The sequence below is a fragment of the Aedes albopictus genome, chromosome 2 (assembly GCF_035046485.1).
Source record: "Aedes albopictus strain Foshan chromosome 2, AalbF5, whole genome shotgun sequence".
NCBI classification, from domain to species: Eukaryota; Metazoa; Arthropoda; class Insecta; order Diptera; family Culicidae; genus Aedes; species Aedes albopictus.
Window position 1 is genome coordinate 374,311,736 of NC_085137.1, and position 72,089 is coordinate 374,383,824.

The 72,089-nt window shown below is 37.0% G+C and overlaps 9 protein-coding genes across 9 annotated transcripts; 4 read left to right on the plus strand and 5 right to left on the minus strand.

The window, feature by feature from the left end:
• Window positions 1–2,703: 2,703 nt before the first annotated feature.
• Window positions 2,704–4,026, minus strand: LOC115265016 (protein lethal(2)essential for life). Its single transcript, XM_029869216.2, has one exon. It carries the CDS (start codon window positions 3,642–3,644, stop codon window positions 3,057–3,059), a length of 588 nt encoding a protein of 195 aa, XP_029725076.1. The 5' UTR covers window positions 3,645–4,026; the 3' UTR covers window positions 2,704–3,056.
• Window positions 4,027–4,889: 863 nt separating this feature from the next.
• Window positions 4,890–5,735, plus strand: LOC109423388 (protein lethal(2)essential for life-like). The gene has a single exon (XM_019698383.3). The coding sequence runs from the start codon at window positions 5,021–5,023 to the stop codon at window positions 5,597–5,599; it is 579 nt and encodes a 192-aa protein (XP_019553928.2). The 5' UTR covers window positions 4,890–5,020; the 3' UTR covers window positions 5,600–5,735.
• A 3,404-nt stretch (window positions 5,736–9,139) lies between these two features.
• On the plus strand, window positions 9,140–10,083 carry LOC109422423 (protein lethal(2)essential for life). Its single transcript, XM_029860823.2, has one exon. The coding sequence runs from the start codon at window positions 9,256–9,258 to the stop codon at window positions 9,847–9,849; it is 594 nt and encodes a 197-aa protein (XP_029716683.1). The 5' UTR covers window positions 9,140–9,255; the 3' UTR covers window positions 9,850–10,083.
• A 6,135-nt stretch (window positions 10,084–16,218) lies between these two features.
• Window positions 16,219–17,115, minus strand: LOC109422406 (protein lethal(2)essential for life-like). The gene has a single exon (XM_019697200.3). The coding sequence runs from the start codon at window positions 16,948–16,950 to the stop codon at window positions 16,357–16,359; it is 594 nt and encodes a 197-aa protein (XP_019552745.2). The 5' UTR covers window positions 16,951–17,115; the 3' UTR covers window positions 16,219–16,356.
• Window positions 17,116–22,635: 5,520 nt separating this feature from the next.
• LOC109425725 (protein lethal(2)essential for life-like) lies at window positions 22,636–23,519 on the minus strand. Its single transcript, XM_062848930.1, has one exon. The coding sequence runs from the start codon at window positions 23,359–23,361 to the stop codon at window positions 22,771–22,773; it is 591 nt and encodes a 196-aa protein (XP_062704914.1). The 5' UTR covers window positions 23,362–23,519; the 3' UTR covers window positions 22,636–22,770.
• A 1,015-nt stretch (window positions 23,520–24,534) lies between these two features.
• Window positions 24,535–25,405, plus strand: LOC115265018 (protein lethal(2)essential for life). The gene has a single exon (XM_029869219.2). It carries the CDS (start codon window positions 24,602–24,604, stop codon window positions 25,193–25,195), a length of 594 nt encoding a protein of 197 aa, XP_029725079.2. The 5' UTR covers window positions 24,535–24,601; the 3' UTR covers window positions 25,196–25,405.
• A 14,500-nt stretch (window positions 25,406–39,905) lies between these two features.
• On the minus strand, window positions 39,906–41,114 carry LOC109422456 (protein lethal(2)essential for life-like). The gene has a single exon (XM_019697244.3). It carries the CDS (start codon window positions 40,978–40,980, stop codon window positions 40,390–40,392), a length of 591 nt encoding a protein of 196 aa, XP_019552789.3. The 5' UTR covers window positions 40,981–41,114; the 3' UTR covers window positions 39,906–40,389.
• Window positions 41,115–41,891: 777 nt separating this feature from the next.
• LOC109422446 (protein lethal(2)essential for life-like) lies at window positions 41,892–42,817 on the plus strand. The gene has a single exon (XM_019697236.3). The coding sequence runs from the start codon at window positions 42,027–42,029 to the stop codon at window positions 42,618–42,620; it is 594 nt and encodes a 197-aa protein (XP_019552781.2). The 5' UTR covers window positions 41,892–42,026; the 3' UTR covers window positions 42,621–42,817.
• Window positions 42,818–51,272: 8,455 nt separating this feature from the next.
• On the minus strand, window positions 51,273–52,132 carry LOC109422434 (protein lethal(2)essential for life). The gene has a single exon (XM_019697227.3). It carries the CDS (start codon window positions 51,991–51,993, stop codon window positions 51,394–51,396), a length of 600 nt encoding a protein of 199 aa, XP_019552772.2. The 5' UTR covers window positions 51,994–52,132; the 3' UTR covers window positions 51,273–51,393.
• Between the last annotated feature and the right edge of the window lie 19,957 nt (window positions 52,133–72,089).

A 72,089-nucleotide genomic window follows, 5' to 3' on the forward strand; every position in this document is an offset into this window, starting at 1 on the left:
AGTTTTCCAACTGCTTTGAACACAACTTTTATTTAGGTAACGACTTTACCTAAATAGATTCTACCTATATGAAAGTTTCAGTGAATGAATAATCTTAACAAACTAGCAGACCCAACGTGGCTAGCCACGTTCCTAAAAAAAAGTAGTTTTTTTATACAATGAAGAAAATCCTAGAATCTCCTAGAAGGAAATTTCTAGAAGCTTTCTTGTGCATATATGAAATATTTCACTCAGCATGGTGCACCTCTTTGGAAAGCGCAAGAAGGTATACTATAACATATTCAACATTGGCTTGTATATTACTGTTGTAGGGTTCTAATTCATAGAATGAAAGAAACTTCTAGATCTTTCTACGGAATTGATGCAGCAATGCAAAGATGCACCAATGCAAAAATGCAGCGATGCATCAAGAAATGATGAAACAATGCAACGATGCAACAATACGATACACCAATGCAAAAATACAACAATGCACCAATGTACGACGGAACAATGGAAAGATAATACTTGTATTATCTATGATTTTTATTCACAGAATCTTCTAGAAGGAAACTTTTTAAAAGATTCCACGAAAGTCATTACATCAATACATATGTGAAATATTTCACAGCATTGGGCATCTCATCGAAAAGCGCCAGAAGGTATACTTCCAAGCATCCACCTTTTGACTGTAAATTACTATTGTAGAATTCTGATCCATATAATGGAAAAAAAATCTAGAAACTGCTGAATTGATTTAACAAAACAATGCTTTAAAAATCCTACGATGCATTGATGTACGATCAATGCAACGATGCATCAATGTAGATGTACATATGCAACGATGCACCTATGCAACGATGCACCTATGCAACGATGCAGCTATGCAACGACGCACCAATGCAATGAGGCACCAATGCAAGGATGCACCAAGTCATCATAGGTACAATGCAACAGTGCAATGATTATTGTAGCTTTCATTCTGTGAAACATTTCAAAGCGTGACGGAAGGACAGACAGCTCTGGGATTTTATATATATGACTAACAGACCCAACGTGGCTAGCCACGTTCTTAAAAGAAGTAGTTTTTTATCCAATCAAGAAAATCCTAGAATCTCCTGGAAGGAAAAATTCTAGAAGCCACCCTGAAAGCTAATGTATCAATGTATATGTGAAATATTTCACTCAGCCTGGTGCATCTCTATGGAAAGCGCCAGACGGTATACAACCTTGGTTAGTATATGACTGTTGTAGGGTTATAATTTATATAATGAAAGAAACTTCTAGATCTTCCTACACGATTGATGCAGCTATGCTCCTAATTCTGGGATTTCATATCTATGATTTTTATTCACAAAATATTCTAGAAGGATACCTTTTAAAAGATTCCACGATAGCTATAACATCAATGCATATGTGAAATATTTCACAGCATTGGGCATCTCATTGAGAAACGCCAGAAGGTATACTTCCAAGGATCCACCTCTTGACTGTCAATGGCTGTTGTAGGGTTCTGAGTATGAAAAGAAAATTCTAGAAACTGCTGAATTGATTTAGCAAAACAATGCTTTACCATTCCTACGATGCATTTATGTACGACCAATGCAACGATGTATCAATGGAACGATTGAATCACGCAACAATGCATCAGTGCAGCGATGCACCAATGCAATGATGCACCAGTGTAATGATGCACCAAAGCAACGACGCAACAATGCACCAATGCAACGACGCAACGATGCATCAATGCAGCGATGCACCAATGCAACGATGTAAATGTGCAACGATGCACCTATGCAATGATGCATCAATAATGCAATGATGCACCAATTCAACACAGGTACAATGATACAGTACAGTGATTATTGTAGCATACATTCTGTGAAACATTTCAATGAAACATTTCAAAGCGTGACGGAAGGACAGACAACTCTGGGATTTTATATATATGATGCATATGTGAAATATTTCACAGCATTGGGCATCTCATTGAGAAACGCCAGAAGGTATACTTCCAAGCATCCACCTTTTGACTGTCAATGACTGTTGTAGGGTTCTGAGTATGGAAAGAAGAAAATTCTAGAAAACTGCTGAATTGATTTAACAAAACAATGCTTTACAATTCCTACGATGCATTTCTGTACGACCAATGCAACGATGTATCAATGGAACGATGGAATCACGCAACAATGCAACGATGCATCAGTGCAGCGATGCACCAATGCAATCATGCACCAATTCAACAATGCACCAAAGCAACGGCGCAACAATGCATCAATGCAGCGATGCACCAATGCAACGATGTAACATTTGCAACGATGCACCTATGTAATGATGCACCAATAATGCAATGATGCACCAATTCAACACAGGTACGATACTACAGTGCAGTGATTATTGTAGCTCACACTCTGTGAAACATTTCAATGAAACATTTCAAAGCGTGACGGAAGGACAGACAACTCTGGGATTTTATATGTATGATTCCCACTAGTACTCACTAGGTTTATTTATTCCAACGGACAAGGAATGATTCAGAAATTGCTTTTGTATTTTAATATTCCTTGTGAGTGTCTGAAATTCTTGTACTACGTAAAGCCAGAATTTGTTTCTACAAACTGTGTAACAAGTGAAGAACTGCGGAATAGATTCCTTTTGTACTTCATTACTCATCACTACCTTCGAATATCACCCGCTTATATGTATGAAGTAAAAAAACAATACTTTGTTTTAGGCTTGTCCAACTTGAAAAGCTTTATTAAACCATTCCGATGAGAACAAACAATTCAATTCCTTGACTTAACTATAGTTACAAATGCTTATAATGAGTTTATAATCCTTAAACTATTTATGTATGTAAATTGTATAGAAGTAAGTATAGAAACTTAAGCTACGATATTACGTAATGCAAGCTATTATATATTTAAATTAAAGAAACTCGATTTCTTGACAGCGATGTTAGTGTTTGGTACAAGTTTACAATGAAAGCATAGTTTAATTTTTGAAAATTTTCTGCAGCACTTACTGTGAGGTAGTAGTGTTTTTCAATGATGCCTCAATCTTCTCGGTTCGATCCTTCATTCAACTGCCATCTTCTCGCCAGCTTCCGGTAGCTTCTTCACCGGTTTGCCAGTTTGGACAATCGGAATCGCCTTCGGTCCTTCCGGTGCCGGCAATGCCTTCTTCGGAGCAGTAACCGTCAAAATGCCATCCGACGAGAGCGACGAAACAACCTGGTTGGCATCGTGTCCTGCCGGGAGCATGTAGCGACGAACAAAGTGTCTGGAGATGTATCCATGTTCGTCCTGTTTCTCCTCGTGCTTACCCTCGACGATGACGCTGTTGTCCGTAGCCTTGACCGAGATCTCCTCCGGTGCGAATTGCTGCACGTCGAGGTTGATTTGGAACTTGTCGTCGGAAACTTTAACCGTTGAACCGGAATCATGGCGAGCAGCAAGGCTTGAATTGCGCCATGGTCTGTTGTAGCGCGAACGTTTCTGGTTCTGCAATGCTGATCTAGCAGCAGCCGCGGAAGTAACTGCCGTTAGCAAATCATCAGCACTGATTCCACTGCCGAAGTGCTGGTCCAAAAGCTGGGACGTACGCAGTGGGGTGTCCCAGCAGTCATCCCACCAGTCACGGAACACAATCGGAATGAGCGACATGCTCTTCTGATGCACTGACAAACTTGCTCACTTGAAAGAACTTTTCACAATCTCTATGAGTTGAAACGATCAATATAGCACTCTGTTTGCGTATCGCAAGTTTTACTTTCACTGTTCGTCTGGTACTGATTAACTGCTGCTGCGACGCATGAAGCCACTCTCTTTTTATATTTCAATGAACACAGCTGGTGTTCATACGCACGCAGGTTGGAACACTCACGAAAGTGCTAGAAAAATCATGAACATTGTGCGCCGCCGAACGCTTCGTCACTGCGGATCTCAGATGACTTGTTGACTCAATGAATGAACTTTGAGCGAAAGAGAATGAATGATAAGGGAAAACATAGGGAGAGTTGTGGCGTACACATCCGTTGGTAGTCATCCAAAGCAAATTTGGTACCAATTTGGTGATTTACAACACGAGGCCGTTCTAGAATGTTCTAGACTTCAGTCAACATTTCGATTTTTTACATTTGATCTCAATAAGAATAATATTTAATATAAGATTACTGATCAGTCTATAAATTATTTATTGCGCGTTTCGACATAGGTGCGGAACTTAGCTAAGGATTGACCGCGCAGAGGATACCGAAACGATGAAATGCAACCGCGCATGTCTTTAAGCGTTTTAGCATAACTTTGTTTGATATTTTTCCCAGCAACACTTGTGGTGTCACCAAGAACCTATCACCCGGATCAGTTCTGTTCTATTTTAGGGAGGGGATCTTTTTATTTCACATTTTTATGAACAGACTTTTCTTGTATCGTTTATTTTACTCAAGCTGTTACTGTTGTATAATCAGTAAATTTTGAAATAAACAGATGAATAAAGCCTTAAACGCCTTTACTGACTCTGACTCGATTCCTATGCATAATACCAAAAAAGTTCATTTTTACATTTTTCTTGAATTCGGTAGCATGCCAAACTACAATCGCGATGGTTCTAGTATGTTCCAATCGATTTTTCTTACAAGGCACCCGAAAACAAAACTGACCTATTCCAATATTTACATTTCACGGCGATATTTGGGTTGTACACATAGACAAAATGTGGTAGTGGGGTTGCTATGAATCATATTTTCTGTGCATGCGTATACGCAACACATGTAGATACTATTCAGTGAACTCGCCAAGAAACTCAAGTTTTTTTTTCGAGAAATTTCACCGAATGAACTAGAAATGCTTGTTTGTATATATAAACAGCAACGGCACTCACAGCTCGATATCAGAATATTTCAAGTCGAATCGATGAACACCACGTGAAAAAATATACGATAATCTAACAGAGTGTATAAGTTTGAAAGTTAATCAAAAAAATCCGATTCATAGTTATCCTGTCGCAGCATAAAAATTTCAAACACATCACAACAGTGAAAATGGCAATCGTTCCTATGTTGTTTCGTGACTGGTTGGATGACTTGGAAGACAGTCTTCGTCCATCCTTATTCTTAAACAAATGGAAACCCACAAACGATCTTACGCCAGAGGATATTCTACTCGCGCTGGACAGAATCCCGAGACCTCACAGATGCAAACGCTCTTGGCGCCAATCTGAGTCCGAATGTCAAGACGAGTTGGATGGAGTAGTCTCGAAGAAATCCAACGGGGATTTTCAAATCAACGTAAACGTTGAGCAGTTTGAACCAGAAGAATTATCAGTGAAAGCAACGGGAAAGCATCTTACTGTGGAAGGTAAACACGAGGAAAAGGATGACCAAGATGGATATGTGTTGAGGCATTTTGTTCATCGGTACCAATTGCCCGAAGGACACGATAATGAGAAAATATCTTCAACATTGTCGTCCGATGGAGTTTTGACTATCAGTGCACCAAAGCTTGCTCTTCCGGGGCCGGATCAGAAGATTTCCATTCCAGTACAAAAGGAGTTGCATGCAAAGGAGAGTACAGTAAAACAGAAATCTAAAAGTAAGAAAAGGTCCCATAAGAAGCATTAGAAGAAGGATTTTACTTTGTATGTAGCTGACAAATGCCATAATAATTCATTGTAAGGATCAAATAAATTTATGGTTAAGCATACTTGTACCAAGTCTCATTATATTGAGCTCATCCGAAATTTCCATGTTCTCTAAATCCCAGTCTACATCCATATTAAAATTCAATTATTTTTTTTTCATTTTTTTTTATTCAAATCCAATTTATGCATAATCATAAACATCATGCCAAACTGTGGTAGATGAAAACTGAAAATTTTCTACGTAAACTAGGTGAACTTACTCGATAGTTTTGTTCTATCCGTCATGTTTTTTTTGAACCTATTGAACTAAAAGTTGGCGTTACATCTTTCCCAACCTAGCTGAATTATACGATCAAGTTTCAAGCAATTCGACCGTCCAAAAAATTCCCAGAACGACGAGAACAAACCTGGCGATAATACGCAACGTCACTCTATATACCTATAAAAATTTCGATTGAATAAGTACTTTTTTCAAGCTACTAGAACCCAGTTGTCTGCAATTTATTCATTGAATATTAACATCCATTTTTTAATTAAACATAAAAGTATCATCATAGGTAATTCAACATCAATCATTATTCCAACAGCAAAATAAATTTCATCATTGGCGCTTAAACGCACATCATGTTGTACGGTTGTACGCTATTCATTCATCTGATATGGCGCGAAAAGGTGTTTACCTACGGCATTTAGACCGCTACCTGACATGAGTCACGTATGCGTTCACTCCGTACGTTCTCGAAACATCTAGAACACTTCTATAACATTATAACACATAAACGCGGGATGTAAATATTGAGTGTGATACACGAGCTGTGATCTGTTCATTCTGTTCATTCAATCCACTCACGTGAAATCAAATAGAGTCATTCTTGTCAGTGTTGCCATTTTGTTTTTTCATGGCTATTGACGAAGTGTGGCATTGAAAATGAAATTTTCTTTTCTTTTCATTTCATTTCTTCGAAAATCGATGGTGCTGTACAGCAACCATAGGAGATACAAGGTTGATAAGAAACTAAAGCGAAATGCCCATCATATAGTATATGTTAAGGTAAATTGAAAAGCTTCTAAACCTTTGCAACCTTTGTGGCTTTTGAGTAAACAGCCTTACGAAAACTAATGCCGATTTTCTTCTTAAACCTTCATTAAAAATAGGAACTGGACTGGTGGAAAATGTGTAAACAAACAAACGTCAAATAAATTGCAGTAGAAACAAACCCAAGTCAAATTGGATTATTTGCTGCAGCTGAGATCTGCAGTTTCATTACAGGTTGAAGGAAGTCTATAAATTATGCCACGCTTTAAGGGGGACAAGGGATAGTAGTGTGACGACCCATACACAACAAGCAGATACATGATAAGCCTTTTTATTTGACGTCCTCAATCAGCTGAAGTTTCGGGTCTTTGACAGTTCTTCCATTGAGATGACGAGTCCGTGTTAGCAGCTGTTGTTCCACCTTTGTAAAGAAATGCATGCACGGACCTGTCACATATACAAAAAATGTGACATAGAGGGAAGGGATTGAAAATTGTCTATTTCTGCGTGACGCAATCCTCGGGCGTACCCTTGGAACTGGATAAAAATAAAAACAGGATTAAAAATGTCTTGACAAGTATCATTGATTTCATGGATTCCCAAAACTGTCCTCGCATCACTGGAAATGAATTAAAGGAATGAATATTATGTTCACTGGGTTCCATATAACCTAACACGCTAAGAATAGGTTAGACGAACAGGTTCACCTAGCGTGAATGAGGATGAAGGATCTGTCACTTTTAGCATTTTTTATAGTGTGATTCAGGTAATTTGGACAGACCGTTACGCGTATATAATTTGGGCACTTCCATTTGATTTTGCCGTAAATGTCCAAAATATATACGCGTAACGGTCTGTCCAAAATACCTGAATTCCCCTATGAAGATCTACTTTTTCTCTTGCGGCGAAGACGGCTAATAACAAGACAGACAGCTCCCACCCTATCGCAGGCGACAAGGTTGAAACGCCCTCAACGATTCACAGGAACATTAAACATGATTGTGTACGTGTACATGCAAATACGTACACGGAAGCTGTAGCATCTCACGCACACTTATTCATAATGTTGTTCCCGGGAGTCGTTTGCGGCGCTAGTGTGCTTGAAGTTCTCAGAGTATATGGAGCAACAGGGTAGATGTCTGTCTTGTTATTAGCCGTCTTCGCTTGCGGTCAATTCATCCGCATCCATCCCATCCAGATCCCCTAGCCTATTTTTTTTAAGTAAAACAGTCATAGATTACAACAAAATTAAAAAATCCTCTACACAACTGGACGACATTTAAAACTAGTTTTCGCAAGCCAAAGTATCAAAAATAAACAGCGTATTTTACAGAAACTTTCGTTTTTCGCGGAAAGGCAGCAAAGGTTATGATGATGCTAAATACAAAAATAAATAAATCACGTATGCTGGCACAAATTTCCCAAATGGAGGAGAATGTGCCTCTGGAGCCGACCTACTGATACCTGATGCAGCAGCAGAGAATATTTTGAAAAGTTACATCGTACAATAGAAAATTTCAACACCGTGTCTCTCTCTCTCTCTCTCTCTCTCTCTCTCTCTCTCTCTCTCTCTCTCTCTCTCTCTCTCTCTCTCTCTCTCTCTCTCTCTCTCTCTCTCTCTCTCTCTCTCTCTCTCTCTCTCTCTCTCTCTCTCTCTCTCTCTCTCTCTCTCTCTCTCTCTCTCTCTCTCTCTCTCTCTCTCTCTCTCTCTCTCTCTCTCTCTCTCTCTCTCTCACTCTCTCTCTATCTCTCACTCTCTTTCTCTCTCTCTCTCTCTCTCTCTCTCTCTCTCTTCAAATATTAGTAGTATGATTTATTTATTCCAAAAAATGTCTAGTTACGACGTCCGGTAAAGCTTTTGCGACGTCTGGTAAAGCTGACGCTAGCGATTGTTGTTCTTTAGAATGATCAATGAAGTAACAATTTATTACCATCTTGTGATGTTTACTGCTTAAAATCTGAAAAAAATCACATTTAATGTGAAACAATGTTTTATGTCATGTAGGTAGAGCCAACAATACAAATAAGTTGATCCGTTTTAGCGTGTGCGCTCTCTCAGATGTAAGTAAAACGCTGGAGAAAAATGAATTCGCAATTCTCACCCTTTGCGCGCGGAAATTTCAAACAAACAATTAAGTAACTCTTCGTGGTACACGTTTATGTATCATGTCAGTGTATGAAATAAAATAAATATGACAATTGCAATAATGCATTAAAAAAAACTTAAATGATAGATCTGGAAACTTCTCGAAGTTAATGCGTAATTTAATAAGTATACACCTAGGTTCACTCACGAAAGTGCTGGAAAACCGTGCGCACTCGAAAATGAACAGCAATGAACTTTCTGTTGCTATTCATTTCTAAAAGTTCATGATTTTTCTAGCATATTCGTGAGTGTACGCGCTGGTGTTTGTGTAGCCCCAGAAGATTCGTGCGAACATATAAAAGGAGAGAGGGTTCATGCTCCGGTTCAGTTCATACAGAAACACGCATTCGATCAAGTGATAAAAGCAGAAAAAAGTAAAAGTTCAGTGAAAATTCAAAAGTGGTGCACAAGCAGATTCAGTGAAAAAGTGTGATCAGTCAGTGCTCAGAAGAAAATGTCGCTCATACCGATCATTTTCCGCGACTGGTGGGATGACTGCTGGGACACACCGCTGCGTACATCCCAGCTGTTGGACCAGCACTTTGGCAGTGGAATCAGCGGTGACGATTTGCTGACGGCGCTCACCTCGGCGGCAGCTGCCCAGTCTGCCCTGCAGAACCAGAGACGTTCACGCTACAACAGACCGTGGCGCAACACAAGCGTTGGCACTCGTCAGGATTCCGGATCAACGGTCAACGTTACGGATGACAAATTCCAAATCAACCTGGACGTTCAGCAGTTCGCACCGGAGGAGATCTCGGTCAAGGCAACGGACAACAGCGTCATCGTCGAGGGCAAGCATGAGGAGAAGCAGGACGAGCACGGCTACGTTTCGAGACACTTCGTTCGCCGCTACATGCTCCCGGCTGGACACGATGCTAACCAGGTTGTGTCGTCGCTCTCGTCGGATGGCATTTTGACAGTGACCGCTCCGAAGAAGGCCTTGCCAGAGGCAGAGGGGCCGAAGGCCATTCCGATCGTCCAGACTGGACAACCAGCGAAGCAGCTGAAGGATGCCGAGAAGAAGGCCGTTGAACAGGGTAAATAAGCCCTTTCTAGTGTCGAAGCTGTCCGGCAACATTTCTACCTCAGCTTAAAGTCAACATATTTTTCGTTTCGTTCTTTTATGTTCTAAGATATATTTGAATTAAGTTTTGGAACTGAACTTCTTGAATTCCTGAGTTATGTAGTTATTATTTTTCCTAAGTGTTTAAGTAATACTTTGTGCTGTTAAGATGTTAATGATAAGCAAATAAAGCATAAATTCAGCTTTAAAATTAAATCAGAGGTTTTATTGGATTCCTGAATGTCCTGAATGTGTGGCTCTGGTTCACACAATGTTCGTCTTGAGGGAATTTCTGGTGGTTTACATGTGCTATACGATAGAAGGTGCCTATAAAACATCTGTTCGTACGTTATGTGGAAATGTAAATAGTGTACGAAATCAAATTGAGCCACGACAAACAGTCTATAACTTTAGATTGCATGCATCAAAGTACTACTGACTACCGACACTATTTTCTTCCGGGATTTCATTCATGGGACTTTTAGAGATTCTTGTTTAGCTTCAAGCAAGGGTTCCTGTCATGATTTTTCTATGCATTCCATGAGGTATTCTCTACGGGAAGCCTTTAGAAAATCCTGAAATGATTCTTTGAGGTATTCCAATCGGCATTGATTCGAGGATTCCTGCTGGTACATAATCCCATTCATGAATTTCTCCTGGTATACTTTCAAATACTTCTGTCGCTATATATTAAGAGAATCCTAGAGGAATACTTTTAGGTAAACTTTCCGGCATTCCTGATGGTATTCATTGAAAGATTCTAGCCAAGATTTTTTTAGGGATCCCTTTTGGGATTCCTCCCGGGATTTCTCCAAATTCTCGGGATTTCTTCTATGATTCTTCCGACACGAATGCACCCTTCTGGTGTGAAGTGTCGTTAATAAATAATCATCATATATATAAAATCCCAGAGTTGTCTGTCCTTCCGTCACGCTTTGAAATGTTTCATTGAAATGTTTCACCATAGTTGTAACACTTCAGAAATAATAAGAAGATATTTTTGGAATCATCTGGAACATCAATATTCTGAAAATTCCAAGAACTTCCTGGAAGTTACTGATAGCTCCAGAAGGAAAGAAGAAGGTTCTGGAATTTTCCGGAGTATTGAATTTCTTAAATATTCGAGACCTTCTAGAAGTTTCTAGACGCTCCAGAAAGAAGATACAATATTATGAAACATCTTCTTCTTCTTTTAGGCATAACGTCCCATTTGAACAAAGCATGCTTTTCAGCTTCTAATTTTGTGGAAATTATTGAAAGTTTCAGAAAAAAAAGAACGTTCTGGAATGTTCTGAATTATTAAACTACTTTAATTTTCGAGAACTTTCAGGTAGTCTGTGGAAGTTCTCTCACCCTGAGAAGCAGACATGTCCAACCAAACACTGCACTGCACGATGAGTCGATGCTCAAACACACCACCGTGGGTGCCAAGCCACCACCTAGCTCTCCGTGTTTCAGAACGAACACGCACCGTGTCTGGCTCAACACCGGTGTCGGTGGCGGTGCTCAGGCACTGGGCACGGTGTTTGACGCTTCGGGTAACACGGAGCCCGAGTGTTTCCGATTATGCAAAACACTCGTGCGAGTTCAAGCGCTCGGTGCCGTTCATTCTCTAGCACCAGTTGCAAATGCTTGGTCGACGACGAGAGTGAAGTACTTGGCGGCTCCTTTTGTGTCTTTCTCGTCCCTTCTGACTCAGCGCCTCTGATGCAGCCAAGCTACCACGCACTGTGGCCGAGTTCACTGCTTTGGTGTTTCATACAATCGGAAACACTCGGCCTCCGTGCCCAACCAAAACTGAAACACGGAGCCGAAACTGAGGCTCGAGTTATTACACCGACACGAGTGTTTCGCCAGTCGCACTGCGTGTTCATCAGTAGAAGCTGAACGAAGGTGGTGATATGAACACACACGGTGGTGTGTTTACGGGCAAACACGCCAACGGTGCGGCACGGTTCGGTGTTTTGCCCATGTCTGCTGAGAAGCGTCTAGAAGTTTCTTACTATTTCAGGGATTAGACCCCTGTAACTGTTAAAGGTGTGTACTTGGAAGTATACTTTCTGGCGTTTTTCATTTATGAATACATGATAGTATACCTTCTGGCGCTTCTGGTGAGTCCATTGCTGAGTGAAATGTTTCGCATAATTACAATGGCTTCTGAGGAAACTTCTGGAAATTGTTATTCCAGAATGCACAAGGATCTCCTTGAGGGATGAACATTTTCTAAATCTAAATTAAGGAGATCAGAAACGGCATATGAATCCAGGTGTTGTCTTTCTGTCCTCCTGTCACACTTAGCAAAGTTTGACTGAAATATTTCACGTATTTCGGTGAGGCCAGCATGATATGATCCGAGTGTTCCGAGTGAAGTCGAAGAATTGAATTCGAAGAAACTCCTTTTCTACCAGAACGATAATGTAATTCGAGAGGCTTCTGTTTCAAATATGAAGACATTTTTCTAACTTTCCTGGGCAAAGAGGAAGACGCAGAAGAGAAGAACAATATTTTAAAACATTGCATATGACCCGGAGGGATGAAAATACTATTTATACAAATGTTCAAGAGTTTTCCAAACATAATGAGCCAAGGGCTGAAAGTCTCTTTGATATAGCTAAATCAATCAATCAAACAAAATGAAAATTCTCGGCTTGGTATACAAAAAAAAACTTCACCAAGAAGAAAAATAAGTTTCTAGAACATCCTAGAATATTCTATGAAGGAATCAATATGCTTTTTTCATTATTGGAAAAAAATTTCCGGAACTAAAACAAGGAAATGAATATATTCTAGAACATATTTCGAAGGAAAGAGAAGCGTATTTCAAAACTTTCCATAATAAATTAAATGTTCGTAAACGTTTTGTTTCGAATTAAAAGAAATTGCTGAAACTTTCCTGGGCGAAGAAGTTGGAGAAAAGGAACGAGAAAAATATAAAGATACGCATGTTTTCGGAATATTCTAGAACATTCTCTGATGCAGGAAATACTAAAAATGTTCGTTCGTGAATTTCCGATAAATAATGGAATGTTTAGAAGCTTTCTGTTTCTAATTCTAAACAATTAGGAACATTACTGTGAGAATCAAGAGATGAAATCGAAGATTCATGAACATTCTCGAACATTCATCGTAGCAATCAAACGAATAACATACATGTTCAAGTATTTTTTTTACAAATAATGGCATATTTAAAAACTTTCTGTTTAGAATTCGGAGAAGTTTTTGAGCCTTACATTGCAAAAGAGATTAAGAAGAAGGAAATTTAAGAAATTTAAATTTAAATTTAAGAGGAATAAACATGGTTTCTGAATATAGTTGTAGAAAAGCAAAAAAATGCATACCAACATTTTCAAGCCATCGTCATAATTCTCGGGATTGTGAAAACGTGGCTAGCCACGTCGGGTCAGCTAGTCATATATATAAAATCCCAGCGTTGTCTGTCTGTCTGTCCATAACGCTTTGAACTGTTTCGTTGAAATGTTTCACCATAGTTCTATCAAATTTCTAAAAGGTACGAGAACATTCTGGATGTTTTTTGACTTTCCATAAATAATAAGAAGAACCTTCTGGAATGTTCTGGTTCATCAATATTCTGAAAATTCTAAGAACTTTCTGTCCCAGAAAATAAATAACGTTCTGGAATGCTCTAAAATAAGGAACTTCTTAAATTTTCGAGAATCCCCTTGAAGTTTCTGAATGCTTCAAAAAGAAGAAGAAGAACATTCTGTAGCATTATGGAACATCTTTTTTTTTGGCGTAACATCGCAACTGGGACAAAGCCTGCTTCTCAGCTTAGTGTCTATGAGATCAGTTATTAACTGAGAACTTCGTCTTCTAATAACCACTTCTAAGTTTTTAAACGTTTTAGAAAAGAACCTTCTAGAATGTTCTAGAGCATGAAACTTTATTATATTGGGAAAAGGTTATGGACGTTAGGGAACGAGCAAGGAAGCAAAAAAGAACCTTCTAGAGTGTTCTGGAACATAAAAATTCATAAAATTTCCAGAAACCTGAAAGATTCTGAACGTTACAAAAGTAAAACAATCATCTGAGATATTTTGGATTATCACACTTCCTCAAATATTGAAAACTTTATGTGCGTTACTGAACGTTTCAGAGAAAGGAGAATGGAATGTTCTGTACACTTTTCATTCTTAATTTCAAGAAGTTTCTGGAAGTTAATGAGAAGTCCAAGAAAGAAGTAAAGGGCCATCTAAAATGTTCTGGAACACCAAAATTCATTAAATTTCGAGACCTTTCTAGAGATTACTGAATGTTTCAGAAAGAAGAATAATAATCTACGAACATGTTTTAGATAATCAAAATTCTTAGACCTTTCGAGAAGTTACTGGACAAAAACAAGATAAAGACCTTCTGCAAACTTTTTTAAATTTACGAAAAGTGTCTGAAAGTTTGTGAACGTTCCAGAAAGAATGAAAAATACCCTTTAAGAAGGTTCTGGAACAACCAAATTCATAAAATGTTTGAGAAATTTCTGGAAGCTACTGAGCATTCCCCATTTAAACAGAAAAAATCTCTAGAATATTCTGGAACATTAAACTTCCCAGGTACTTTCCAGAAGTTACTGAATGTTTCAGAAAGAATAAGAAAACTAACCTTCTGGAATTTTCTGGAACAAATTTTGCAATGTCGATTATGTTCGGGGAGTTTGTTAACGTTCAAGAAAAAAAATGTCAAATGGACCTTCTGAAAAGTTCTGGAAAATCAGAATTCATTAAATTTTGAGAACTTTCTGGAGATTACTAAACGTTCAAGAGAGAAGCATTCTGGAGAGAGATTCTGGAATGTTCTCGAAAACAGTTTCATTGAAGAAGTGTAACTGGAATTTAAAAACATTTTTTTCTAGCTAACGTGGCTAGTGACGTCGGGTCAGCTAGTTTCTGTAATAAAATCTGAATTTCTGAAGGAATCGCTGAAAAAAATCGGGATGTACCTCGGAGGAACCCATGGAGAATTTCTTGCTACAATGTTTTGAAGAACTACTGCGTTTGTTTATCCTGGCTTTGCTCACTTGCAAAAAGAGTGGCAGCCATACTGGTGTTATCTGATATTTTGCCTTAGAAGACAGCGAACGTCCTGGATTACAATTGAAACCAGTAAAATTGAGCTACCTAATTGATGATTTCATATGTTTGCATCATTTTTTCTCGAGTAAATGTTGCGCCAAATTTTCTATACTGATTCTGTGTAGATAATAAATTAAGTATTTGTATTTTTTGATAAGTTGTGCAAACTTCGATATATTGCATTTTATCGTATCTTTGAGATATTTCAGCACGATACGGATACAATTTTTGGGAATGATTTCAGAGCACTGCTGTGTTAGGACTTAAGTGGTATAAGTAAGGTAAGTGTGTGGTTACCATCATCGTGATAATAGTGTGAACAAATGTAAATTAATTAATTTATCTTACAATCTAATGAAGGGTTTTATAATGTTAGTAGTTTTCCATCTAAATATAAAAAATATAAGAACTATCGTTTCTCTCTATTTTCGATAATAAATTGCTTACACCATCATTGGCACACTGTTCCTAAAATCGAGATAAAATTTTTTTTGGTTCCTAATGTTGCGGTATGGAAAACATTTTTCTTAATAGCTTTTGAACAAAACATAAACACACAAGTGGTGCAGTCTCATAAGTTTAAGCATAATACACATGTACACACTAAGATTCAGATGTTCCAGCTCAGTAAATTTTTCACTGAGTTCAGTATTTTTTTTCGCCTTTTTACTGAATTTTCAACAGCAGATTTATCTCGGTACACTCGGTAATCGTATTTACCGTTCAAATGTAACGGTATCAGTAGCATCAGTACCGTGCATCAGTGGCTTTTGACAGTTTATTGGCTGAGGTCGGTAACTTATTTACAGAATATCCGCAAAATAAACAACCGAGTGTACCGAGTTAAATGAAATCTGCTGTTGAAAACTCAGTTAAAAGGTGGGAAAAATACCGAGCTAATCTTAGTGTGTAGGGTATCGCGCCACTTGGGCGGTGGCTTCTATATTCGTCTGTTTCCCACTATAACTCAGTCAATTTTGAACCAATTAACTTGAAATGTTGTACACGGGTAGATAATATACCTATCTCACCACATTCCAAAAGTTGTGTCAATTGGTTCAAATTTGACTGAGTTATAGTGGAAAACAGACGAATATAGAAGCCACCGCCCAAGTGGCGCGATTCCCTACATAAAAATGCCTTTTGGTAACATTTCAGTCGAAAAAGTGCTCAATTGCCATTACGCAATATTAGGTACTACCACAACGAAGGGAACGTTTACCTCAGTGGTATGTTAGAAGTGTGATATTGAATAACATGAAGTACATATTAGGATACAAAAAAATCAATTGTTTATTTTCAGTCTATGAATAAATAAATAATTTGTACATTGTAAATAGCTACCAGTGAAATATTCCTACCTAGACTAGAAATATTGGTTAGGCTAAATGCAATATTAACTTATTTACTCATCTAGATCCTCTAAAGTAAAATTCTCTTTCTCCTTAGATTCTTCTGATTTCTCGCTTGGTATCGATGCCTTTTCCTGATTTATCACCACCGTACGTTCTTTGTCCGGTTCGGGGAGCGCTAACACAGGTGCCCTAATCGTCAGTACTCCATCCGAAGAAAGTGTTGATTCTAATCGTTCATTATCGTGCCCCTCAGGAAGTTGGTATCGCCTCACGAAGTGGTTGAAAACGTAACCATGTTCAGCGTCCTTATCCTCGTGCTTTGCTTCGACAATGACGAACTGTTTGGTTGCCTTCACCGATATATCTTCGGGCAGAAAGTCCTGGACATCCAAACTGATTTGGAAATCTTCGGCTGGTTTCTCCGCAACTTTTGGCTTCATTTCTTCATTTTTGCGCTGCTGACTTGGACGGCGGCAGCATGGCTTCCGGTCACATGATTCCGGGCTATTGTCGAAAGTCACCAAGATCCCGCCGGAAAACGGATCTCTGCCAAATTGTTTGAATGGGACTTGCGATGATCGGAGAGGACTGTCCATGCGGCCATCCCACATATCACTGAACAGGATTGTCGGAATCAGAACCATGATGTTTTCTGATTGTTCACTTCTACACTGGGTTTTTAGCACTGAACTGTGATAAACTGAATCTTTCTCTTGAAGTTTGCTTTTGCGCTTTTCTCAACGGTTGAGTTGTGTTCACTTGCTTGCTTGCCTTCTACGAGCTGACTGATGGCAAGCAGTGAGCTCCACCGGTGTTTTATTCAAATGTGTGCGATTCTAGTCCATTCGGTGGATGGTACACAGAAAGTGCTCGAACATTCGAGGGAACGCGGGAACCTGCTGATTCATCGGTCTCACTATGCTAGCACGCGAGCGATGGACATATATGTGTACGTAACGAAGGAACGAATTTCGTATGAATGAAGCTTGTAGCGTCACTCAGTTGTTGCGTTTTATGTGTTCGCCAGATGAATCATGTGGGATTCATCGTATACGTACATATTAGGATAGGTCAGTTTTATCTTGGGAATGATGCAATCGATAATGTGCACGGCTTTTCTAGGGCTTTCTAGAAAACGCATGTATGTTGCAATATTGGTGTTTTCTAGGTATTATATGTTGCTATTGTATTTACATCACTACAAAGTGAAATCTATATTAAGCTCTGTTCCCGTCATATAAAAAAAAAACAATTTTAATTACATTACTAACGCTTTTTTTATTAATAAAATGCATTTTCATTGGCCTTAAAAAACTTCATGGAATAACCAAGATGACAAAATTTGGTCCGAGTGGTTTACGAACGGATTTATGAACGGAATTGTTGCAGGCATCTGAGAAAGATTTCCTGCTGAGATTGCTTGAGGAGTTGTAGACGGTATTCTTCCAGGAATTCATCCATAAATTCTATTGGAAACCCTTCGGGAATTCATGATGAGATATTATGCTTTTGGTTGAAATCTGAAGTGACCGGCGGTGTGAAAAAATAGGTTCAAATTTACTTCGCAGTTGCAACTTCGCACACGTGCTTCAAGCGACGACTTCAATTTAGTGCTACTATTGCTGCGACTTCTCCAGAAGTTCCTGCTGGTTTTTCTCCAGAATTCTTCCAAAGATTTTGATTAGTATCTCTGTTTTTTTTTTTTCAAGCATTCCTCCTGTGGTACCTATAGGTACATGAGTTTTCCTTCGGATTCCTTCATAATCTTCCAGATTGTTCCAGAGCTTCTTGGTAGTATTTCTTTTTTCCAGGCATTTTTATGGGAACTCCCTTCGGGGGATGTATCCAGAAATTCCTGCAGGGACTTAGGGTAAACAGGTATAATATGCCTCCTTTAAGCAGAAATGGCAATATATCTAAAATTGGCGCCTTATTCCATCTATTGTCCACTGCAAATCGTTGTTTCTAAAGTCAGTGAAGTGTTGCATGAGAACTTTGCCTTTGGAGGGGCGGCAATGGAAGCTTTGAAACGTTTTCCGAAAACGTTCCAAAATTAACCTTATCAAAACAAACGGGGCAATACGCCCCATCAAAAGAAAAACGTCCAGCCTCGTGATAAAACTGTACCAGGGAATAATTCCACCACATGCTTATCCTAGGAGGGCCTTTTAACAAGTGTTTAACTGCATAAAAGTTGCAAAATAAAACAAGCGAACAGAACTAGCTTCGTTTACAATGAAGTTAGCTTACAAGAGGTAAAATATTACGCCAAAAGCCTCGATTTCAGACTTTTTGATATTTTTATTGCTTTTTTGGACCAATCAACTAACGGACTAGCTTGATGGCAATTATTCATCAATATTTAAGATTTCCAATCGATCACGCATGCAAAAAGCGCTTGAATCGCTAGAAAATGAAGGGGGGCGTTTTGCCCCGGTGGGGCGTATTATACCCTTTTACCCTATCCAATATTTCCTCCTAGAAATTATCTCGAGATTATTCAAGGTTTTTTTTAGAATTTCCTTTCCTCTTCATTTTCCAGAAACTCTACCAGAGATTCAACCGATTATTTCTCCGCAAATCCCTCTAGAAGCTTCTTAAATAATCTCTTTGGATGTGATCAGTTGTTTCTCCGGAAATTTATCAAACAATTGATCTCAGGGGATCATTTTAGAATTCTTTTATAGTTTTTCTCCCGATACGGCTTTTTCTATGGATGGCTCTGAGGTTCCTCTTGGAGTTCTTCCAGGATTTCCTCGTAGTATTTCCACAGTAATATCGCTTGCCATAACTTATATAAACTATCTTGTGGCTTTCTTCTTGAATTTCTTCATAAATTATTTATGATTGTAAATTCACATTCATGATATAATTTATCGTAAAAAGGAAAAACATGTAAAACAATTGTTTGTTGAATTCAAGGAAATGTTGATTGAAAACTGGGGATCTGGCCAAAGCCTATGGCCCATTGGCCCATACAAATTTCGGAATTTTTGTATTGGTAAATGCCTCTGCAGGGGGGGAGTGGTATTCTGAGCAGAGAAAAATAGTCTACGTAGTTTATGGACAGCGCCTTAAGGATTATTTATAAACCACATTGATGACCACTAGCGTCACCTAGCGGATTTACAGGGGGTGGCCAAATTGTTTGGGATAGGCAACTTTTTTTTTCTCTCACAAAAAAGTTCAACATGCTGTAACTTTACATTGAGTGCATCAAAAGATCTCAAATTTTGACTGTTTGTCAACCTATTATATGTGCATCTGTGGTACAAATTTGATTGGTTAATTTTTCGCGAAACTAGAACCATTCTGGTAAAACACTATTTTTAGGACAACTAATTTTTGAACTGTCATATCTCGGAAACCAGTGAGAGTGTTGTTTTGTTCCTTACTGTGTATGCATCGCTCCTATAGACCACCTCACGGCGAAATTCTATCTCTTTTGCTCCTTCAGAGAGTTTGAAAACAACAGGACCAGTACCTGTCAAATTTGACAGGTGTTGGTCCTGTTGTTTTCTAATTTCCCGTAGGAGAGAAAGAGAGCGATTCCTTGATGACGTCACCGTACAATGGGCAATATGGAGTGAGTCTCTCAGCATATTCGATCGCGTTCCTTATTGTCTCGCGTAAAAACAATACAATAGATGCACGGGTACTTTTTTTAGTATTGTGTTGCATGTTGTGTATGCATATGATTTTGATTCTCAGATTTCGATTATCAATGTGACCTTTGTTGCGTTCAGTTCATTTCTGCGTGGAATGGGCTAAAACTTTCTGCTCCCTGATGGGGTGAAGACGTGCGACAGGATTTATTTTATTAGACATGTTACGCATAGAAAAATGGTTGCATGTGCGCGAAAGTTAGTGTTTATTGATCCATTGTCAAATCATATCACCAACCATAGGTGACTCCCAGACTGACAATGTGCTCTACCCTACTCACAAAAATTTCCTGAGGCAAAAATGGAGATGCAGCGATTCGCGGTCTTTATAACAACATTTGTCTTACTAACATTCCCTCCCTTCCTCGATGACTGTAAGGACGATTGCTCTGGTCAATCACGATTAACAACTACGAATTATGTGGTCATCTATGCTCATGATCCTACTCATGTCATATCTCGGAAACCAGTGGACCAAATTGAATAAAATTTTGAGTTTTTTAATCAACAGTATATTACTTGATACGATGTTATAACATGTAATATTTTCTCACGGCGAATAAAGTTATATCGTTTTAACATTTTCACCCATATAGAGAAAAATAAGTAAAATTTACAGAACCACACAAAAAATACTAAATGTGTACTTCCTGTAATCCAAACAGACTGCTTTTAGAGATATCTTCGGAACAGAAGTAGAAATCTTTGCATATTAAAACTGAAATTTAATGACATTGACGTAAAACATACCTTTATTCGAGTAAGATCCAAAAAGTGTCAATCCATCATAACACATCCATATGATTTACACATATACACCTACACAATCTGAATATTGTCGTATCACTCGCTTATAGTGATTCCCAAATCACCTCATGACAACTTCCAGTATGCAATCTACGAATTACTCCGTTACCACGCAACGCAACGCAAAATCGAGCATATATAATAATAGTTTGTTCGGCAAGTTTCCCTACAACTTCCCTGAAGAAATCCGTAAGCTGTATCACATATGGTGACTTTGGAATTTTCTACTATGTGAAATGATCACAAGAGAAATACATACTTTGAAAAAAAAAACTACGTTTAAACAATAATCCTAAGTTAACTCAAGTAAAATTTAACTGGCTTCGGAAGAAACACGTATTTTATCATGCAATATATCAACAAAATTGTAGTACAGTATGACCCATAAAATAATGCGAAAATCCATTTTTTTTCTTTCTTTGGTAATTTTTGTTGCAATATTTCTTATGAACGTATATGGGATATCTAATAGGTGCCATCAATTTCTGAAAAAAATAAATGTTTCCTCGAATTTTCGGAGCTTTACGAATTAGAATGAAAAGTTTTAAATGCATGGAAATCATGCAGAAATATGTATTCTCAAAAACGCGACCATTTGAAAAACTTTTTGATAACAATATCAAATGCTTAGGAACCAAAAACTAAAAAATGTGGCATATTTCAAAAGCCTTATATAAGATAGATCCATAAATAACTTCAAGCTGTTTGAAAAAACAATCAAAATAATTTCTTGCTAATGAAGGCTTATAAACCTACGTTTATAATAGACACAAATACGTAGTACTTAACCGTTATGTGTCCGACAAACTTTTTGCTTTTTTCTACACCGTGCTTTTTAAACGGGCACTGGGTACCCGGGTACCCTGTCGGCCACATAAGGGTTAACAACAGTTTGATGCTTCATACATCTGTTCTTCTGAAAATGTCCATTTGTCGTACACTCTAATTTTCAGTAAATGTCCCATAACTTTTAAGACAATATTTTGTTTTTTACTTGTCCAAAGCACCAACGATCGCCTGGAGACCTTGTCTAGCTACGAAAGTGCTGTTTTTGAAATAAAATTTAATTGAATGTGACTGAGAGCAATTTGACCAAAGTTACAACTTAAAAAAAAAAAAACACCTCTGGCGCGAGGACTTTTTTGAGATCCTTATGTTTAACATTATTTTTATCAATGGTTTATGATTCAAATCAGTAAATGTTCCTATGCCATTGTTAAATTAGTGTCTCGACTATATCATCCAATAGATAAATGCAAGGTTTATCGATTGGAAGCAGGTGAACAATGTCTTCGAAAACTTTCGCATTTTTTTATGGGTCATATTTTAAAATTCTCAGAAATATGTAAAAAAGCTACTACAAATAAATTGTTTTTAAAGGGATCGTTCACAAAAAATGATTAATATCTCGAAAAAAAAAAAAAAATGAGCGTACTATTCGCTTTGGTAAGTTTTCTTATGATGATGATGCGTAGTCATAACTTCACAATACAGCCGATTTATCATCAATTTTCTACATTTTTGCTGGAGTCATAAACACGCCACATTCATTTATGAAAAAAAAAAATAATATCACTCTCACTTTTAAATGGATTAATTAATTAGTGATACTTTGAACCGTTATGTGTCCGACAAACTTTTTGTTTTTATCTACACCGTGTATTTTAAATGGGAGCTGGGTACCCTGTCGGCAACATAAGGATTAAATGAAGGATTCCAACAAACCAAACAACTACTTCAAAGACACTAAACCTCTGAAATCAACTTTTCAGGTCCAAAACTTTCATGGCCTATGAAAACAGTGAGCACAGTTTGCAATTGTCATTTAAGTTTCGGATGATAATGATTTTGTTCATATGTAGTTGGGAATAGTTTGTTTTATTTCTGAACAAATGTCAGGCAAAGTACATACAATTTTCAGTAATTACTGAAACAGACGGAACTTAAATAATTAATCTATCTATATTAAATCGCAAAATAAAAATACAAAACTTATTCGTCTAAGTCTTCCAAAGTAACCTCGGTCTTATTTTTACTCGGCTGCTTATCGGTTATCTCCTTTGGATTCGAGATTTTTTCCACGGGAATAGTTCGATCTTTCTCAGGTTCTGGTAGTGCCAATTTCGGTGCCGTGATTGTAAGAACTCCATCCGAGGACAACGTCGATGCAATTTTCTCATTATCATGTCCTTCTGGCAGTTGGAACCGGCGAATAAAGTGCCTCAACACATATCCATTTTCGTCATTTTTATCTTCGTGTCTGCCTTCCACTGTCACGTATTTATTCGTCGCTTTCACTGAGATTTCATCCGGTTTGTATTCATCGACGTTGATGTTGACTTCAAATTCGCCAGCCGCTTTCTTAGCAACGATTTCGTCCTGGTTGTCTTCGCTGGAGCTCGATTGACGCCAACAGCGTTTCCGTCTGCACCGTCTTGGTAACGCATCTTCCAATGCGAGCAGGATATCCTCCGGAAAGAGATCGGATCTGGGTGATCGTTTGCTCAGGAAACGAGCTGGTCGGTGGTTGTCTTCCAAATAGCCATCGAATAAGTCACGGAGCAAAATAGGAACAAGAGCCATCTCTAATGATGTTTTTTTCTTCTGATTGATAACTGATTTGGGTTCGAACTTTATGTCAGGATTTTGCAACTTTTGTTGTTTGCTTGAACGAAAATCCGTTTGGGGTTTAGCACTCTTCACGATGCGTATGTCTCTCAGTTTTGAATGATACTGATATCGAGCAGTGAGTGTCAGCAGTGTTTTATACGTTTGTGAGCAGTTCCAGTTCATTCGCTGTGGTGCCTCTGGATGTTGCTCGAATATTCGAATAAATTTCAAGAATGAACTAGGCGTGTGTATCTTTCAGCTTCGTAGTAGCTTCGTATGTAAAAATATCATAGGCTAGAGGAACTGGTTCACCTAGCGTGAATGAGGATGAAGCATCTGTCAAAGAAAAAGTAGATCTTCATATAAAAAAAATGCTAAAAGTTGCAGATGCTTCATCCTCTTTCACGCTAGGTGAACCAGTTCCTCTAGCCTATTGCGTTTGTCCTGTAGGGGAACCCCTTTTTGATACTGTAATAAGGTTGTTGAGATAGGTCAGTATGTTTTGTAACGGGCTTAGCTGTAAGTATCCAGAACATTCCAGAAGATATGCTAGTAGAGATACAAATGATGTTTTTAATAATACATATTTTTGAAGAATACTGGTACATTCATACTACCATCCTCAAATTATAAGTTCAATCGTCATTTTTTTAAAATATGAACTACCTACGTGTTTGTATCCAGAAGTTTCTTACATATGCTTGGATAAAGTCCGGGAAAAATGACAGTCAAGTGATACTTATCATAAAACCGATAGCCAAATATTTGTTTTAGAAAATGATAGTGCAACAACCTCAAACACGAACATTGGAGTAAAAATCGTATAAATTACAATTAGGCCTCAATTCATGATATCTCTTTGGATGTAACTCAGAAAGCTATAAATACCAATCAAAGTTTCATTCAAGAGAGTGCTAGAAAGTTCATTGTTCGTTTATGTTCACCTTTGAGTTTGACTGGACTGGATTTTTCTAGTACCTACCTTCATGAATTTTCACAAAACTGCGATGATGACTCTCAGCAGCGTGAGCAATAATATAAAAGGCGAGAGCATTCATGCGCCTCAGTATCAGTTCAACTTGAAACACGCAAACGAAAACGTGGGTTTATACATACCTACCTACCTACAAGTAAACGTAAAGTAAGTTATACATTCAAACAGTGGAAAAAAAAAATAATTCAGTGAACAAGTTATCAGTGCATCCAAGGAAAAATGTCGCTTATTCCGATTGTGTTCCGTGATTGGTGGGATGACTGCTGGGATGCTCCCCTTCGAACATCCCAACTTATGGACCAGAATTTTGGCAGCGGAATCAGCGTAGACGATTTGCTGACAGCGCTCACATCGGCAGCTGCTGCTCAGTCCGCTTTGCAAAATCAGAGGCGTTCGCGCTACAACAGACCATGGCGCAATTCAAGTCTCGCTGCCCGTCAGGATTCAGGATCAACGGTCAAGCTTGCCGACGACAAGTTCCAAATTAACCTCGATGTGCAGCAGTTTGCACCAGAGGAGATCTCCGTCAAGGCTACGGACAACAGCGTTATCGTCGAGGGTAAGCATGAGGAGAAAAAGGACGAACATGGATTCATCTCCAGACAATTTGTGCGTCGCTACATGCTGCCGGAAGGACACGATGCCAACCAAATTGTCTCGTCGCTCTCGTCGGATGGCATTCTGACGGTTACTGCTCCGAAGAAGGCATTGCCCGCGCCGGAAGGACCGAAGGCGATTCCGATTGTTCAAACCGGACAGCCGGCGAAGCAGCTGAAGGATGCTGATAAGAAGGCGGTTGAAAACGGAAAATAAGCATTTTTGAGGTCTGTTGCCAGTGACCACATCATTATAACGCTACTTCAACGACTTCAACTTACAATCTGATTGTTTTTCAACAGTGACATTTTGTTTGACTCGTTCCTAAACTTTGCCAAAAACTTAACAAGTTAGTATGCTTAGAATACATATTTAATTTAATGTCTACGACTCAGGAATTTTAGGAATAAAACAAAAAGTTCTTAAGATGCACTGTTTGGTGGTTATAATTTTGAGAAACATTCCCGCTGAGATTTGCTCTCCCGTAAACTGCATAATGAAAAAAAAATGCACTTAGAAGGGTGTTAAAGGATAAGTTACAAGCAAGATACATCAACTCTGTTTACCCACATTTTTGTTTTCGATAATCGACTTTCGAATTTCCAAAAAGACTATGTAGACAAGAATGAGATTACAATGTATCAAACAATTGTGCGTTCAGCAATTTTTTGGTCAAAATATTAAATTTTTTTATACATCAATCAAATACGCTAAAATTTTGATCAATCATAAATCATATATTGAACATAAGTTTTCTGAAAGTTATAGAACTTTTTGTAAAACTTGTAAGTTTTTTGAACACTTCTTTAAACCATACATATCTCAATATGTACTCGATGAAACTTTTTCCATTTTTTTTGTGATACAGCTGATACCTAAGGCTTTCATATGCAGTTTCATTTGAGGTTTTATACTCACTACAAAAATATGAAAAATCTGTATATGTTCAGAGTGTCATTTGCAAATTTATCATATTTTGACCAATAAAAGTACCAAGTGTTTTCAACGTTTTAAGACTCTCTTAATGTAATATTTTTATACAGGACCTACTAAAATACATATGAAGAGTAGGTCCTATGTAGTTTCCGTTCAGTTAATGCACTTTTATTGGTGGAAAACGTTTGGCAGTTTACATGTGCAAAATAAGGTTAATTTTCAAACATCGTCAACTACATAAGCACATTTTCCATATTTTTTGTAGTGAATACAAAACCTCAAAAGTAGCTGCATATGCAAACGTTAGGTATCAGCTCACAAAAAATTGAAAAAGTTTCATCGAGTACTTACTGAGATATAATGTTATAAAAATGTGTTTAAACATCTTATAAGTTTTTCTAAAAGTTCTATAACTTTCAGAAAACTCATTCGATATCGCTCAAAATTTTACCAATGGAGCTTTGATAAGTATATGTTTCATCGTTGGTCGAAATTTCAGCGTTTTTGATTGACGTATAAAAAGTTATGAACATTTGAATGAAAAATTATTTTTACCAAAAAATTGCTGTGCGGACAATTGTTTGATATACTGTATATTGCATTTGAATCGATCCTAAAGCTTATTCAACTTATGAACTGAAATAAAACAAAACCTTAATTTATATACAGTGTCGGAAAAAACAATAAGACCACCAGCCATTTTTCATACAAAATGACCAAGTTTGACGATGTGATGCTCGGTTTCTAGTAAACCGATTTGAATGAAATTTTGACAGTCGCCCTGGAGTTACGTGAATTTTGATTTGTATTTAATTGAGTGAGTTCTGCTCGCAACTTTCAAAGTTACAGATATACGAAACGACAAAATAATAGGACCACTTTCAGATTGCCATTATCAAAGGATATATAAGAGAATCTGATACTTGATTATCGATAAACAAGTACTAAAATTAAGGATGTCATTCAAACTTGGGAACATTTTTATTTAATTGATCACACATATCCATCATAAAAATTTGGTGTCAGAGTTTTGTCTCACCGTATATCTGTAACTTTGAAAGTAGTGAACAGAACTCAATCAATTAAATACAAACCAAATTTCCCATAAATCGAAGTCGGCTTCCAAAATTTCAGCCAAATCGGTTTACTAGAAACCGAGTACCATATCGTCAAACTTGGGCATTTTGTATGAAATAGGACCGGTGGTCTTATTGTTTTGTCCGACACTGTATATATCCCAATTAAGGTTTTGCAATTCACGGTGAATATCATTCGGCATTTTTCAAAGGTAGTCCGTGACATTTACCTTAAATATTCGAAAAGTAGCGGTTTTCTGTGACTTTCTTGCAGAACTGGTATAGCCGCACAAGTTTTTCATACACCATATTTTCAGGTTCAGCTTCTAAAATGAGCTGTAGGTGATTGAATTTAGTTATGACGAAATGAATTTTTCAGCACTGCACAAAATGATCAAACGTTTTTCTTCTTCTTTATGGCTCTACGTCCTCACTGGGACTTGCCTCGCTTCAACTTAGTGTTATTTGAGCACTTCTACAGTTATTAATTGAAGGGCTTTCTTTGTCTGTCCTTGATCAAACGTATGGTAATAAATGATTCATCATCAGCCTAAAGCCTGTATCCGCAATAATCGGGACACAGAAGCACGGCTGTAGCTCTGTAATGAATCGGTAAAATTGGCCAAATAATTGACTGAGAACTCTTTGGTTTATGTTTATTATTTGTGCCAAATTTCATAAAAATCGATGCATTACTTTTAACTGTGGATGAAAAACAAAGAGACGTGGTGTTAAGCATTTTGTACAATCATGACCATTTTTCATCCGCATAATAGATGGTTCTGCCATGCTACAGTTCAAAGTTCTGTGATAATAATTATTACACGGTGTGTTGTGTAGAACAACTTTATAATAAAAAAATAAGTAAGTCTGAAATTTTGCCCAATGATACTTTGGGATATTCCCTTCAATTTGCTGGGTCGGTGGAAATCATCCATCGGGGGGTCTAGAACAAAATTTTTTTTGAAGGTTTTTCATGCAAAAACTGTTAAAAGTGCATATTGTAAATTATTGCATCTCCTGCAAATAGTCACAACTTTTTTGTCTTTGAAGATAGAACCATAAAAATTTCAGGTTTTGAGGTAGAATGCGTAGATGACTGTGTGAAAATTTCATTGAAATATGTTGAATGGTTTTCAAATAATACCAAAACTATCAAACGCATTCTAAAATACTAAGCTTAGTAGCAAAAGTCCAACAAAATATCTATATACTTTTTATATAATAATACATGAAAAATATTTAATTCTAAAAGCACCTTGAGTCATTTTGATGGCGGTACTGTAAAAACTTGTTTTTTTTTCAAATGATGAACAGATACATAGTCAAATACATGAAAGGAACACACTGCCATTATGTAGCTTTTCAATAAAGTAGTAATTATTTATTTCAAGTACGTGGTTTTGCGTATACATGTTCACAAGTACAAGTATGTCTCTATTTCGAATCCTATAATAAACACAATTATCATGATTGCTGAGCATGTCGGCCTTCCCCCAAAAAATATGTAAATGTAAATTGGTAAGCCAAGAAAAGCACTCGAGGATTGGGAAACATCTCTGTTTTGAGGAAAAAGTACAGAAACTAAATAATTTTGAAACTAATGTTTACAAGCTCAAAATTAAATAGTGTTTCACCTTATTCAAACAATAAAAACAAGTTAAACCTGTTAAAGACCTCATAATAACATTGAAGTTGTGGGTATGAGTCTACATTGAAACACTGTCTTGATTGGAGAACACAATAACGAGAACTGAATTCAAGACAGAATTCAGTTGGGCAATATTCGATCAAGGGCAACTTTACGGTACTAAACATAGTTTCCGGATTATTCCACGATATTTGACATAGCTGTTAGACCTAAACTGAAGTTTGCCTTTGAATTTAATAGCAATATGATGCTTATTGCTTATGCCACCATTACACAAGAAACAACTGATAATAAGTACTGAAAAAATAGTTGAAAGAACTTATTGAAAATGTTTCTACATTAAGCATGAAAATAGGCTGTTCAGCATCAAGCCTAGGAAAAACAATTTGATAACAATGACTTAAGTAGTCTTATCAATTTGTATGTGATGTATAAAAATATTCTCTGTGTAATTTAAAACCTCCAAGCATGAGGAAGAGAGATTGATCATTGTTATGGCGTTATTTACTAGTAGAATATTTTCAACATAAAGCTATATCTTTCAAAAAAAATAGCAAAAAGTTTTTTTTGTAATCCAAAGTATTGGGCCACGCTCCGGTAAAGCTTTTCGCTTGCAATTTAATATTTAGATAAGACCTTAATTATAAAAAAATGGAAAAAAAATCAAACTGTATACCCAAAACAACGCTCTTGAAATAAATAATTAATACTTTAGCGAAAAGCTACATAATGTCAGTGTTTGTGTTTTCCTTTCATGTATTTGACTATGTATCTGTTCATCATTTGAAAAACAAGTTTTCACAGTACCGCCATCATAATGACTCAAGGTGCTTGGAATTAAATATTTTTCATGTATTATTATATAAAAAATATACATAGGTATATTGTTGGACTTTTGCTACTAAGCTTAGTATTTTAGAATGCGTTTGATAGTTTTGGTATTACTTGAAAATCATTCAACATATTTCAATGAAATTTTCACACAGTCATCTACGCATACTACTTTGAAACGCCTGAAATTTGTATGGTTCTATCTTCAAAGACAAATAAGTTGTGACTATTTGTAGGAGATGCAATAGTTTACAATATGCGCTTTTAACAGTTTTTACATAAAAACCATCAAAAAAAATTTTTGTTCTAGACCCCCCGATGGATGTTTTCCTCCGACCCAGCAAATTGAAGGGAATGGCCCAAAGTATCATTAGGCAAAATTTCAGACTTACTTATTTTTTTGTTTTAAAGTTGCTCTATAAACACACCGTGATTAAATTTCGTAAGCAGTTATGATACGTATAAAGACATTTTCCTGCAAAATTTCATCAACTTTGATCAATTGGTTTGAAAGCTACTGGTGTTGATAGGGGTGAATGTTAGTGAAAATTTTTCGTGTTTCTCATGTGCGATGTTTGTCTAATCATAACTTTTGAATTTCTCTGCCAATTTTCATGAAATTTTCACAGAAGGTAGATGATCATCTGTATATTATGCCTGCAAAATTTGATGATGATTGGTGTAGTACCTTCAAAAGTACAAGCAAAACAATAAAGGGTGCTGACTAATCGCTGTTCGAGGGGCTAAAAACACGTTCAGTCCCAATACATGTTTCGACAATAACATTGTTGATAGTGCATCGATTTTTTTGAAATTTTGCCTATGCAATAAATGTAGATTGAGAGGTTTGTGTTCAAAATTTCAGCCATTTCCTTTGCCAAATTCAAAAGTTACAGAGCTGACAAGCAAAACTAAGGGCTGTACAAAATTCAATTGCGCGCATTCTACTCTTTCATTCCTACAACAAAAAGTACTGCATCGATTCACATGAAATTTTGTAGGTGAAATGAACACATCTGAAGATGTTATTAGGTCAAATTTGAGCAATTTTAATGTATCTATTGCAGAGTTACAGCTGTACTTCTGTGTCCCGATTATTGCGGATACAGGCTTTAGTCCCGAACATCCTGTTTTGCTCTCCGTCACGAAAGGGATATTGGACTCTTGAATTGTGCACATTGAGAGTGTGTACTTAGTCCCAAGCACCATTCATTGGTTCTCTGTGAAACTTCGGTCAATCACGGAGTAGGTAGCAACTACGATGTGTACGGTTATCTTTGCTTTGCTTCGCTGTATCTGAAAGGATAGTTAACTTTTTCGGAAGAACTCTTGAAAGAATCCCAGCAGAAATTCCTGGAGAAATTCCAGCTAACATTCCTGAAAGTATCGCAGTATGAATCTCTGGAGAAATAACACCATGAATTCCTGAAGGGTTTTCAATAGGAGTTATCCCAAAATTAAATGATGGTGCAATCTCTGAAATAAAAAAAAAACCTGTGAGATTTCTTTGGAGGTTTTGGAAATATCCATATGTCTGAAAGATTTTCAGCTTTCTAATGGTGAGTACAGTTTTAAAAATGGTGATTGTGAACAAAGCGAAAATTAACATTAGTCGAAACATTAGCGAAAATTAACAAGTCGCACAAATTCGTGAGTGGTACAGTCCTAGACCGCCGTTATGAGGATTGCTCCTTCGTATCGAAGGAGATTTAAAATTGGTAATTGCGAACACAACGAAAATCGCGATTTAATTATCCAGGCTGTCGTAAAAGTCTACATTAAATGAAACGCTTATACTTTTCATTAAAAGAACTGTGAAGTTTTGAACACGTTAAACATTTCGCGATAATATTTACACACTTATGCGAGGTATGGACTTCAAACGGAATCGCTCAAGTTATTTTCGTTCAGTGCATTATTTTTCCGTGACCGAAATGGTCAAGAAATTTAACACAGCAAGCCCCATTTGATTTGACGCTTCGTTTCAGCTGCGTACTAGGATCCGGAATAAAGCGACGCGTTATTTTTTTTTGAGCGATTCCTTGCCTGAATTTTCCACGCATCGAGATTGACCAAGAAATTTCTTGCGATCTCCGTACTACCCATTACTTGATACTTGATGGGCTACTACTGGTAGCCTTTAGTCTACGCCGAACGAAGAAAACGCCTCCACTGGTCTTGGTCCAGGGGGCTGTCCATTATTTATGTAAGGAAATTTTCATGGTTTTTTGACAACCCCCCTCCCTTGTAAGATTTTTTGTATGAGAACCCAAATATTGTTGTACGGTGCGTAAGATTTCTCGAGCCGTAGGGTGAACATCCGATCCGTCGTTGATCGGCCCTCATGAAAACCCGCCTCTTCAGTCGGCTTTCGCCTGTCTAACAGAATTCCGGTCAAATTGTACGGTAAATTGAGAAATGCTATTCCTCTGTAATTTTCGCACTCCGGTCGATGCCCTTTCTTGTATGGAGGGAATATTTCGCGATAAATTAGGTGCAATTTGATGAAACATCACCATTTTCGTCAGTTGTCAGTCATCGTCTGATCTGTTCGGACGTCTTTTGCCGCAGAGCAGACTCTCGTACTCGATACGTGGTAAAGCAGCATTGTTAGTTGTGAACAATGAATGCTATACGGAAAAACACACTAGTCGTCGATTTGAGCGTTCTTCCCGTTCGACCGAGTGCGGGAATCATAAAACAATTTCTCGATGAGAAACTGAAGCTGGACATAGGTTCTGTGAAGAACCTTCAGCTACACACCATCCGTAAATGCGTGCTCATCGAGATGTGTAGTTTGGAAGCAGCGGAAAAGCTAGCTTCGGCCCACCATCTCAAGCATTTAATTGTTGCCAACCCGGGAGCTATTTGACAGCTGCCGAACAACGTCAGCGTACCTAAAAATTTTGGTCCGGGTGGTACTGTCAGATTCAAAGCGGCAAGCGCTACTTTTGATAAGGACGCAAACCGACGATAACAAACCGAACAAAAAATATTAAAACATTAAACATTTGTTGTTTCCGTTTTTTTTGTGGTAGGTAAATGCAAATTAAGTGCGGCATGATGAATTTGTTTACTAGAAGCGAAAATTTTATCTATAAAACAAGTAAAGGCAAAATAGTCGGCTTTTATAAAATTAATAAGAAACTCATGTTCGCGGTTATTAAGCACCAGCAAGTAATAAATTAGGTTACTTATGCTAACATTTTACAGCTACATATCTGGTGGCCAATCCAAAATAGAAGTTAAAAATAATCATTTGCAGATTTTTTTTTTTCGAGTTTGATCTTCGATTTGGTCTAGCATGCACAGTCACCAATTAATATGGAAGACCGTTTAAATATGTGTTTTTATTACATTTTTTACAACAAAAAGAAAAATCAAAATAATTTCAATTTAATGAACATTAGTTTTTGCACTTCTGTTGAATACGTCCTTTTGATACGAAACGCTAGCCTCTTGTTGGCTTCCACTCACCACGAAACAAAAAGATGTTTTAGCATGGACAAAAATTGTTGCGTCAGTGAAGGATGGACCCGTTGTTTACGAACAGTAACGACATCTGCGATTTGCAAGTAGGTACGCGAAACTGAGCTCATCTGTCAAATTACGGGGGGGTTGATTGTTGCTGAGCAGAAGAGCTTCAACATTCCCGTTTACATCGAGGACAGTGCAATTAACGTACACTCCCGTTCAAAAGTTTGGGGTCACCCCCTCAAAAACATGTCATTTTTTTAGGCCCATATCTCCGCCAATTTGCGTCCGATTTCAAAACCCTAGGTTTCATTCAAAAGATAATAAGTCAAAGAAACTTTGAACATGATTTAAAAGAAACTTTTTCAAAAAATTTTGTATGTAAACTTAACCCAAAGTTGCCAAATTTTCTAAAAAATGAATATAAACTTACGGCAGTGTCGCTGGAAGTTGGGTCGACCAAATTTTAAGATGAGAGCGGTAATATGACCCATTTTCTATTAGCTTTCAACTGCTCTTTACAGAACTTGGCTAAAAAATCTAGAAAAAAAGTTATTAAGTAAATTAATCCTTGATGTCATCGACCAAAAGTTTGGGGTCACCCCTCAAAATGCTATATCGGCCAAAAGTTTGGGGTCACTATCGTAAAACATGGAAAAGTGATTTGTTGATATCTTTGTCATCTTTCATTCAATTTTAATTCTTCTTGGCTTATTTGAATCAAAATGAATGATACTTACTGCATAGACATTGAACCACACATATTTGTTGAAATTTACATACTAAAACTTAACGTAAAGTTGCCTCATTTTTTGAAGCGTGGTAAAATGTGCTAACTTTACATAACATTTTTATATACAAAAATCGTTAAATACGTTAAGTTGAAGACATCAAACGTAAATTTAGTTAATTATCTTTGAAATGAGCCAAAAATAATTAAAATTGAACTTTAGATGACGAAGATATCACCAAATCACTTTTCCATGTTTTACGAAAGTGACCCCAAACTTTTGGCCGATACATCATTTTGAGGGGTGACCCCAAACTTTTGGTCGATGACATCAAGGATTAATTTACTTAATAACTTTTTTTCTAGATTTTTTAGCTAAGCTCTGTAAAAAGCAGTTGAAAGCTAATAGAAAATGGGTCATATTACCGCTCTCATCTTAAAATTTGGTCGACCCAACTTCCAGCGACACTGCCGTAAGTTTATATTCATTTTTTAGAAAATTTGGCAACTTTGGGTTAAGTTTACATACAAATTTTTTTGAAAAATTTTCTTTTAAATCATGTTCAAAGTTTCTTTGACTTATTATCTTTTGAATGAAACCTAGGGTTTTGAAATCGGACGCAAATTGGCGGAGATATGGGCCTAAAAAAATGACATGTTTTTGAGGGGGTGACCCCAAACTTTTGAACGGGAGTGTACGTATTCACGACCTTCCACCCGCTGTACCGAATGCAGTTGTTGCTGAACATATGCAGCAGTACGGAAAAGTGAAGTCAGTAGCGCGAGAACTTTGGAAAAAGTTCTTTCCCGGAGTTCCAAACGGCGTTCGTGTGGTGAGGATCGAGCTCGCCAAGCATGTGCCGTCTTTCGTTCGAATATCGGATCACATCACGACGGTTACCTACCGTTCACAAATTGCTACCTGTCGCCAGTGTCAGCGCAAAGCACATCCCGGTAAAAAGTGCTCCGATGACAAAGGGGGGCACACAGTCAACCAACAGCCACCGATCGCACACAATGAGGCTGACAACCAGATGGATGTTACAAGCGAATTGGATCAACAGCAAGATCAACAGAAAAAGCGTTCCGTGAGCAGTACTGTCGCATCGTCCGTAAAATCGCCGCCGAGGAAAAAACAAGTCACGCGTGGGATTGAACACGATCGTCAAACGACAGCAGCTGAGCCGATAGAGGGTAATCGAGAAACCGACAAGAAGGAAGACGAAATTGTATCACATGACGACAGCGATTCAGACTCCGGCCCAGATCCATCATATGATGACGTCGACGCTTGGTTTGTTAAACTGAGGAAACGCACAAGGAAACAAGAGAAACGCATTGCCGAATTGATGAAATCGTAATTAAGTAGAATTGTTTATACGTAGTTTTTCAAAGTATATTAGGACATGAATGCACCCCTTGGTGTAAAATGTCGTTAATAAAGGGAAAAAAAAAAAACCATTTTTGTTATCTTTTCGGCCCCTTGAGCATAAGCAAGGACAATTTGAAATCCCACACGAGATAATGGCGGCCTGGTTTCAGCAAGAATCACCCAAAGTGTCTTCACAACGCAATGCCACTCTTGTGAATTGTGTCTCTACACAATATTATTACGATATCATACGTGAACTTCTACTTGAAATATTATTTGTTATGACCATAGACCTCAACCTAATAGTCTTCGTAAAGACTGCTTCATTTTTATTTTATAAAAAACAACCGTTTTGGGGGATTATGCTCCATTTATTGTGCGGGTATTCCCTAATAGAACATGACGGTTTGGAACGGTCGCCCCTCGAACAATCTCAAAAATCGTTCGTTTATGCCTTCACACCTGGTTTCACAGTCGAATGTGTCACAAGTGACACGTGGTTTTTTGCTGCCTCACTCACATTTCACACGCAAAAAAAAATCCGTTCCGATATACGTGCACCCTTAGTCACGGTAACGGGAACAAGCGGGAGCTATGCATAGCAACGATAACAACAATAAGAAATGTACACCGTGAACTAGATGTCACGGTCTCTAGAACGCCCATATTGACAGCTGGAGGTAGTTCTAGTCAAGGATTTCTAGTTCACGGTGTATATTTGCCTGTTCTCATATTTGCGTTTGTTTGTGCACGTTTATCAGAACGGATTTTCTCGCGTGCATCTTCACACTCTTTCTTTTTTCAATGATGACAGCAGAAGGTCACATAAAAAAATGAGGTAGTTTGTTCAAAAGTGGCAGCAAGGAGATACTCATAAGGTTCGTAGAAAAGAGCATTTGAAATAGGGTGTCGAATCGACCTTCGAAACCAGTGGCCAATGAAACTCACAATAACACATTGAATAAAATTAGAGCAGAATTTTCCTTTTAATCGCTTGTAGAGAAAGAAGCTTACGATAAGATAAAGTGAACATGTTATACTGCGATTTTTTTTATAAAAATAACTGTAAATATAAGCCAAAGTTTGGATGCAGAGGAATAGTTTTTATTGTGGATTTCGGATTAATTTATCGCGATATAAGCTAATGTTTGAGTTTATGTATTATGTATCATCGATCTAAAAGCTTATAATCAAGTATACAATTAATGGCTGGTTTCCACCTGATAAGTACTGTGTAAAAGGATAGGACAAGTAATGCTCACGTAAAACTTTTGCAATCAAAATTACTTAGGCGTTCGCAGTTGATAAGTAATTCACAGCCAGAAAGATTTGCCAACAGATGGCACTGTTATGCGATGCTGTCAGTCATGTTGTTGATTTTCCGTACGGAATAATATGTCGATGTATTATTCCGTGAGTAAAAGGGACATTTCTCTTTCTTTGTGTTTCTTCTTTCGCGCCTGCGCGTTCACAGTGTGCATTAGTATTTAGCCGTGTCGCTCTATAATGTGTGCTCCGTCGTCCCTCAGCATGGCTGCATCTGAACACGAGATTGAATTTCTTGAGGTTGAATAATTTGCCGTTACGTAGTTTAAAAATTTATAAAGACACCCCAAAACTGAATTGTTTATAAATAGTTCGAGTATTGAAAAAAGTAAATAGCATTTGAGTTTAGCTGATGAGGAGACAATGATTCTAAAAACTGTTGCATCATAATCATTTCATTTCGTTTGATGAATAAAATGTTCTATGGTGCACTAGAACCATGAGAAGTAAAGACTATTTTCGATGAAATTTGGACACAGAAAATAATGTATAGCTTTTGATTGCGTTCACAAAATCAAATATTTGTTTGATCAGGAATAATATATAATGTGTAGCTAATACCATATAACAATGACAACTAATTCAGTTTGGTATTGGCGCAGATATTGTTAATATCATAAAATAAGATTTTAGCAAATTTTTTCATCCGTTTTAAAAATTGTAAAGGCTATAATTTTGATGTAACTCGTCAAGACGTCTGAAAATTTGACTCGAAGTTCTTAACAGAGTATCAATAAACTGGTAAAAAAATCTTAAAATCGGTTCAATACGTTTTTCTAGTATTCAAAACTCAAATCACTTCAAGGCATATTTTAGGTACATTTTAACCATTTTATTCCGTGTGTACTATTTTGTTTGTACAACTGTCATGACTGTTCCGATTTTTATTAGCATTTGAAACTGTAAAACCATTATAAAAACTGTTCTTAGCCAAATTGCTTGAAAACTTTTCAAGTTATAACTGTGTGAATGTCACGATACAAAAAAAAACATTTTTGATTATTGTGACTTTGTGCCACATATACGGCTATAACTTTATTACGGCTAGATCAAATTGAATGAAATTTTTACACAATATTTCTACATGTATACTTTACATGCAGATCAGTTTTGATTGAAATCGGTTCAGTATTTTTGAATCTAGAGCTATAACGGTGAAGAAACTTCTCAAATGGCAAAATTCTTGTTTCAACGATATCTCCACCAATATTCAACCGATTTTGATGAAACTTGTATAGTATTAGCTTTACGTAATACACTATTCCTGGTAAAAAATTAGTCATTTACCATTTTATTATGAAATCTTTCTGAATTCCAATAATTCGTTCCGAGATCCCTACGAGAATTGCTCTGGGATTCCCTCAGAATTTCTGCTTGGGATTCCTCCAGAAATTCCATCCTAGATCTCTCTCGAAATTAATTCAGGATTGCTCCAGGAGTTCTTTCTGGGATACCTAAGGGAGTTCCCTCAGATATTATTCCAGCAATTTGTTTAGGATTTGTTCAGAACTTCCAGGAGTTCTCTCCAGGATTACTCCTGTAACTCCATACGGGATTCCTTCAGAGTTTTCTTCATGGAATTCTCTAGAAATTTCTTCCGAGATTCCTCCAGAAGATTCATATGAAATTATTCTAGAAGTTCTTTCAGGGATTCTTTCACGAGTTTTTTTTTTATGATTTCTCCAGAACCTTTTGGAATGTCTTCAGATTTTTATCTGGGAAGAAACTATTGAAGGAATCTCTGAAATCGCTCGTGTAGATATTCCCTGCAAAACTGCTGGTGATATTCCTTAAGAAGCTGTTGGAGGAATTTTATAAGGAACTCAAGAGCAAGTCTTGGAGTACTTCCATAAAGAATAAAAAAAACTTCTGGAGTATTTCCATGAGCAAAATTTTAGAAACTTCCAGAATGAATTCCAAATTATGTAATCTGCAAGAAATCCCAGTAGAATTTCTTGGAAGAATCCCGGAAGGATATTCTGGATAAATTATTGGACAAATCTTAGAAGGAACTCCTGGAAGAACCTTGGCTTATTTTCCAGGAGTCTGGAAGTTCTGAAGAAATTCCGGAAAGAACTTTTGAAAATTCCCGGAAGATACCCCGGGTAAAATTTCTGGAGAGGTCCCTGATGCCACCCCTGGTGCAATCTTAGAAGAAAATCCTGGAAAAATACCAGAAGAAACTATGAGAGGAACCCATAAATTTACTCTTAGAGGAAACCTAGAAGGAGTTCCTGGAGGAATCCCGGAAGAAGCTAGAGGAATTACAAAAGGAATTCTTTGAGGATTCACATGAGAAACGTCCAGAGCAAACCTAGATGAATCTCAAAAAGTTGTATCTTAGAAAGAAATCTTGGAAGAATCACTGAAAGAACTCCAGGACGAATCAAAGAATGAATTCCTATAGAAATCCTAGAAGGAATTCCTGAAATGATCCCGGAAGGAATTCCTGCGGCAATCTCCGAATAAATATCTGAGTGAACCCCAGATAAAAAATACTTAAGAAATCCCGGATGAAATTATTGTAGAATAGTTCGAAAAAACTCCTGGTAGAATCTTAGAAAACACCTCTGGAGAAAACCCTGGAGGAACTCCTAGAAGATCCCAAAATAAAAAAAAAACAAAATAAATAAATCCTGAATTAGAAGAAACTAACGGAGGGATTTTTTGTAGAACTTCTAATGAAATCTCAGAGACATTTTATAAGAATCCCCTGCGAACTTCAGGTGGATTTTTCGGTGGAACATCTGGAAGAAATTCAAGAGGACTTTCTGTGAAACCCAAAAGAAAAACCTTTGTACGGAATGCCAAAAGATTCATCACAATGAATCTCTCGTGGTTCTTCATTAAATTTTCCGTGAAGCTTTGTCCTACCTCGTATTTCATCTAAAACTCCACAAGGTAACCGTCAGAGTCCCAGCCGAATTCCTCCCACCGTAGTCCGAACTCCAATATTGCAGAATTTATAATTAGTATCCAACCATAGTTCTCGCTGTAATACCATTAAAAGTTTTTTTTTAATTTCTTTTTATTTGTGAATTTTAACTTAGGCTAATTCTTCACACACCCATTAAAAGTTCCCTCAGAATCCCAGCGTCTCTCATTAGCATTTCCCTTGGAACTCCGTTGCACGGTGTCAAAATTTCGATTATTATCGAACTTCCATGTACCTCGGATCTTTCTTCACAGAAAGTCAGCATTTTGGCTATACTTTATAATTGGAAAGTTTTAAAATATTCCATCGGGGAAATTTTGATTTATCTAAGTTTTTGGCAGGGGGAGCGACACTAGTTTTGCCAAGCCAAAAAACCCCAAAAAAAGCTGAAAAAAGCCCAAAAAAGTCGCTAAAACCCGCAAAAGTTTTGCAGGTTTTACCGGGTTTTTTCGACTTTTTTGGGGGTTTTTCGGCTTGGCAAAACTAGTGTCGCTCCCCCCGGTTTTTGGCTATTTTCCATACTAAAATTAATTAAATACTGATTTTAACCAAAAAACGTCCCATACAAAATGTATGGGAAATTTTTCACCGATGAAATATTTTCTCGTCTTCCGATTATGAATAGGTATATAGCCCAAATACTAACAATTTCCGAAGAAAAATCCGAGGTACATGAAAGTTCGATATAAATCGAGATTTTGACACCGTGGCGTTGAAATCTCACTCGGATTTTCCCCATACGCGCGCAAAAATTAAATTTAAATTTCAATCACACTTCCTGAGGAAACGAACAAAATTTCTCTAAGTCCAAATCGTAAACAACAAGGTCACGAAACGCCACACGAACAACGAACAATTTATCTAGCAACCGCCGTATGCAGTGCCCTTTTCTTCACATCCTTCTTACAGCATCGTTTCGTAAAAATGCTGTCGGTTAAACAAATGTCAAAATTACTTACGGAAAAAGGAGGAATTTTACTTGAGCGCTCTACTTGGGAACTGGAAACTTAGCTTAACTATGAAAATTAAATAAATAGAGGAAACTTATCCAAGTCTTTTGCATACAGTAAACAAGTACATTATTCTTCTAAATCTTCTAATGTAGCTGCTTGCTCAATGTTAGAATGTGGTTTGTCTGATAGTTCCTTCGATTTTGATACCTTTTCCACTGGAATAGCTCGCTCCTTTTGTGGTTCAGGGAGCGCTAATTTTGGTGCTGTAATTGTAAGAACCCCATCCGAGGACAACGTCGATGCAATTTTTTCACTGTCGTATCCTTCTGGCAGTTGATATCGGCGAATGAAATGCCTCAACACATATCCATTTTCGTCATTCTTGTCTTCGTGTTTGCCTTCTACAGTGACGAATTCACCCGTGGCTTTCACTGAGATTTCATCCGGTTTGTATTCATCGACGTTGATGTTGACTTTAAACTCGTCAGCCACTTTCTTAGCAACGATTTCATCCCGGTTGTCTTCGCTGGAGCTCGATTGACGCCAACAGCGTTTCCGTCTGCACCGTCTTGGTAACGCATCTTCCAATGCGAGCAGGATATCCTCCGGAAAGAGATCGGATCTGGCCGATCGTTTGCTCAGGAAACGAGCTGGTCGGTGGTTGTCTTCCAAATAGTCATCGAATAAGTCACGGAGCAAAATAGGAACAAGAGCCATCTCTATGATGTTTTATACTGATTGATAACTGATTTGGGTTCGAACTTTATGTCTGGATTTTACGACTTTAGTTGTTTGCTTGAATGAAAATCCGTTTGGATTTTAGCACTCTTCACGATGCGTATGTCTCTCAATTTTGAATGATACTGATATTAAACAGAGAGTGTCAGCAGCATTTTATATATTTGTGAGCAGTTCCAGTTCATTCGCTGCGATGCCTCTGGGTGTTGCTCGAATATTCGAATAAATTTCAAGAATGAACTAGGCGTGGGTAAAAGATTGCTTGGTATGAAACAAATAACATTGTGTTTGTGCTGCAGGTAATCTCTAATTGATACTGTAATAGGGTCGTTGGGATAGGTCAGTATGATTTGTAACGGACCTATCTGTAAGCATCGAGAACATTCCAGAAGATATGCTGGTAGAGCTACATAAGATTTTTTAAATAATATTTTTGAAGAATACTGGTACATTCATACTACCTTCCTCAAATTATAAGTGATAGTACAAACCTCACACACGAACATTGGTGTAAAAAACATATAAAATACAATAGGCTAGAGGAACTGGTTCACTTAGCGTGAATGAGGATGAAGCATCTGTCACTTTACGCATTTTTTTTATATGAAGACCTATTTTGTCTCTTACGGTCAATTCATCCAATCCAGTTCCCCTAGCCTATTAGGCCTCAATGATTCATTCATGATATCTGTTTGAATGTAACTCAGAAATCTATTCGAATCAAAGTTTCATTCAAGAGAGTGCTAGAATGTTCATTGTTCATTTATGTTCACCATCAAGTTTGACTGGACTGGATTTTTCTGGTAACTTCATGAATATTCACAAAACTGTGATAATGACTCTCAGCACCGTGAGCAATAATATAAAAGGCGGAGGATTCATGCGCCTCAGTATCAGTTCAACTAGAAATACGCAAACGGATACGTGGTTTATACACACCTACCTACAAGTAAACGTAAAGTGATACATTCAAACAGTGGAAAAAAATAATTCAGTGAACAAGTTATCAGTGCATCCAAGGAAAAATGTCGCTAATTCCGATTGTGTTCCGTGATTGGTGGGATGACTGCTGGGATACTCCCCTTCGAACATCCCAACTTCTGGATCAGCAGTTTGGCAGTGGAATCAGCGCTGACGATTTGCTAACGGCTCTCACCTCGGCAGCTGCTGCTCAGTCGGCATTGCAGAATCAAAGACGTTCACGTTACAACAGACCTTGGCGCAATTCAAGTTTCGCTGCCCGTCAGGATTCAGGATCAACGGTCAAGCTTGCCGACGACAAGTTCCAAATTAACCTCGATGTGCAGCAGTTTGCACCGGAGGAAATCTCGGTCAAGGCTACGGACAACAGCGTTATTGTAGAAGGCAAACACGAGGAGAAAAAGGACGAACATGGATTCATCTCCAGACAATTTGTGCGTCGCTACATGCTGCCGGAAGGACACGATGCCAACCAAATTGTCTCGTCGCTCTCGTCGGATGGCATTCTGACGGTTACTGCTCCGAAGAAAGCATTGCCCGCGCCGGAAGGACCGAAGGCGATTCCGATTGTTCAAACCGGACAGCCGGCGAAGCAGCTGAAGGATGCCGAAAAGAAGGCGGTTGAAAACGGAAAATAAGCATTTTTGAGGTCTGTCGCCACATCATTATAACGCTACCTCAACTTACAATCTGGTTGCTTTTCAACAGTGACATTTACTTTGACTCGTTCCTAAACTTTGCCAAAAACTAAATAAGTTGCTATGCATAGAAAACATATATAATTTCAAAGTCTACGACTCAGGAATTTTAAGAATAAAACAATTAGTTCTAAAATGTGCTGCTTTAGTCACCAATTTATTTGAGAAACATTCCCAGCGTACCCTTCTAATAATGTGCACGCAGCGAGTAAATCATAGTTGGTTGGACATTAGGCCGTCCCTTATTTTGCAAAAATTGGAAATGTTATAAGTTCGTTAGTGGAAAATGATCGTTTTAGCTTAGAAATGATCGTGTCAAAATTTGAAGTCCGTATCTCAAGGCTAAGTGGTTCCTCAAGGGGCCTAATGTTGTCAAAAATGGTATGGGGCCAAAAAAACATGAAATTTTTTTTTGACATAAGAACTAGTAGAGATATCGCAATTCTAAGCACATTTTTGGCCCTTCAGGGTCCTAAAATCACCGGTTTTATTAGAATAGCGTATTTCGTCGAAAAAAAAATGTCATGTTTTTCTGGTCCCATACCATTTTTGACAACTTTAGGCCCCTTGAGGGACCACTTAGCCTTGAGATACGGACTTCAAATTTTACCACGATCATTTCTTAGCTAAAATGATCATTTTCCATCAACGAACTTATTATATTTCCAAATTTCGCAAAATAAGGGGCGGGCTACTGGTTATTCTAATGGTTTCATCGAACGGAGTGCCTCAGTAAAAAAAAAAATCCTAGAAGAAGTTTTCGATTCTGGAGCGATTCCTGAAAAAAAAAAATCTGAAGCCATTTCCGATTTATCTCTGGAGGAACGCCCGCACCAGAATCTTAGGATTCCTTCAGGATTTCTCCAAGAATTGCATGTGCGATTTCTTCAGGAATTCTTCCTGGGATTACTTCAGAAGTTTCTACAGGGATTCCTCCACAAATTATTCATTTGAAAATTGCTATAGGGATGCTCCTAAAAATTCATCCAGGGGTTCCTACAGAAATGCCTCTAGATATGTCTCTAGGAATTCTTCCAGATATTCTTCCAGGAATTCTTCTAGAGATTTCTCCAAGAGATTCTCCAGAGATTCTTCCGGGAATCCGTGCAGGCATTCCTCTAGTATACCTCCAGGGATTCCTCCAAGAATTTCGCCAGGACTTCACACTCGGGAATTCCTTCTGTGATTCTTTCTGGCACAACTGATTTTAAAAATTCCCCCCTGAAACTCTCTTAGGATTCCTTCAGGAATTCTTCCTTGTATTCTCTAAGAAATTCCTCCAGGAATTTATTTATTTCTTCCTCCGCGAACTGTTTAGATATTCCCTTAGGAATTCCTCTTGAAATTGCTTCCGGGATTCTTTCTGTAGTTTCTTCAGGAATTCCTCTAGGGATTTCTTCAGGAACTGCTACAGAGATTCCTCTACGAACTCTTCTAAGGATCAGTGTTGGTAAAATCACACTCAAAGCACACTCATGAACCGCTCTTGCAAACTTGCGTGCGATTCTGAATCATTTTCTCGCGCGCGAGATTCTCACGCAAAATCTCGCTCTCACGAGTCAAGCGCCGAAATCTCGTTCGCTTGTAAAACGAATCCAAATCAATTTGAACGACATCCAATGTTGTTGTACGATAGGTTTGCCTTTGCTCTATCATATATTCCTAAAAACTTCGATGTAAATAATAAGGACACCAAGAAATAACGCAATGAGTGAAATCGCGAGTCAACTCACGCACGATTTTTTCGGCGGTGAGTTTCGTGAGTCAAGAATCGCGCGTGAAACAACTCAAGCATGAGATTTGAGATTTTGAGTTTTTACCAACACTGCTAAGGATTCCTTAAGAATTTCTCAAAGAGTTCCATCTGTCGGGAATTACTCCTGGTATTCTCCTACGAATTTCTTAGGAGATTCCTCCAAAAATTTTCTCAAGAAATCAACCAGAAATTCTTCCCGGAATTCCTCTGGGAGTTCTTGTAGGGATTTCTCTAAAAATTACCCCAGGAATTCCTCCAGATATTCCGCCAGAAATTCCTCTAGGAATTCTTCGGAGATTTCTCCAGGAGTTCCTCAAGTGTTTCCCTCAGGAATAGCTACAGGCATTTCTCTAGGGTATCCTCTAGGCATCCCTCCAAGACGTCCCTACAGGACTTCTTTCATGAATTCCTCTAAAAATTCTTCCAGGGATTCTTCCTTGGATTCTTGCAGAGATTTCTCCATGAATTCTTTCAGCAATTCCTGCAGTTATTCCTCTAAATATTCCTCCAGGAATTGCTTCAGGGACTCCTCCAGAATTCTTTCCAGGAATTCCCCATGAACTCATTCAGGAATTCTTCAAGGGATTCCTCCATGAATTTTTCCGGAGATTCCTACTATAATTCCTCCAAAGATTTCTCCAGGAATTACATCAGGGATTCCTCCAAGAATTACTCCAAACATTCCTAGGCATTCTTCCAGGAATTAATCCAGAAGTTCTTCCAAGGGTTCCTCCTTGAATTCTTGCAAAGATTTCTCCAGGAATTGTTCCAGAGATTCCTCCTGCTATTCCTTCATTTATTCCTCCAGGAATTGCTTCAGGGACTCCTCCAGGAATTGCTTCAGGGACTCCTCCAGGATTTCATCCAGGAATTTTTCCAGGGTCTCTTCGAGGAGTTCCTCCAGAAATAATCCCAGGAATTTCTTCAGGGATATCTCCAAGAATTTAACCAGGAATTAATCTGGGAATTGCTTCATAAATTCTGTCAGAAATTCATCCAGGAATTTCCGCAAGAAATCCTTCAAGGATTCCTTCAGAAATTCGTCCTGGATTTTCCAGGGATTCCTCCAGAATTTTTTCCAGAATTTCCTCCGGGACATGCTGCAGGAATTCTACCAGGAATTCCACTATGAATTCCTCCAGGAACTTCTTCAGGGATTTCCCCACGATTTTTTCCAGGGATTCGATCAGTAATTCCTTCGAGGATTTTTCCAGGGATTCCTTCAGAAATTTCTCTAGAGATTCCTACAGGAATTCTCAAGGGATTGCTACAGAAATTTCTCCCAGAGGTAATCTAGAGAATGCTCCAGAAATTCTTCCAGTAATTGTTTCATGAATTCCTCTAGAGATTCATCCAGGAATTTCTTCAGGGATTTTTCCAGCAATTTCCACAGGATTACCTCCAAGCATTCCTCCAGGATTTCATCCAAGAATTTCTCCAGGAACTACACCATGAATTTCTTCGAAAATTCATCCAGGAATTACTCCTGGACAACCATCAGAAACTCTTCCAGGAGATTTTTCGGGAATACCTTCAGGATTTTTTCAGGGATTATTCCAGGAATATTTCCAGGAATTGCTTCAGGGATTTCTTCACGATTTTATCCAGGGATTCCTCTAGGAAATCCTTCAAAGATTCCTTCTGGAAATCCTCCAGAGTTTTTCCCAGGAAATCCTCCGGAAATTCCTCCAAGGATTCTTCCACGAAATTCTCTAGGGCTTTCTGCAGAAATTGTTCCAGGAAACTCGACAGGAATATCTTCAGGATTTTTTAGTGATTCCTCCAGGCATTCCTCCAGGAATTCTTCCAACCAGGAATTGCTTCAGGGATTTCTCCACAATTTTTATCCAGGGATTCCTCCAGAAATTCTCCAGAAATCTATATATTTATTAATTAAAATCTATATATATATATATATATATATATATATATATATATATATATATATATATATATATATATATATATATATATATATATATATATATATATATATATATATATATATATATATATAAATATAATATATATATATAAATGCAGTGGCATACGTGGGACTTGCGAAAGAAAGATCCAATTTTGGTCGTCTAAGTTTTGTTCTGTTAATTTTCACCCAAGGAAGGTTTATGCGTCAAAAAACATGGCAAAATTGAGAGTTTTTGAAAATTGATCTTCCATACGTTTTGTGACCGGGGACTTGGTATTGGCTAGAAACTAGAAACGTCAAAAAACGCAGTAGGCAAGACAAAGTTTGCCGGGTACAGCTAGTATAGAAATATAAATAGAAATCTCCCAGAATTCCTCTTCAGATTCCTCCAGACATTCATCCAGTAATTCTTTCAAGAATTTTCCTAGAGATTCATCCAGGAATGCCTGCAGCAATTTTCTATGAAATACTGTCTAGGAACCCCTCCAGTAATTACCTCAGGCATTTCTTCAAGAATTCCTTCAGGAATATGAATTTTCCTGGAATTGCTCCTGAACATCTTTAAGAAATTATGTCAGCAATTTCTCCAAGAATTTCTCCCGGAAATCCTCTAGGGATGTCCTCAGAGATTTTTTCAGGGATTCCTCCAAGCATGTCCCATGAATTCCTCCAGATATTCCTCCAAGGATTGCTTCAGGGTTTCCCCAAGAGATTTCTCCACGAATTTCTCCAGGGGTTCACCAGAGATTCTTCCAGGAAATTCTTCGATGATTCCTCCAGGAATTCCTCCAGAGATTCTTCCAGAAAATCCTCCTGGAACTACTCACGGTTTTTTTTTAGAAACATCTTCAAGCCTCTGGAGATTTCTCCAGGATTTCTTCCAGGGATTGCTCCTAGAATTTATCCAAGAATTTCTCCAGGTATTCCTGTTGGGTCTCATCCAAGAATTACTCCAGGAATTTCGCCAGGGATTACACCAGAAATTTGTTCAGAAGTTCCTCCAGGCATTCCTTCAGGATTTTCTCTAGAGATTCCACCAGGAATTTCTCTAAGAATTCCTCCAAGGATTTCTTCAGAAATTTGTCTGGGATTTCCTCTGGGAATTCCTCAAGAGATTTCTTCTGAAAAAAATCTAGGGATTCCTTCCTGATTTTATTTGAGAAATTTTTCCAGGAATTCCTCCCACAATTTCTCTGGAGATTTATCCAGTAATTCTTCCAGGGATTTCTACAAGTATTTATCCAAGAATTTTCCCAGCAAGTTCTCCAGGAATTCCTGCTGGGTCCAAGAATTTATCTTTCAGAAATTCCTCCGGGAATTCTTCCAGGGATTCCTCCAGGAATATCTGAAGTGATTTCTTCAGAAATTCCTCTTAATTTCTCTTCAGAAATTCATTACCGAGTTCCTTCAGAAATTTCAAAAATCCTTAATCATTTGTTTCAGGCATGTACCCAAGAATGTTTCCAAGATTACCTGATGATTTTTTTTAATTACTTCAAGAATTTCTGGCGGAATTCCTCCAGCGACTAGTATTGAAACATAATTTAAAAAGGATGCATACAGGAACCAGGAAATTATCCAGGGATTCTTTCAAGAAACCCTCCAGCAGTTTCTTGAGAAGTTGTCTCAGGAATTCCATTAGAAATTCTTACAATAAGCAAAACAACAAGTCCTCCAATGATTCTTCCAAGCAACACACATGCCACAAAAGAGTCACTTACGGTACCGATTCTGGTTGCGTAGAAGTCACTGTGACTTACTTTAAACATATAAGAACTTCCATGCTAAAAGTGCTTTCAGACATTTCTCCAAGGAATCCTTTAGGAATTCACCCAGGAAAGAATCTTTCGAAATTCTTCCAGGCATTTCTCCAAGAATTTCTTAAGGGAATGCACCAAGAATTTTTCTTGTAATTCCTTCCTAAATTCCTCCAGACATTTCTTTTTGAATAAACTTCAGGATCTATTCAAAAATTCAATTATTTTAGAGTTCTCCGGGAATACCTGCAGCAAAATTCTTCAATTCTCACAGGAATAACTCGAGGGTGATAGTTTCAAGGCTTTCATGAGAATACTTCCGAAAATTCTTCCAAGGATCCCTGAGAAAACGTCAATTGATATTTCTATTTATAGGATTATGCTCTGAGATGAGTATATGCAAACAATCTTTAGGAGATTTCGACAAAGATGTACTCGGAACAATTCAACTCAAGGTTTATTCTTAGAGGAATAAAGGTCCAGGACATTCCAAGATTACCAATAAGCATTTACAAACTGGATTATTAAGTACTGTAGGAGCTCCACTTAATCATGGAAGACATTATGTAGACATTTGAAAAAAAAAAATCTTCGGACGGGTTTCCATCATGTTCTATTGGAAAACATTGTTTAAGGAAATCATAAAGAAAATTCTAGATTAGTCCTCAAAAGAGTTGGTAATTCCCAAAAGAGTTAAGCTACAATTTCTAATGAATGTTTTGTAGATATCATTAAAAAAATTCTTAGGTCCAAAAGAAACAATGCCCGAGTAATCCTAAAATCTTAAATCTTCCATAAATTGTCCACCGCTAACAGCACCACGTTGATTTGTGTAGAACAGGCGAGGTTTTTTCAACGTATTGTACAAAATACAACAGCATGACTTCTGAAGGGTTAAATACTGCTTTTAGAATGTAATGTTATTTTATTCGATTTCATCGTGCTGCGTTTAGTTATAAAAGCTAGTAGGTACAAATTTGTTAAGGGTGCTTGTTCCACCCTGACCGAAAAGCTGGCTACGCTCTTGCAGGCAGTCTTGAAGGGAATTGGGTGTTGAAATTTTGTGTTTGTATTGACGGCAGAACCTTTTTTGTGCATTTTTCATCAAAATTTCTTAAACAACATACATGTTCTATTGTCAACCATGAAAGTTTTATCTTCGTATTCGTAATTTTCCTAAAAAAAAAGATTTATAATATCTTGTCTAAAAGCTGAGATATTACACGTTTAGTGAATGAACAATATTTGAATTATTTGCTAAACGGGGATGATCCAGTCTCTGGTTGAATTTCCCCATAATAAAAAGCTAATGATAATAATTATTCTCAAAACTTTATAGATTGGTCTTTGTGACTCTCCAATGCGAATTATGTAAATTCAATAAAACTCAGACTTAAAATAATAGCTTTACTTGTTGGTTGTTCAAGCCAGTTGAAACATGCTTTTTATTTTATTCTGGGATGATTGGCAGTAGATTCATGAAGCGTTTGATGGTGTCGTGGTTACTGGTAGAAACGCATGAAATCCCCGACTACTGCAGCTTTTTTATTAGTAAGTAGTAACAGTCAATCTATTCAGAGACTACGTGATGGTGATAAAATCAATAAAAAATTGTTTCTAAATGAGCTTTTCATGTAATACACCAAATTTCGCTTTTGTTGAAAAACGCAAATTTCTGATTTTTGAACATTACAGGCAGAATCGTTTATTTTTTTTGAATTTAGCACAAATTGAAAACGTAAACATTATGAAAAGAATACGTTTGCCCTAAAGTTACAAAAAATATGTGAAATTTGTCAAAAATGCTGTTTCTCCGGTAAAATTTAGACTTGTTATCACTTCCAAATCACTACATAGGAAGTCCAGAACTTTCCACAGTTTTGTAAGTTAAATTTTCTAGCTCTATCAAAACGCAAAGCTTTTGACAAAGCAAATACATCAAAGTGCCAAGGTAAAGGCAGGATTTCCAAATTGGATTCTACTACCTACATCAATCATGGTTCATTCGACTTCTTATTATCTCTGTACAGTAGACATGTTCACATTTAAGAAAATGTCTCGAATCCCACTGGTCAAGTAAATATCATAATTCTCATGCCTAAATGAACTTCTGGTCAAACTTTCAGCTAGATTGATAAAGATTTCGATGTGCTTCAAGTCAATTTGGTAATTTCAGGCTTTTCTACACTTTAAAAAATCATAACTATTGAACGGAAAGACATACAGTTAGGATTCCACAAAAGTCGTCCATACATACTTGTACAATTCTTGCAAGTTTTGTCAGTAATAAATTGAGTTTTGTTCTAAGTGGTACCGAAAAATCTGTTATCTTGTAGTCAAAATGGCCTGGGAAGCATTCGTAGATACATTTCGACAATGATTTTTCATAAGGGCATAACTGACTTAATCGATTTCTCTTCGTCGGTTCTCTCTTTTGCTAATTCCATTATTCTTTTTGTTACCATTATTCTTTTTGTTTTTATAGCAACATGCAGTCGTCTTCTTCGCATTTCAACCAAAAAATCTGCAAAACTTAATACACATTCTGTGATAACACAAAGAGAGGGTCGATGAAGTGATCTCGAAAATGTCAGTTAGGCCCAAATGAAATATCAGTGTCGATTTTTGCTAGGTTGACAAAAGTATAACAATTTGCTTAAGATCATTTCGAACATTTCATAAGCACTGTCATTTTTATTGAAAAGCTTTACAATTATAAACTTCAATTTTGTGACATATTCTATACTTACTGTACACCAGTTACATAAAATAACACAATTGCTTGCCAGAAAATTGCTAATGATATCTCTGCAAGCATATTATCTCCCGTGTGCAGCATAGTGGTCCCATGTTCTATGAGAATCCCTATTAACATGGGATAACTACGATGCGGTGTCTGCAAACAACTTTCGTCGACAGCAATACTTGATTCACTACAGAAATTTTACCAAAATTCTCATCAATCTTATCAAAGATACTTTAAATATTATACTTACTTTTCACGCTTCAGCAATTATCTTTGTTGTTTTAACAGTTAAGCCATTCTTACTCCATTTGTCAATTAGTTAGAATCGAAGTGGAAAAACCAAATGGCGGACTTGGAAAGGATACCAACGATTTTAGACTTATGGATATCGGAATGAAAACCACCATTTTCTCACAAACATTCAATCACAAACAGATATCATTTATTCAGTTAAAAATAACAAGTACTGTGCGAACAAAGGGTCCTGACCGTGCAAACAGTGAAACAGTAAAATCTCGCCCACCACTTCACTTGTGGGCGATGCTCTCCTTCTTTTCGTGATCGGCCCCGATCCTCTTCATCGGTTGACCGGTCTGAGTGATCGGAATCGATTTATGGCCTTCCGCATCGGTAATCGCCCTCTTCGGAGCCGAAATCGACAAGATGCCGTCCGAAGAAATCGACGACTTGATCTGGTTGGCGTCGTGTCCCGGTGGAATGGTGTAGCGCCGAATGAAGTGCCGGGAGATGTATCCATGATCGTCCTGCTTCTCGTCGTGTTTCCCTTCGATGATAATGCTGTTATCGGAGGCCTTCACCGAAATTTCCGTTGGGCTGAACTGCTGTACGTCCAAATTGATTTGGAACTTGTCCTTGTCGGCGTGAATCGTCGAACCGTTGTCCTGCCGGGCAGCGATACCGGAATGGCGCCAGGGACGATTGTAGATAGGACGCCGCAGTTGGTTGTGAATGGCCGATTGAGCAGCGGCCGCGCTCGTGATGGCCGTCAGCAGATCGTCTGAGCTAATGCCAGTGCCGAAGTGTTGATCCAGAATCCGAGATTGGCGCAGCGGGGTGTCCCAGTGGTCATCCCACCAGTCGCGGAACATAATCGGAACGATCGACATCTTGGCACGGGTTACACTTGGTTCTGAACACACGGACGAAGAAACTTTCACTGACTTTCGATTGAAGGGTTACGCACTAGCACTGAACACTGACTTCGAGAGGGTTTGCTATCAACTGATTGTACGAGGAAATTGGTAGCGCATTTTATAAGGGTTTAAACAATAGTGCTTTGCGGTTGTATACGAAAGCACGTTTGGGAGAACGAACCGATTCTGATCATTGGCGCGAATGCAGGCGAATATGTTCGAAAGTTTACGATCAACTCATGATCGTACTCGGATGAAGAGATGAGACTACAAGCTGCGAGAGTTTTCCAACTCTCAACTCTTCCAGTATTGCTATGCAATAGTTACTCAACCGAATATTTCTTTGATAGAGTATCGCGAGACAAAATGAAGGGTTTCTGGATTTATTTATTTTATTGCTAATGAAATTGATTTTTAGAATATTTGCGATTGCTAATTTAACAGAAAAGAAAGTAATGATTGGATATTCAATTATTAGGCAATTTTAAAATTGAAGCAAACTTGCAGTCTTGGAAATTTTCCAATAGGCTATTTCAATAAGCTTGCATTCTAATCTAATACAGTTAGGGTATTGTACCATTTGGGCAGGTGTACCTATTTTGGGCACTTGCCGCTATGACTAAGTCAATTTCAAATCGATTGATTTGAATTTTTGTTCAGGGTTAAATACTGTACGTGCCTAACTCTATACAAAATTTAAAATCAATCGGTTTGAAATTGACTTAGTTATAGCGGCAAGTGTCCAAAATAGATACACCTGCCCAAATGGTACAAGACCCTATATATCATATTACTTCACAATTCCAGAACTCTTCATGCTGTAGCTGTTACCGGATTTTAAATATATATAATTATAAAAATCAGAATATTGTCTGAAATTGTTCATTACAATTTGTTACATCGTTTACATGCTGGTAACGAAGGCAAAAATCATTATCAATATATCAAACTGAATGTAGCAATTCAATTGATTGACATATTTTTTTTTTCAGTAATAAATAAAGTAACAAATTCGTGCTGTCTATGTCGCATATTTCGACGACCATAAAAAATATGCATATCAATCTTTCACGAATCGGATCAACCACCATCTTTCTGGAGTATTCTTTTCATCATCTTTCCCCTCCTTCTCGTTCCTTCTTTACCTTTCCCGTACCTTCTCGAATACATTCGAAGGGAATGGAATAACTCACCACCCCATATAAACTAACAGAGTTAACTTCTGCACATCAGTTGAGTTCTGAATGCATTTGAGAGCATAACAGTTGTTGCAGTGTGTTGGTGTAGCTAGCGAGCAGAATTTCGAAAATTGAGCAATTTCACTCAAGCGAGTTGGAAATCCACAGACCCCATCATGGCTCAGTCTACAAACGACCTCGGAAACTGGCGGAGTGATGCCTTGAAGCAGCAAATGCATGTGCGCAGCTATCGTAGTTGGAACAGCCGTCTAGAGGACTGCGGTAGTCAAGCGATTTCCAATGGCAAGTCCAGTATAAACGAACGCAAACGAACGTGGGATCAATGCTCTGCGGCAGTCAACAACGGGGATGAGCTGGCATCTACAAAAAAGTACAATGCTGAATTGAGGCCCATCGAAACATTCGGGGACATTAACAACAATACATGGCCGAACAGGAATATACAACAAAAATGATGTGGATTACACAATTGGAACTAGCGAGTACAAAGCCTTTGCTGAGAGGCAGCTTCATTGTATAAAGTGTTAATAATAGTATTGCGATGAATTTATTAATATTTTACTTTCATACCAAATAATTAAATATAAGCATAGTAGATTTAGCGAACTGTGCATTAAAACTAATTGGACCATCATTTCAAATAGCCTATTTTCCTAATTGTACGATATTCGAAAGCCATTGAAGTGCGAAATGACTGTCCACAATCAGGAGGAACTAACGTGACAAAGCATTCTTTGTGACAAGCCAAGTTTTTGTAAGAATTTCTGCTGGCCACTTTCAGGATAAAGTAAAACAAAGAATGCTACTCTCCAGAAAGTCGTTCAAAAGTTCACAGACTAGAATTCTTACAAGTTTTTTTTTCAGAGCTTACTTTAAGACTCAAGAAGATAATACAGATGATGCCGAGTTTTTTCACGAATAACCAAACAAAAATTCTCCAATTCCCAGTCTTCAATAGCAAAATGTTTGATGTATTTTTTAGCAGCCGTTATTGTGGGAGTTGATTCGATTTCATATTATTCCTACTGGAAAGGGTTTTCAACAAACTCAAACACAGTTTTAGATAATATATTGGAATATTGTGTCAGAATTTTGTGTAGAGGAAATTTGAATTTCGCGAAAAACATTGGAAAGAATAAGTAATTTTGGATTCCAAAAGTCTGAAAATCGATCTCAGTAGTCAATCAAAATGGTCACTAGTGGAGATTCTAATAAATTATGCCAATATTTTCACAAAGAGCTCTGCTTAAATCCGATTCGGAATAAGATGTCTTCCTGTAACAAAAAATCAACTCCGCCATTCTTTTTAAAAACAAAGCAAATTTTGCAGATTTTCCCATACAATTTGGCCCTTGCACGGATTTGACATGGATGTTTTTTTTTGCTGATATACATATGCGTTTTTTCATATCTGGTTTTTGTTTATCAACGATTGACAAATTACATCGATGTATTTCGTTCTCTAAATGTTGCATGTGATAAAACTACACAGTAAAGTTTGAGAAAGTTGTTTATAAAAAAAACTCCTATTGCCGTAGATGTGTATCCTGAAATCTTTCGAACTTTGGCCATAAGTTTCAGTTATAATTCAATAAGAATCTATACTCGTCTTGATTAGTTATATACAGGGGGTGGCCATAATGTTTGGGATAGGCAACTTTTATTTCTCTCACAAAAAAGTTTAACATGCTATAACTTTTTAGAGAGTGCATCAAAAATTCTCAAAGTTTGACTGTTTGTCAACCTATTATATGTGCATCATTGGTACAAATTTGAGCTCGATTGGTTAATCTTTCGCGAAGCTAGAACCGTTCTCGTAAAACAATCTTTTTTAGACAACTAATTTTTGAGCTGTCATATCTCGGAGACCAGTGCACCGAATTGAATGAAATTTTGAACGATTATCAACAGTATATTTATGCTTGAAAATTCTTCAAAACATAGGTACTTTTCAAACGTTGAAAAAAGTTATAATAGATTGAAACTTTTAGGATCTTTCTAGAAGAAATATAAATTTTTCACAACTATGTCATTAAATTTTACTTTCGATATCCAAAGATTTTCTACTTCTGTTCTCAAGATATCTATAATAAGATATATTAGAGCACATTTAGATTAAAGAAAGAACAAATTTAGTATTTTTTGTGCAGTATTGTAAATTTGACTCATTTTCCTCTATATGGGTGGAAATGTCAAATCATCAAAACTGTTATCAACGTTTTGAAAGTAACTATGTTTTGAAGAATTTTCAAGCATTAATATATTGTTGATAATCGCTCAAAAGTTCATTCAATTCGGTTAACTGGTCTCCGAGATATGACAGCTCAAAAAATAGTTGTCTAAAAATAGTGTTTTACGAGAACGGTTCTTGCTTCGCAAAAGATTAGCCAATCAAGCTCAAATTTGTACCAATGATGCACATATATAGTGGTTTTTCGGTTTTATCACGATCAAAAAAAAATTTAGCGTGATATAAACGAAACCGTGAATTTAGTGAAACGAGAAAAAAATGTAATTTTTTTATTCAAAATCGTTCAGCTGTAAAATATATGAGTCGTATTTCACATTTTTTAACAGTTTTGGTGGGCTGAGCAATGCTGTATTGATTTTATTTTGATTTCAGAATGTTTTAGAACAAGTGTGATAAAAACGAAACGGAAATCGTGATAAAATCGAATAGAAAACCGTGAATTTGGGCGAGTAGTGATTAAAACGACTAGTGATAAAACCGAAACGCCACTGTAATAGGTTGACAAACTATCAAAATTTGAGAATTTTTGATGCACTCTATGAAAAGTTACAGCATATTGAACATTTTTGTGAGAGAAAAAAAAGTTGCCTATCCCAAACATTTATATATGTAGTTAGTATCATATCTATGAAGTTCGTTCTGTATAAATAATGTTTACAACGTATGTAATTATTCAGCGTTGCAATGGCAATAAAATTGCATATAAAATTTATGGAATTTATAGTGATAAATTGCACTTCGGTCTGCAGGGTAAATGTACCAATAGTGGTGCTATTAGTAGCTCCTTGTAGTAAAATAATTGAATAAATTTGGTAATACCACAAAATAAAAAGTCTGAAAACGATAATCGGTAGCTTTTCACTTAAATTTGCTAGGAAAAATGTACAGTCATAGCACAATTATGGGTCACCCACAATGATGGGTCAATTCCATTTGAATTGCATGGTGAACTATCTGACTAATAATTGTGACAGAGTGACCCATAATTGTGCACTGACTGTAAAAACCATTGTTTATTTCAGTTTTTACCAATAAATCACTTGCACCAACTATGGGTACACGGTTCCTATTATGGAGGTAAAATTTAGCATTGGTTCCTATAGTGGTGCATCCAGTTGAATTCTTGTGGGACCCACCACTATAGGAACACTACCACCACTATAGGTACAAAGGAGCAAAAAAATTAAGGAAAATAATTGTTTAAAACCGGCAAATCCGGCAAAAAAAAGTGTGATGCATCTATTAAAAATGTCGTATGCAAGCTTTTTGGTCGAAATAGTGCTAAATTGTCACTACCACCACTATTGGTACTACCTCCACTAAGGAAGCTTCTACCCTATACCGAGCCTTTCAAACATTCTTGAAAATGTTCAAGTTTTTCTGGAATAAACCTTATGATCTTTTTTGATACTATTTTTGAAATAATTGTAACTCTAAAATGTTAATCAATGGTCATAATTTGGGAAAGATCGGGCACTTTTACATTGTTAGAAAGGTTCTATTAAAAGGCATAATTATTCGATAGCCAACTTTGCTCTGTCATATCTCGGGATTCAATAAACCGAATGTATTGAAATTTTGAGCATTTATGACTCAAAGTTAGTTTCGAAAAACTTTATTTTAACTCAAAATTAAATTAAATAAAAAAAAAATAGCGAATATATTATTTTTCATATAAAACACCAAATTAGCTAAAACTTTAACATCGCTTCAAAATTTAAAATGGTAATTGTAGTTCACTAGCTGTCCTGACAAACTTCGTCTTGCCACGATGTGGGTTTTGACAGCCGTTGTGGTTATTACTGCATCGCACTCTAGATTGATTTCATTTCAATCGTGTTGATTTTCTTCCCAGGACATGATAAATCTTTACTTTATCAGTTTTCTTACTTTTCAGTTTTTGTAACTTTTTCTACTTAGAAACGAAACCACCATGAATAGCAACCATCGGCTCATCCGTTCGTGAGTTTTGTTGTCTCAAAAGAACTTGAAACTCATTTTTATACAAAGAAGATTGAAATTCCCTCTAATAAACTTGAATATAAAAAATGTTTTGAAAGGAAGTATAATAAGATATCCGGCAATAAAATGAAAAAACCCTAATTAATCCACCTAGCGGTGATGGTGCCTTTCTCGTGCTTTAAAATATCCTTTCAACGAAACTCAAGCGACATGTTGACGAAATTGACATAAATACAAAATGAAAACTGCTTGCTAAGTCTACTCAATATGGATACATTTTATATTAGTATAACATCCAATATTCAGAAATTATAACACAAAATTCAAACCATGTAAGTGTCATGAAGCCGCAAAATTTTGAAACGTCATTTTAGATTTTCCGGTCATCATTTTATGACTCTGGATATCTACCCCAACCAGTGCTGAAAAATTCATTTCGTCATATCTAAATTCAATCACCTACAGCTCATTTTAGAAGCTGAACCTGAGAATATGGAATATGAAAAACTTGTGCTGCTAAACCAGTTCTGCAAGAAAGTCACGGAAAAACCACCATTTTTTGAATATTTAAGGTAAATGTCACGGACTACCTTCGAAAAGTGCAAATGATATACATGATGAATATCATTTAGCATTTTTCAAAGGTAGTCCGTGACATTTAACTTAAATATTCGAAAAATAGCGGTTTTTTCGTGACTTTCTTGCAGAACTGGTTTACCAGCACAAGTTTTTCATATACCATATTTTCAGGTTCAGCTTCTAAAATGAGCTGTAGGTGGATGAATTGAGATATGACGAAATGAAATTTTCAGCACTGACCCCAACTAAACTAACCGCCATCTTGAACATTGAGACACCATCTTGGATGTCCTGGTATTCATTTTTGGACCTAAAATTACATAAAATAGTCGCCGTATTGAATTTTGGCATGTCGTTTATGATTTTCTGGTTACCAGTTTTGGACGAAGACCGGCATTCTTCCCTATTCAAACTATAGTCATATGGCAGACCTTGTGAAACAGCGGACAGCTTGGGTTTTCTGATTACAAATTTTGAATTCTGAACATATTTCCATACAAAATATGCCCATAATGCAGGAATTAAATATCCTAGAAAATAGGCACTTACTTGAATACTGGGCCATTATCTTGGATTTTGGACCGCTACCTTGGATACTCTGGTGGACTCCGAACATATTTCCCATACCAAACACACTTATTTTACATAGTTTTAGAGCTCAAAATTCCTTAAAACAGCCGCCATCTTATGTTGATGCGATCAAATTCTTATATTTCATTCAACGTTGACCCATCCTGCTATAAATTTACACCTTAGGAATCTGAAATGGTACGATTTGGTGAGATCGCTTTAGTTTTGTCTATATTTTGTTCTCTTTCATATATGTGAACTTAGACCGATTCGTCACTGTTGTTCATACCTAACGTTTATCAAGCCATTAAACAAAGCCACGATTAAATTTTTCACATGAACGTTGGTTCTGCTACACAAAAGCTAGTCTCTAATGTGATCTAAGGCTATTTTCTTGCTAACCGTTCATTAGATTATCAAAAAATCTGCGATCTGATGTGTCGTATATATGGGTTTGGTTCATTTTTATATTTGGTAATATCCGGTGGGATAGCCGAATCTGATTCCATGAGCCACTACCGGTTGTCCCAATTATGGTCTGAGATAATTTTATTGCTTATTTTTCACCTTTACCAAATCACCGCGATTTGATATATCGCATGTATGAGTTTGATTCACTTTTACTTTTAACCACTTTCGAAGCCACAGCTGAATCCGCAACACTACCGGGTCTGACCCTATTTCGCCATCAGGATGTCGATAAGTCGTGATCAGTCTTGTTAGAGATCACAGTCATTTGAACCTTTTCGTCGATATTCGGCCTCCTTTGTCTCCGGTATTCGCAACACAATCAATCAAACTACTGTTCGAAACAAAAATGTCAAACGAATGCACTTCACCACGATAGCGGTTCGGAAGACGGTTCGGGTTTTATTATTCCTGTCTTCTTCCATAACAAGAGCTATGTTGCCCATCTGTGTGCCGTATTCAATTCAACATGCAAGAATAAACTCATATTAACATTCATAATCGGAATTGGCTGAGAATCTATGCGTAATGCTAGAATTACACACGTGTCATCGTGTCAGATGATATTGATTTGACTCTTTCTTATGTTTATTGATCTTCGTTCTACTGCTCGTGTTGTGTGTAGGTAAGAGTAGGGATGTAGTACCGGTAATACCGGTACCGAAAAACCGGTGCTACCGGCCAATTTTTGGTACCGAAAATACCGGTACTGAGCCACCTCTAGTACCGATACTTTCGGTACTGGAGTATCAATACATAAATACTGAATTAAAGACATTAATAATAAATTACCTGAACATTTTAAATTCTGAATTGCGGTACTAAGAGGTTTGTATTTGTTATAACGCTTGTATTGAGAAAATTTAACAAAATTAACAAGATAATTGGAAGTTTGTAAAGTTATTTAAGAATGGATAAATAAATAAAATATTTTGCAGTATTCCTTAGAAAACTACAGTATATGCGTATTAATCATGTAACTGTTAAGTTAAACATGTAAATTCTTAAGTTGGTTTGAAGCAAAGTAGAATCTTAGTTTTCTTCTATCTACGCTAAGGGGACAAGATGGTAAGGTTCTATTAGGGAAATATGAATTGAATTTCATTATGCAAAAAAAAAAGTTATATTTTTCAGCTTGGTTCAAATGCGGTGATAGCAAAACAGGAAAGTGAACGAAACCGGTACAATATCATGCTTGTTTGCTCGATTGTACATTCATATTCATTTTTAGATTGTCAATGTAAAGCCTTTATCTTCCTGTGCGCACATGGTGCTGCAGAAGGCTGGAGGCTTATGTAAAGAGTTGCCTTTTTTGGCAAATATTTGCTAGTACCGGTATTTTATCGGTACTACCGGTACTGGATGCTCCAGTACCGAAATACCGGTACTCGCCAAAAGTGGTCGGTACTGCGACCCCTAGGTAAGAGGTAACGGTAGCGCACGCATGTAATAAAGCAAGCTGACACCCGACTGCGGCAACGAAATGAAGGTAGTGAGAAGTGTCGAATGTTTACAAGACTGGTCGTGATTTGATACACCGCATCCATGGGTTTGGTTAAATTTTACATTTTACTACCCGGATCTGATTCTGGGTAACTACCGGCTGAACCAGATATGGTCTGACATTACAGGGTGCGGCAGGAAAAAAATGCGAAAAGTTCAAGGCACTATTACACGCTAAATATGGGATATATATGACTATTTTTTCATGACAGTGTATCAGTCAATGTCTATATTCTAGCACTGAAAAACAAAAATGAACACATTTGATGTTTAAGGCTCAATTGAGAATGGCGAATGTTCCAGAACTAAAAAAGCACTTTTTTCAAAAATGATCAACATAACGAAGAAAATAAGAATGTCCGATTGTTTATTTAGTCAATTATGACAATCGGACACGCTGGTTTTGTTCACTTTTTCGTCATTTTAGAGAAAAGTGCTTTTTCAGTTTTGGATAATATGCGATTCTCATTTGAGCCTTAACATGTGATAATGTAGGCAAAATCAGCGGATATCAATAAACTGCGCGCCCAATGGTCATTAAACAAAATGACTATAACAGTAACAAAATTAGCTCAAATTCGATGAACAACCAAACCACACTGATCCAGAGCCTTAAGTTTCACATATCAAATGAAATAAGTACATATATTTGATGATATTGTAGAGAAAATCAAAAATTTTGTTTTATCAGATGCGAAATTTAGCGACCTGTGTGATTTTCTGCGGTTTGAAAATTCTGGTTGTCTTCATCTTCAGGCGCCGCCCTGTAAAGGTTAGTGACCAAAATGGGAAATTTTTTAATTAACTTTTCAGAAAACTAGCCTATTATAGATCATGGAACGTCGAAACATAGATTGGTTAATGTCAAATGGACGAAAATGAGGTTTGAAGTTGAAAAACACTTTCGCATTTTTTCCTGCCGCATACTGTATTGTCTTGTTAACTGCTCATCGATTAACCAAAAACGCTGCAAATTGAAGGTCATGCAGAGTTTGACAATTTCGACGGGACTCTCGGAACCCATTCCGAAACACTACCAGTTGTCTTTAGTGTGACCTAAGGCTATTTTCTAGCTAACTGTTCATCAGGTTATCGCAAAAGCCACGATTTAATGTGTCACATGCCTGGATTTGGTTTACTTTTACATTTGGCCTCTCCCGGCCACTCAAAACCGATTCCGAAACACTTGCTGGCCGTTCATTAGGTAATCTAAAAAGCTGCTATTTGATGTGACGCATGTACGGGTTTGTTTCTCTTTCAGATTTGACCGGTTCCGGAACACTACTGGTTCAAATATGGTCTAAGATGATTTTCCTGCTCATTGTCCATCAGGTCATCGAAAATGCCGTGGTTTGATGTGTCGCATGCATGGGTTTGGTTCAATTGCATATTTGGCCACTTCCAGCGGGACGCCCAGAACCGGTTCGGGAACACTACCGGTTCAGATATGGTCTGAGACTATTTTCCTGCTTACCGCTCATCAGGTTATTGAAAATGCCGTGGTTTGATGTGTCACATGCATGGGTTTGGTTCAATTGTATATTTGGCCACATCCAGTGGAACGCCTAGAACCGGTTCCGGAACACTACCGGTTCAGATATGGTCTGGGATGATTTTCCTGCTCATTATCCATCAGATCATCGAAAATGCCGTGGTTTGATGTGCCGCATGCAAGGGTTTGGTTCAATTGTATATTTGGCCACTTCCAGCGGGACGTCTAGAATCGATTTCGGAACACTACCGGTTCAGATATGATCTGAGACTCTTTTCCTACTTACCGCTCATCAGGTCATCGAAAATGCCGTGGTTTGATGTGTCACATGCATGGGTTTGGTTCAATTGTATATTTGGCCACATCCAGTGGAACGCCTAGAACCGGTTCCGGAACACTACCGGTTCAGATATGGTCTGGGATGATTTTCCTGCTAATTGTCCATCAGGTCATCGAAAATGCCGTGGTTTGATGTGTCGCATGCATAGGTTTGATGCATTTTCAAATCTGGTCCCTTCCTGGGGTACCGTTCCGGAACACCTAAATGGCCATATCTCCGGAACGGCTGGACCGATTCGAACCATTTTCAATAGGAAACAATGGGACCAGATTCCGCGTCGAATGAACCATCGGTCATTGAAATCGGATGAGGTTTACTGCCAAAAAGTGATGTGAGTTTTTTTGTACACACACATACACACATACACACATACATACACACACACATACATACACACAGACATCACCTCAATTCGTCGAGCTGAGTTGATTGGTATATGTGACTCGACCCTTCAGGCCTTCTATCGAAAAGTCATTTTTGGAGTGAACATATAGCCTTTCCAGTACACCTTGGTGCACGAGAAAGGCAAAAAGATCTGATAGCTTACGGAGATTGAGCTTGAGCATAGATGACCGCACAATTCGTAATTGCTACTCTGTGATTGACCAGAACAATCTAAATTGCACAAAGAACCAATGCATAGTGTTTGGGACTAGCTTACTATTATGAATGTAAATAGCTCGATAGCTCTCAATTTTAGTAAGGTCAATAACGGCACCGGCCACGTCCGTACAGTTATGGAGGATGGGAAGGAATGTTTGTGAGACGAATGTTGTTATAGAGACCGAGTATCGCTGCATCTCCACGTTTGTCATAGCAAGGAATTTTTGTTAGTAGGGTAGGGTACATTGTCAGTTTGGGAGTCACCTATAGTTGGTGAAGTGATTTGACAATAGATCAATGAACACTAACTTTCACGCACAATCGACCACTTTTCTATACGAAAACAAATCTAATAAAAGAGATCCAGTCGCGCGTCTCACCCCATCAGGAAGCAGAAATTTTTAGCTCTTCCACGCAGGAACATACTAACTGCAAAATAGGACACATCAATAAACCAAACCATATGCATTCACAACAGAGCGTTCATGATTAACAAATATTTTAATCATGATTAATCATTGGTGATTAAAATTCAAATTTCGGTGATTATTGATTATGATTAATGATTAATTTGATTTTTGGGATGATTAATGATTATGATTAATGATTAAAATTGATTTTATCTGTGATTATTGATTATGATTAATGATTAAAAATGGCTCATTGATTAAAAATCATGATTAATCATGATTAATCAATCACAAAAAACAGGAAATGATTAAAATATAATTATTGTTTAAAATATTTTTTAAGTTCCAAAAGTAAAAGGTAACTCTGTCTGGGAGATTATTGAAAAAATAATCAAGAAGAACAGCATTTGAACCAATTCAAATTGGATCATATATTTTATATGGTGAAAAATTTTTGGTGATGAATGATTAATGAATGATTAATTTTTTTTCTTATGATTATGATTACTGATTAATGATTAAATTGCGAAATCAGTGTGATTAAGATTAATGATTAATGATTAAATGAGAAATTTTGGTGATTATGATTACTGATTTTTGATTAATCTTAATCATTAATCATTAATCATGATTAAATTTATGATTAATCATTAACGCTCTGATTCACAACATGGAACAACGCAATACTAAACACTAAACACCCGCGCATCTATTGTTTTAGTTTTTAGGAGCATAGGTGACGAAGAATGAGATGTATGAAGTGATTAATTTTGCATAAAAATAGAGTAAAAACGATTCCAAATCACCAGCCTTGCGTGGGAAGTCAAATAAAAATTCTCTCTGTTGTATTTTTTTCCTTCGCATGATTCTACACTAAACATTATCATCAGGCCTGCTAAATAAGGACTGTATCGGAAATTAACTATAAACATTCAAAATGCTCTATCTCGAAGCACGGTTGGTCTTTTTATTCCGGTTCTTCTATGAAATCTTCAGAATATAGTTGAGTTTAGAACAGCTTGAAGAAATTTGGAAAATGTTTAGTATTATTGAAAATATGGTTCTATGAGTATACCACACAAAATAACAATCTGTACAAACTGCATTTTTTGGGAATTTTTTGACCGTTTCAATTATTTGTAGCGAAAAAAAATTGTACGGGGAAAAATCTAAAAAATAATGATTATTACTAGCAGTTATGTGCACATAACATATCACTTAAAACCGACTTTTAAAATTCTTATTTTGGATAGAAAAACCTCCAACATTGAGAATACGGTCTTTCCCTAAAAAGACCTACTTTTTGATCGAACTTTGACGCTCTGTTTTATATATCTTCAGAGGTTATAAAATTCCGTTCTCTGGTAAAACTACCTCTTCAATAGATTTAAATACATACCCAATCGAAAAAAATGCAAATTTTCAACTTTACGTATTTTTTTATTTGCGTAATCGTTCTTTAAAGACGTATAAAAAAAGAGTTCCTCGAAAAACGGCCTTTTTTCATTTTCAAGAATTGCCCTAAACTGCGGAGGGATTTTTTCTTGATAAAAATAATTTTCCTGTATCATGAGCATTCTGGAAAAGAATATATTTGCGCAAAAATTAGTGAAAAAATTGAATATTTTCCCACAGTTTTCGCAATTTTAAATTTTTAGGAGGTGTCCAAAATTTTAAAAACATATGTGCAATCTTTGAGATAAAAGTCCAAGTTAAATGATTATTTTTTGAAAATCAGAACTGCCATTCTTTATTTAAGAGATTTATATAGTATCTTCAAAAATAAAGTTATGTTTATTTCGAACAAATTATTTTTCAGGCAATTTTGAACGTTTATAGTTAATTTCCGATACAGTCCTTATCAGTCTCAGTGCTCGTTTTTCAGCCGAAAATAAATGACTGTGGCGGTCGTTTTCAGTTCCTCGATGAGAGAACTGAGAGTGAGTGCCCCATAAGCTACCACGGGTGAAAAAAATCAACTACAGAAAATTGAATGGAAATTTAGCCCTGTCAGCTCTCGCTTTCAGCACGCTGCGTGCGAGTGTGAGTGTCTATTTCATTTCGCTCCCGTGTTGCTGATCGGAAAACAACAATGAAGCCAAAACGGAGAAAATGAAAATAGTAAAATATCGCTATTATAAAGGCCTGTCGAAAAATTGCAGCCCTTATTATCATTAGGGACCATTCATAAACCACGTAGATCTTTTGGGGGGAGGGTGGGGGGTTGGTCTGGCCAAAGTCTACGCTCCATACAAATTTCAAATTTTTTGTATGGACGAAAGTCTACGAGGGGGGAGGGGGAGGGGGGTCTGAGATGACCAAAATTTGGTCTACGTGGTTTATGAACAGCCCCTTAGCTGTAAGGCTTGTAAGGCTTGTAACGGCCTTATTGTTATATTGATGTACCCAAGTAACCACGATGCTGAAGCCTTATTGCATGCGGATATACGGTGTATTTAGAGCAATCATTACTTTACATGCAAACTTAAGGTTGATTTGTGGAAATGGGCAATTATAGATTCAAATTACGATTATACTGGTATAGTCTTATTTCAGTCGCATAATTGCCACTTCCACTTTAAATCAACCTTAAATGTTCATGATTGCTCTAAATACACCGTATATTTGCATGCAATAAGGCTTCAGCACCGTGGTTACTTGGGTATTGTGGTATTTGTATCAACTATTCCAAAAGTAATTATCTTTAAACTGTGTATCAGACTGGGGCCACAAAGTCGATTTTTTCGAACTAAACTTTTTCGATTTCGTTTTGCGTCCAATGCAATAACGGTGCAACATTTGGGTGCATTAAGTTTTGTTTGAAATTTGCATGGGACTTAGTATGAATAATAGGGTGGCCCACACTTATATGAAAAGCAAAAATTTCGAAAAATGTCAAGTCTTACCTCCTAAATCAGTTGTTTTGGACTCCCAGAAGCGACGTTCAAAGTTTGAGCAAAATCGGTTGAGCCTAAGGGGGCGCTGTAAAAAATTTTTCACAGACGTTGGATCACTTTGCGGTCTTGGACAAAGTTGTTTGGCATATAGTCATCTACAATAATACCAAAGGGTTTGATTATTGAACGCTTACAGTGCCACCTAGCGGCAAAATTCGAAAACTTAAAATTCCTGCATACATTTGGCCAAGTTTTTCCATACAAACTTCAAGCGTGCGCTCAACAACCCCCTTAGACTTAATTGATTTTGCTCAAATTTTGAACGCAGCTTCTGGGAGCCCAAAACATCTGATTTAGGAGGTAAGACTTGAAATTTTTCGATATTTTTGTTTTTCATATAAGTGTGGGCCATTTAAATGAGTAATGTACTTTTTTGACAATTTCTCGATTTTTGCTTAGGCTACCCAAGCCAAGTGGAAATACAACGTTTGATTGCTTTGAAACACACTGAAACACGTGTTTAATGATCAAATTGAGATTTAAATTTCAAAAAGAAATCCACTTGCTCCGGTGGCAATGGAACCCACGATTTCCAATTCGTCAGAAGGGCGTTTTTTTCCTCCAAGCTACGGAGCCACATGACCATCTCCGTCCCCTAGAGGCACAGAACTGAACTCGATTCCACTGATGCACACAGTTTGTTCCTCCTATTTTCCTTCGGATGTTCAGTAGATGTTCATCTAAGACATAAGTTCTTATTTGATCATTGCAATGGAAAGATGTCACATACTTCTGCTTATTACTTAACAAGCGGTAAATGGGCCCTGTCCTTGCGCAAACATCAGTTGATTTTTTTTTTCTCAAGATTCGTTAAGGGAGCACCTCCAGGTTTTCTTCCTATTATTTTAACCGAAATCCTTTCAGAAACACTTGCCTGCATAAATGATGTTTTAAATTACATCTTGTTCCAAAAAAGCATTTGAGAATTCCCCAGGATTTTTTTCAGGAATTCATTTTCATCTTTGAACTTCTCCCAGATGTAGTGTTTTTCATGTGTTCTTGCTTAATGAACACCCTCTGAAAAAAGTTGTGGAAAACATATTAAAGTCATCCAGTTCTCCGAAGGACTGAATTTTTAGATATCCTTGTCAGTTCATCATAGATAACAGCTATGTTAAGTGAGGTGGATTTAAGCTGCTAAATTCCGCTCTTACCCATTTACTGACAAGTGACAATAGGTTACAAACGAGATCGAACAACTTTGAGTAACTCACCCAATAGCACTAATCTGTTACATTTTTTATAAATTTCATACAGGTCAGAATTTTTTTTAAATGGGGAATTAGTACTTAAAAAATATGATGAGGAAATTTATTTTCCAATCATTTTATTTCTCCGTGTTGCATTTGTAGATTGTTTCAAAAAATATACTTATAAAGGTAAGAATAAGAAACTTCTAGAGTAACTTGGAAGTTGGAACTCTCTGGAACGTAAAAGTCTAACTCCCCAAAAAAAAAAATAATATTTTGGAACATACTACAAGGAAAAGATTTTTCTAAAAGATTCAGAACAAAAGATTGAGAAAATTTAGTAGAAGATGAAGAAGAATATAAATCTTTTGCAAAATACAATTTCTGGATTGTTCTGAACAATATTTATTGTAAATGAAGTAGAGTCTATAGAGCTATCATATATATAAAAGCCCAGCGTTGTCTGTCTGTTTGTCCGTAGCGCTTTGAAATGTTTCACCATAGTTGTATAAAATTTTTAAAAATTACGAGAACTTTCTGGATGTTTTTTTGAATTTCCAGAAATAATAAAAAGAACCTTCTGGAGTGTTCTGGAACATCAATATTCTAAAGATTTCAAGAACTTTCTGGAAGTTGCTGAAGGTTCCAGGAAAAAAAAAAGAATGTTCTGGAGTATTGAACTTCTTAAAGTATCGAGAATCTCCTTGAAGTTTCTGGACGCTTCAAAATGAGGGAAGAACCTTCTGCAGCATTATGGAACATCTTCTTCTTCTTTTTTTGGCGTAACATCTGAAGTAGGATAATGCCTGCTTCTCAGCTATGAACTTCTGTCTCTGAGCTCTACTACAGTTTTTAATTGAGAACTTTCTCTTCAAATGACCACTTCTAAGTTGTTGAACTTTTTAGAAAGGAACCTTCTAAAATGTTCTCAACATCAATCCTAATGAAATTTAGAAAACTTTATGGAAGTTGGAAAACAAGCAAAAAACAAAAAAAACCTTCTTGAATGTTCTGGAATATAAAAATCTATAAAATTTCCAGAAACCTACTGGAAGTTACTGAATGTTCCAAAAGTAAAACAATCATCTGAGATATTCTGGAATATCAAACTTTCTCAAATACGGAAAACTTTCTGTAAACTACTTAAATGAGAAACCTTATGGAATGTTCTGTAACACTTGTTTTTTAAATAAAGGACGTTTTGGGATGTTCTGAAACATCAAATACATTACATTTCAGGAACTTTCTGAAGATTACTGAATGTTTAAAAAAGAAAAATAATAATCTAGAACATACCAGATCATCAAAGGACAGACTTGTTAGAATCCCAAAATGGCCGACACGATGGCCGACTTTGGCATCTATTCACGATTTCGAGGGCACAAATCTCTTCGTAAACAAAACCAGCGCACCTGATCTTCTTATTTTAAGCTTATTACAAGTGAGCAAGAACAGAATAATTAAACGCTCTATTGTTTGAAGCTTGCTTCTTGAGATTTGTACGTCTGAAGTTCTGATGCACTGTTGAAGCGGGATGTGAAGACGTTTGTCCTTAAGATTCTTAAGATACTGGACGTTCCAGAAAACAAGATTAAGAACCTTTTGCAAACTTTTTAAATTTACGGAAATTGTCTGGAAGTTTGTGAACGTTCCAGAAAAAAAAAAAATACCTTCATGAATATTCTGGAACAACTAAATACATATTTTTTTGAGATATTTCTGGAAGCTACTGAACGTTCCAAAAAACAGAAATTCTTTAGTGTATTCTGAAACATGAAACTGCTTTAAATACCTGGAACTTTCTAGAAGCTGCTGAAAAGTTAGAAGCAGCAGAAATAATAAGAATACGAACCTTGTGGGACATATTTTTTAATGTCGAGAATGTTCGGGGAGTTGGTGTTCATGAAAAAAAAATATAAAATGAACCGTTTTCAGCCAGAGGCTGTACAGACTGAACGAAACTAACACTAGACAATGGACACGACACACATGAAGAGTACCAGTGGATACGAGGAAGAAACATTCTTGCGAAAAGTTTCATCACTCGGAGCGGGAATCGAACCTTCAACTCCATGGCATGGTACGGTTATTCGCTTGGTGACGTTAACCACACGGCCACGAGGCTCCACAATTTCGAGAACTTTCTGGAGATAAGTAAACGTTCAAGACAGAAGCATTCTGGAGAGATATTCTAGAATGTTTTTCGATAACTTTACAAAAATACAGGGGGTGGCCAAAATGTTTGGGATAGGCAACTTTTTTTCTCTCACAAAAAAGTTCAACATGGTGTAACTTTTCATAGAGTGCATCGAATATTCTCAAATTTTGACTGTTTATTAACCTATTATATGTGCATCAGTGGTACAATTTTGAGCTCGATTGGTTAATCTTTCGCGAAGTTATAACTGATCTGGTAAAACACTATTTTTAAGGCTATCAATTTTTAAACTGTCATATCTAGGAGACCAGTGAACCGAATTGAATGAAATTTTGAGCGATTATCAACAATATAATAATGCTTGAAAATTCATCAGAACATAGATACTTTTTAAACGTTGAAAAAAGTTATGATGGTTTGACATTTTCACCCATTTAGAGGAAAATGAGTCAAATTTACTATACTGCACAAAAATTACTAAATGTGTTCTTCCTTTAATCCAAATAGGCTCTAATATATCTTTCTATAGATATCTTATGAAGATATGAGAAGTAGAAAATCTTTGGATATCAAAAACAAAATTTTATGACATTGATGTAAAAAAAAAGCATTTTTTCGAAAAAGATCGAAAAAGTGTCAATCCATCATAACTTTTTTCAACGTTTAAAAAGTATCCATGTTTTAAATTATTTTCAAGCAATAATATATTGTGGATTAAAGTTCAAAATTTCGTTCAATCCGGTTCACTGGTCTCTAAGATATGACTGCTCAAAAATTAGTAGTCTAAAAAATAGTGTTTTACCAGATCAGTTATAACTTCGCGAAAGATCAACCAATCGAGCTCAAATTTATACCAATGATGCTCATATAATAGGTTGACAAACAGTCAAAGTTTGAAAATATTGGATACACTCTATGAAAAGTTACAGCATGTTGAACTTTTTTGTGAGAGAAAAAAAGTTGCCTATCCCAAACATTTTGGCCATCCCCTGTTGCTGAACATTCTAGAAATCTCTGGAATTCTGCTTTCTACTACATAAAACCGTACGACTAGTAGATTCGACTGTATTTAATGAATCGACAGACGTTTATGTCAAAAATTGTTGCAGTGGAGAAGTGTAACTGGAACTTTGAAATCAATCTTTTCCTACCCAACGTGGATAGCCACGTCGGGTCAACTAGTAAGTAATAGTTTTTACTTTTCTGAGAATTGACCTTATTTGTCTTCCTTGCTGGGAATCTCTAGAATTGATCATTTTTTATTTCACCTCTTCGAAGAACGATCAAGGATGTTCTAGAATATTCTTTTTTTTCTTCATTTTTTTTCTCCCAGAAATGTTTCTGGAATGTCCGCGTACTCGAAACAGAGCAAAAATATTCTATGAATTATATTAACGAAAAGATCTCAAACAGTTTTGTTAAAAGAAAACTTATTCTTTTAAAGAGTGTTTTTGATTATTCCAGAATCTTCAAATTCTTCATCCTTTTCTAATCTAATCTAATCTAACACAAACGTAGCCAGTACGAGAAAGCATCCTGGAAAACAATCGGGTTAGATTACGCCCAATTATTTTTCTTGTCAATATTGATGATTGTGGCTTATCATAGATATGACATAATCATCAAAGCGGCCAGGCCTACTACGTTGTGTTTACCGCAAAGATGATTCTTTGAAATGCTTCGATATCACGTAAGGATTTGTAAACATCGAAATATTTCAAGAATCTACAGGGGAGGAAGGATGCGTGGACATACCGTACCAAACGCTCCGAGTTGTATAAGTTATATAGTTATGACAGCGTGCAAAATAATACAGATACAATATAATGAAATACATATAAAACATAGAACAAGCTCACCAAATTGTGTCATTGAGTTGATAAAGATGGTTCCCTCAGATCCTGGAGATTTTTCAGCTCGTCCTTTCGTCACAGCACATAAATATTTTCTCCGAAATATCGACTTATATGTCATATTCACGGTGGCGAGCATCCAATCACCATTACATCGTTCGGTTGCGATTGAGTGGAGATTTCAACAGCAAATGCTACCACCTTTTTAGCACATAATACGCAACGTTTAAAAAGTACAACACTTGCTAGACTAGTTTAATTCAGTATTATGGAATGAATCATCTAGTAAAATGGCTAAAACGACTTCATTTAAAAAAATAGACGAAAAAACAAAGGTCACGTAAGATCCACACTAATGAAACGCTGGTGATGGCACAGTGAGTAGTTCTTCGAGCAAGAATTGTTAATCGGATGGTGGCTTAATGCCAGGCACATTATCAACGAATCCACGGAAACGAGGAGCATGACACTAAAAGCGTCTGTTCACGCCGAACCGTTAGCGAGCCCACATATTTTCTTTTCCCATATCCTACA

What these genes read in the sequence shown, in the direction of transcription:
- LOC115265016 (XM_029869216.2), bottom strand. Translation starts at nt 3,644, where the DNA reads ATGTCGCTCATTCCGATTGTGTTCCGTGACTGGTGGGATGACTGCTGG.
- LOC109423388 (XM_019698383.3), top strand. Translation starts at nt 5,021, where the DNA reads ATGGCAATCGTTCCTATGTTGTTTCGTGACTGGTTGGATGACTTGGAA.
- LOC109422423 (XM_029860823.2), top strand. Translation starts at nt 9,256, where the DNA reads ATGTCGCTCATACCGATCATTTTCCGCGACTGGTGGGATGACTGCTGG.
- LOC109422406 (XM_019697200.3), bottom strand. Translation starts at nt 16,950, where the DNA reads ATGGTTCTGATTCCGACAATCCTGTTCAGTGATATGTGGGATGGCCGC.
- LOC109425725 (XM_062848930.1), bottom strand. Translation starts at nt 23,361, where the DNA reads ATGGCTCTTGTTCCTATTTTGCTCCGTGACTTATTCGATGGCTATTTG.
- LOC115265018 (XM_029869219.2), top strand. Translation starts at nt 24,602, where the DNA reads ATGTCGCTTATTCCGATTGTGTTCCGTGATTGGTGGGATGACTGCTGG.
- LOC109422456 (XM_019697244.3), bottom strand. Translation starts at nt 40,980, where the DNA reads ATGGCTCTTGTTCCTATTTTGCTCCGTGACTTATTCGATGACTATTTG.
- LOC109422446 (XM_019697236.3), top strand. Translation starts at nt 42,027, where the DNA reads ATGTCGCTAATTCCGATTGTGTTCCGTGATTGGTGGGATGACTGCTGG.
- LOC109422434 (XM_019697227.3), bottom strand. Translation starts at nt 51,993, where the DNA reads ATGTCGATCGTTCCGATTATGTTCCGCGACTGGTGGGATGACCACTGG.